Genomic DNA, 69073 nt, shown 5'->3' with positions numbered 1-69073 from the left:
ATTTTTTTTTTTGTATTTTTGGGCGTGGTGGAGCTTGCCTGTAGTCCCAGCTACTCAAGAGGCTGAGGCAGGACAATTGCTTGAACTCAGGAGGCGGAGGCTGCAGTGAGCCAAGATCATGCCACTCCTCTCCAGCCTGGGCAACAGAACAAGACTCCGTCTCAAAAAAAAAAAAACAACTGTATATGTTGGCAGTCTATATGCATGCCTACTTCTAATATTGATGGCTATCTCATATTAGTTCCTGTGGATAAACTATATTTTGCCTAGTCATTCTTATGCTATGGCATATGTAGATTTTTCTAACTTATTTATTTGTTTTTAGAGCAGGGTGATCATGTTTTGACTAATTCTTTCCCGTTTTTGGTGACTTTGAGTAGATCCCCAAAGCGCTTACTACAAGGTAAAGGGTGAGACTGGTTTAATGGTATTACAACGGATAATTTCATTGCTCTCCAGAGACAATAACTTAATTTATGGTGCCACCAGCAAGGTACACGGATCATTCTGCGCTATTTTAGACACTTAGGAGATCGCCATTTCATCTTATGATTTTTTTTTTTTAATAAGAACACCTTCACATTTTCTGGCTGGGCATGGTGGCTCATGCCTGTATTCCCAGCACTTTGGGAGGCCGAGGCGGGTGGATCACTTGAGGTCAGGAGTTGAGACCAGCCTAGCCAATATGGTGAAACCCTGTCTCTACTAAAAATACAAAAATTAGCCGGGCATGGTGGTGGGCACCTGTAATCCCAGCTATTCAGGAGGCTGAGGCACAAGAATCACTTCAACCTGGGAGGCAGAGGTTGCAGTGAGCCAAGATCGTGCCATTGCACACTGCACTCCAGCTTGGGTGACAGAGTGAGATTCCATCTCAAAAAAAGAAAAAAAGAATACCTTCAAGTTTTCTACCTTCATCTTTTTTGTTTATTGGTTGTGCATGTTTCTGCCAATGAATCACAGTCTATGAATCTACTTGTTTGTGAATCTCCTGTATAAAACTCTCTACCCATTCTCTACCGGTGGCTTAGTCATCTCCAGGAGAAAGATTAAAGAATGATCTTGTGGCAGTCAAGGCTTTTTCTCCCATAGGCACAATGTAATTAATTGTGATTTTGTTCTTGGTTTCCTGTGGCATAATGTGATGGTTAGTTAGTTTTCTGTGTCAACTTGACTGGCTAAGGGATGCTCAGATGGCTGGTAAAATTATTGTGTTTGTGAGGGTGTTTCCAGAAGTGATTCGCCTTTGAATCAGAAGACTGAGCCAAGATTTCTCTCAGCAATGAAGGAGGCATCCACCAAACTGTCAGGGCCCAGAGAGGAGAAAAAGACAGAGGAAGGGTGCATTTGATCTCTCTGACTGGGACATCCATCTCCGCCTGTCCTGGGACCTCCACACTCCAGGTTCTCTGGCCTTCAGACTTGATCAGGGACTAACACCATCGCCTCCCACCCCCACCTTTGTTCTGAGGCCTTTAGAGTCACACTGAATGATACTGCTGGCTTTCCTGCTTCTCTGTCCTGCAGCCAGCTGATCATGGGACTTCACTCCAAAATTGTGTGAGCCAATTCCCATAAGAGATAAATAAATTTGTAAATAAACACACAAATTTCCTACAGGCTTGTCTTAGTGGCGTCACTTCAAATTTTGAAGAACCTTGACTAGTACACATAGCAAAAAAAAAAAAAAAAAATACACAAGTGGGTCACCATCATCAATAAGTAAGTTTTATAAAATCAAACACAAGATACAACGCTGCAGCATATCTATTACCTGGGTTTTTTTCTATATGGAAAGCACTGTCTGAGATGCCTCACAGTAAACTCCAAGGAGATTTTGAGGGAAGATATTATCTCTTCTCCTGGTAAATCTCTCTCTTGATGATTATTGTTTTAAAGTCTCCAAAGATCAAAACATCTGCTTGCACATTTTGCTGATTCATTTTGGGTGAGGGTCTCTGGCACGCTTGGAAGGGTGGGTGAACAGTGGGAAGGGGGCTGCGTCTGGTGACTAGCATCACTCATATCCATGTCTGTGGCAGTCATCAGGTGCTTATTATATATTTGACTTTTGGCCACCCCTCTGGGGGTGTTAAATGCAGGAAGGGTCTAGTCAAGTCATTACAAGTTGGCAGTGACTTGTAGCAACTTTCTACACACCCTTCTCAGTCAGGGTGGATACCTTTTGAAAATAAGTTCAGTTCATCCTGCCTAGCTTTGCCCCAGCAGCTCTAGAAGAATTACCCGATGGTGCTGGGCTCAGGCTGCCTGGCTCTGGAGCAATGTGCTGAGAGCTGCAGGGGAGGCCTGCTGTCTGACTGGCAGAGAGAGTCCCACCACTCCCTACCCTGTACCCTGGAAGACCAGGCTGCCCAGCTTGTCCACCTGGTAGTCCATTTCCCTGCCCAATTCTCCTTCTCTCATTCCTGATGTGCAGCTTAATGTCTGCAGGGACTGCGCCCGCTGAGATTGTCTCTAGGTCCTCCCTTCTGCCAGCTGGTGTCCAGGGAAGTGGGTCCTCTGGCCTGCTTCCTGCCAGCCAGAATTTCGAGAACCTTGTTTCTCCCACTGCAGCTTTTGACCCTGTCCTGGATCACAGACTAGGGTTTCTTAAGGTCAGCCGTACAGAGATTTGGAGGGCAGAATTCTTTGTTGTGGGGCGCTGTCCTGAGCATCGCAGGGTGCTCAGCATCCTACCCATCCTCTACCCATTAATACCACGGGCGCTTCCTGGTGTTTACAATTAACAAAGTCTCCAGACAGACCTACATGTGCCCTGAGGGGCAAAATCACCTTCACTTGAATCACATCCAGTGGTGTGCTGGATGGATACTAGCATTAAAAATATTAATAATAATAAAAAGATTCATAATGTAGCTCATGTAGTTAATTCCTTTTAGATGGAACATTTACTTAAGTTAATAAGTATCATTAATACCTAACAATATGGGTATATGTATATGTAATTTTCTTGTTTACCTTTTTATATTGATCTAGCGTCAGAGTTTGAGAAATTGTAGAAAGATTAGAAACGACTCTGATTACCCTAGATACTAATGTTTCCACATGGGCTTTCTGCCCCCCAGAGTACCCTCTGCCCCTCTTTCTCCTGCCCCCGCCTTTCTGTCTCTGTCTCCCCCAGCAAGCTCCCTATGAGCACAACACCATTATAAGAAAAACACTATTTTCTTTTCTCTGAGGTAGCGTTCCTGATGTTTGGATTCAGGCTGATAAGTGACAGTGATTTATAATCATCCTTGCCTGTGTTGTCCTTCCCACGTTAGGTCATGTCTGTAGTTGATGACAATCTGTGTCATCCATGCCATTTTCAAAATTTTTGAAAACATATCCAGCCTAATGCTGAGGATAAAATGCCCTTTTGTGTTGCTATTTTTCTGTATCACGCTTTTTGTACTTCATTCAGAAGCTTTATCTCTTAACATGTTTTGGCCTGTTTGTGTTTCTTCCACTTGGTGGTAACATCAATTAACATAGAGTTTAGAAAAATGTTTCCCCAATTTAAAAAATCACTTGTACTACATTTTCTTTCTTAGTTCTGATTTGTATTAACTTATAATTATATTTTTTGTTTTTGTTGTACTAATGCTGTGTTAATTACCTAAGTTTTTTTTTGTTGTTTTTTTTTTTTGTTTTTGAGACGGAGTCTCGCTCTTTCGCCCAGGCCGGAGTGCAGTGGCACTATCTCGGCTCACTGCAAGCTCCACCTCCCTGGTTCATGCCATTCTCTGGCCTCAGCCTCCCGAGTAGCTGGGACTACAGGTGCCTGCCACCATGCCCAGCTAATTTTTTGTATTTTTAGTAGAGACAGGGTTTCACCATGTTAGCCAGGATGGTCTTGATCTCCTGACCTCGTGATCCGCCCGCCTTGGCCTCCCAAAGTATGGGGATTACAGGCGTGTAGTTACCTAACTTTTAAGAGAATAAACTATTACATATAACAAGCAAATTGGTTAAAGTTTCAATATTTCTCTTAAGGTAACTTATTGCTTCCACTTCTTTTTCCATCTCTAACTTTGTGCTTGTTCTACTTTCTTGAAATTCTAGTTTGTTTGCCTTATTCTTGGTATCACAGGCATATTGGAAAAATGTTTTCTCAATTCAAATTTGGTAGCATCTTCAAATGGTGATTTTTATTTTCTTCTTTTCAGATTGAAGAAAAGATTCTTTATATTTCAGATTTCCTAAGTTTACCCAAACAATATTTAAGAGACTTTAATACATTTCCATGAATTAGGATACATTTTATTTTGTCTGTCAGTATTTGTTTCTAATAGATTAGTTTTTAAAATTCTGACAACATGTTAGGTAGATTTTCTGTTAATTTGCCTTGAGAATGTAAGAATGTTGTCAGAAGAGACAGAAGGAATTATGAAATCCAGTCCAGAGGTCCCATTACAGGCCCTTGGTAAAGTGGGACCCAGTGCATTTTGACTGTCTGGCACAGCATTGTTTTAAAAATTAGAACTTTTCCACATTTTGCAGTTCAGACAGCACATACAAATGCAGAAGTCCAGGCCCTGTCGGGACTGAGTTTCTGTGTGGTGACAACTGGCTACAACCCCTTCCTTCTGAACACTTGCAGCTTCCCTCATCCCTGCTGCTCCTGATCCCCGTCCACAGACCCACTTTCCCCGCTGGTGTGATCCTTGTGGCCACTATGGCAGCTACTTTGGAGAGCCGCTAGTCCAGTCCTTCCCGCCTTCTGCAGAGCTGTACTCCTGCTTCTGAAGAAGCCACCTGGGGCCTGGCCTTCTTTCTGGCTCCTCAGAGTCCTTGCAACAGCAGGCACTACTTATCTCTCCTGCACTCAACCCCTCTCCCACTCCACTGCCTCTCAGTGTGCCAAAACACGAAGATGTGTCCTGATTTTCAAAATCTCTCCCCTGAAGTTCCCACCTGATATGTAGTTGGAGATGGGCAAATACAGTGTCCTTGAAGCATCATTTTATTCATAGTGCCTGGAATGTAGTAGGCTCTCGACAATTGTTGTTTCAATAAAGGAATGACCAAATATATTAATACTGTAAAAAGTAAAGTAGAGGTTCCTCTTCAAAGAGACTTTTCTCCCCATCTAATTAAGAATAAGTCGTAACTTCTCTTAGAAGCAAAATTTATTCAAAGACCGGTGCTGATATTCTGAAATATCTGCTAGCTGTAATAAAGAAATTAATGTACTTTATGTTCTTAACTCCCACAATTTAGCCTAAATACTTGCCCTGGCATGCTTATACTGATCCAAACAAGCATGAGGTCATAGCCTGTTCCTCTTCCTTATTTGAAGGTGTTTTTACCTTTCTCAGCATTCCACAAGTGAGTTCCCCCTTCCTTTGTTCTCCTCTGCCTCTGCCTCTTTTAAAAAGTTCTAAGTTGCTAGCCAATCAGGACAAATACAGAATGTGAGGCCCCGTTCCAGCCAGTGGAAACTGGACACAGCAGTAGGGTGGACACATCAAGTTATAAATGACCCTTTCTCCTTTGTTCAGTGTACTCTCGTGGTAAAACTGCTGGCGAGTGTACCCTTTCTGCAGAAAGTAAAAATGGCCTTTGTTGCAGGACGTCAGGGACCCCGAATGGAGGGACCGGATGGAGCTGCAGCAGAGGAACATAAATTGCAAATATTTCATTTTAATATGGACATTTATGAGTTCCCAAATTAATACTTTTATAATTTCTTATGGCTGCCTTACTTTAATCTCTTAATCCTGTTATCTTCGTAAACTGAGGATATAGGTCACCTCAGGACCACTGTGATAATTGTGTTAACTGTACAAATTGATTGTAAAACATGTGTGTTTGAACAATATGAAATCAGTGCACCTTGAAAAAGAACAGAATAACTGCGATTTTTAGGGAACAAGAGAAGACAACCATAAGGTCTGACTGTCCACAGGGTCGGGCAAAATAGAGCCATATTTTTCTTCTTGCAGAGAGCCTATAAATGGACATGCAAGTAGGGAAGATATTGCTAAATTCTTTTCCTAGCAAGGAATATTAATATTAATACTCTGGGAAAGGAATGCATTCCTGGGGGGAGGTCTATAAACGGACTCTTTGGGAATGAATGTCTGTCCTATACAGTTGAGATAAGGACTGAAATACACCCCGGTCTCCTGCAGTATCCTCAGGTGGGGAAAAACCTGGCCCTGGCAAATTTGTGGTCAGAGTGGTTCTCTGCTCTTGAACCCTGTGTTCTGCTGTTTAAGATGTTTATCAAGACAATATGTGCACCGCTGAACATAGACCCTTATCAGGAGTTCTACTTTTGCCCTTGTCCTGTTTCCTCAGAAGCATGTGATCTTTGTTCTGCTTTTTGCCCTTTAAAGCATGTGATCTTCGTACCTACCCTCTGTTCGTACACCACCACCCCTTTTGCAATCCTTAATAAAAACTTGCTGGTTTTGAGGCTCGGGCAGGCATCATGGTCCTACCAATATGTGATGTCACCCCCGGCGGCCCAGCTGTAAAATTCCTCTCTTTGTACTCTTTCTCTTTATTTCTCAGCTGGCTGACACTTATGGAAAATAGAAAGAACCTATGTTGAAATATTGGGGGCAGGTTCCCCAATAGCCTTGCTGAGGAAATTAAATTTATATTCAAGTGCTATTTCTTTATGGCACCAAGGAACAAGTATTTCAAACAATACTAATGTAACAGTACCAGTTCTATGTGTTTCAAAATTATTATTCTCATGAGTGTTAGCTTTCTTAAAAAATCATTTTTTTTTTCAATTGGATCTAGACATCTTATCTTTCACAGCTCAAGACGGATTAACTCAGAATCACAAACTCTTAATGCATAATGAGAAATATAATGATTCCTAGGGCCAGGCACTTGTGTCTCTGCTGGTGCTATTGCCTCAATGCAGGAAAAGCTATGTAAGAATTCACTGTGAGGCCAAAACTGCTTCCTAAACATGGATACCTACCAGGTATCTGAGCTGGGAGTGCTGCCCAGGTCTGGATGGGTGGGGAGTGTTTGCAACAAGGACTGTGCCTTGCCAGCCTCAGTGACACAGTGTCCAAGGGCCCCAACTTAGCAGCCCCCTGCTGACCACCTGATTTCTGTGGCCTAATAGGGATGTGATGAAGTCTACCTGTTTACTCAACCCCAAACCACACATTATCCAGGTGGTTTGAAACTTTTTTGATACACTGGGTTCATCCTCTGGAGTCCTAACAATGTTTTAGCTAATTTACAAAAAACAAAACAAAACAAAACAAAACAAAAAAACTACTTTTTTTGCAGCACAACAGCCTGGTTTACATTGCAAAATGATTTCTCATTAAAGGTCTATCATCTATTTCCATATATCCATTATTATTTGTAATATCCTTTAAACAAAGCAGTCAACCCCAGGCTAATCCATTGCACAACTCTTTTGAAAGTCTTCCTTCTACCTTGAAAGAAGAAAGTTGGCAGGTTGGACATTGTTCTCGTGGAGGTTGTACCATGGGTCACATATCACAGTGTGACTTCAAAGGCCACTGGAGCCACCGTCTCATACTGAAGAACACACATGGGTCAGGAGCCAGGTCCAGGTCCAGAATGGTGGACCTGGAGAGGGGAGGGTCCCTGCCTGTGGTCCTGTGGGGAGCCCTCAGGCTCCTCTCTGGCCACCATCTTCTGACCTCCCTCCTCAGCAGGACAGGGTTCTGGCTTCTCTGAGGGACAGGTTCTGTGGCAGGCCAGGTGTCACTAACACAGGCCTCCATAACAACTGTTTCAGTACTGACTGAGTGGTGAAGTTAAATATTAAAAGCTGAAAAAAGCCAGTACCTTTATACAGAGGCTGGATGTAACAAAAGCCCACCAAGAGTTTTGCTTAGGCCTTTCCTGGGCCTTAAAGCATGACAAAACAACGAAGGAATTCTTAACAGGACCTATTTAGAATTAAACAAGTTTTATTGTGAGTCTGAAGAAACTCCCCAGGCCTCCACAAACAAGCTTATTGGGCGTCTGAAGGAACTCCCCAAACCTCCGTGATTTAGCAGGAGACAAGATAAGGGTAATCATCCCCCGCACCTGGACCCATTTAGATTAAATAAATAGACTGAGGCTCCAGAATAAGGTCCTCAGGACCCAGACCTCAGTTACAGATTAAAGAAGTTAATCACTTATGTCTTTAGATGAATGCACACTTACTTGTAGACATATAGCTTAGAAGGTATATATGCTCTGGAAAACTTTGTAATATTGAGTTGGTCTGGTGGTAATTTCTAGGCCTTCTCCCTGTAACCGGTTGCAGAAATAAAACCTCTCTTCCTCCCCATTTGATCTGCATCTCGTTATTGGGCCTAGAGAAATAGCAGCCGGACCCTCAATTTGGTCTGGGAAGTTCTTCCATCCTCCCTCGCCTGCTTCTGTGGCCACTGCACTCACTGTTGCTGTTGCTGTTCTGGTCTCTGTGAGGTTCACCTAGTGGACTGGCTGGACATTTCTAGGGGGCACCTCAGATACCTCACCAACTTGCTGGATCTGATCCTTGGATTTCGATTCATAAATTGTGCCAAAATACGAAGTGGCTAATTTACACAGTACTTAGCCAGATGACCGAAGGACTCAGTACCCAAAGGCCCCTAACAGAAAAACACAGACCACATTTCCTTTACTCTGGCCCTTTTCCTGGGGGTCCTTCCTATACCACTGACACTGTTCCTGTGTAGGCGGGGCTAGAGGGGAGACTAAGCCCTCGGAGTAGCTTTCGGATCAGAGGAAGTCCTGCTCTTACAGTGACAGGGGCTGAATTAAATTCCCAGGTTGGGACCACCACTTTTTAGTCTGACCCCTGCAGCCGGAGTCTCCAAAAGCCCTTGGGAACTCGGCAGCGGAGAGAAGGCTGAGGGACACCGCGGGCAGGGAGGAGAAGGGAGAAGAGCTTTGCTCCATTAGGATCTGGCTGGTGTCTCAAGCGCACAGCCAAGTCGCTGTGGACCTAGCAAGGGCTGGATGGACTCGTGGAGCCTCAGGGCAGGGTAGGGAAGCTGGCGAGGCCGAGCCCCGCCTTGGGCTTCTGGGCGCCCTGACTTCGCTCCCGGAACCCTCGGGCCTGGGAGGCGGGAGGGAGTCTTACTGAGTGCAGCCCCAGGCGCCCTCTCCCGGGCCTCCAGAATGGCGCCTTTCGTGTCGTGGCGGGCCGAGGGGCGGGGTCGCAGCAAGGCCCCGCCTGTCCCCTCTCCGGAGCTCTTATACTCTGAGCCCTGCTCGGTTTAGGCCTGTCTGCAGAATCCGCACCAACCAGCACCATGCCCATGACACTGGGGTACTGGGACATCCGCGGGGTGAGCGAGGGTCCGCTGGACGGTGGGACGAGGGCGCAGGGGAGGGAAGTGCGAAGCAGCTGCGGGACGGGCTCTAGGGACCGTTCCTCTTCAGGGCGGCCCCCCTCAGAAGGGCCTGTGCATGCCGCTGTGTGTGTGTTGGGGGTGTGGGCGGGTAGAGGAGGCAACGGGTACGTGCAGTGTAAACTGGGGGCTTCCCTGGTGCAGACAAAGTCAGGGACCCTCCATCTCTGACACGACCTGCGGGCCATCTCTCCCAGCTGGCCCACGCCATCCGCCTGCTCCTGGAATACACAGACTCAAGCTATGTGGAAAAGAAGTACTCGATGGGGGACGGTAATGGCACCCTCGTGTTCGGGCTCTGCCCACTCACGCTAAGTTGGCACCAAGCAACCCATGGTGGCCACCTGTGGCTGCCTCTGCAGGCCTCCCCTGCTGGAGCTGCAGGCTGTCTCTTCCCTGAGCCCCGGTGAGGGAGCCCTCTGGCCTTGCAAGGCAGAATGCTGGGGTGGGATGCTGGGTCCCCTATCTAATTGGGACGGGTGTCCCTTAGGGCTTGCCTAAACCCTGGAAGCCTTAGCTGTGTGGGGTCCAGAGCCCTCAGCGGGATTCTTTGTCCCTGAACCCTGGGATGTGGGACTGAGTGGTCAGATTCTAGATCCACCTGTCTCAGGGATCTTGCCACTGGCTCCTTGGGAGGGTCCCTGGGAAGGAGGGCTGGGCTCTGGGGAGGTTTGTTTTCACTTCTTCCCCACCACAGCTCCTGACTATGACAGAAGCCAGTGGCTGAATGAAAAATTCAAGCTGGGCCTGGACTTTCCCAATGTAGGTGCAGGGGAAGGGGCGGTTTTGGGGGAAAGTGCGACCTGTCTCTGACTGCATCTCCTCTCCCCAGCTTAGAGGTGTTAAGATCAGGAGTCTTCTGCCCAATTCCTCTCACTCCTGGCTGTCTAAACAGTCCTTCCATGATGTTCTGTGTCCAACCGCATTCGTTCATGTGACAGTATTCTTATTTCAGTCCTGCCATGAGCAGGCACAGTGAGTGCCGGGTCTCCTCTCTACTCTTGCTTATGGGAAGGGGATGCTGGGGAGCCTGGTGGCCCAACTGAGCTTCGCCGGTTTCCCATCCATCCAGCTGCCCTACTTGATTGATGGGGCTCACAAGATCACCCAGAGCAACGCCATCTTGTGCTACATTGCCCGCAAGCACAACCTGTGTGAGTGTGGGTGGCTGCAAAGTGTGGGGGGAAGGTGGCCTCCTCCTTGGCTGGATTGGGGTGTGATGCTCAGAGTGTCTGTGTTTTGTGGGTGGCAGGTGGGGAGACAGAAGAGGAGAAGATTCGTGTGGACATTTTGGAGAACCAGACCATGGACAACCATATGCAGCTGGGCATGATCTGCTACAATCCAGAATTTGTGAGTGTCCCCAGTGAGCTGCATCTGGCAGACTTTGGATTTGGGGCCAGGACTCTTGCATTCCTGCACACACTGGTCTTAAGTCCCTGGTACCACTCATCCTCCAAGTGCTTTCCCATACTATCAGCAGTTATTCTCACAACTCCAATGTCATGTCAACAAAAGCAGAGGCAATTCCCACCAACCTTAGGACACGATCCAGGCATCCCAGGGTAGAAATTCAGTTCCTATATGGTAAAGTTTGTGTTCAGAATCTCCTTCATCACCTCTGGCCTCTGGCTTCTGTCCTGGGTCATTTCTGTCAGCCAGTTCATATCACCTGCCTGCTCCTAGAATATGCAGACTCAAGTAGAAGACTCAGGAATGTAATGGCACCCTCAAATTGCATCTTCTCCTCAACAGTTTTCTGAGTGCTGTCATTGACATGCACAGGGATCTGCGCATTTTCATAACAGACAGCTCAGAGGCAGCCAGAGGGCCTTTATTCCTCTCCCTCCTTCCTTTCAACTTGAACTTCTCATCTCCCTGGAAACTAGTCAATGTTCATTGTTTTCTTCTGCCACCCCATTAGAAGGAACTTTCTGCTTTCCCTGAGCTCCCTTAGTTCTTTGCATCCTTGATTCTGCTGGTCTGGATCCAGAGGCTGCCAGGTGCTTGGGCGCTCCTGGGGCTGACCCAGAGGCTATTGGGAGGTCAGTGAGGACAGATTCAGGGACAGCATCTCATTCCTCTCTGCCTTCTGATCACTTTAGATAGGGTCTGGCACTCAGTCAGAGTCTAATAAATGCTGATGTATCCAATTGAGGCCTGGGCACTGCCCCAGTTCCAGCTTGGGGAAGATGGCTGCTTGCCTGTGGCCAGCCTGGGCCGTCCACAGCCCCGGGGAGGCCACGTCTGTGCGGGGAGATTTTGTCCGAGGGTGGTGACAGCTGTTTTCTGCCTCAGGAGAAACTGAAGCCAAAGTACTTGGAGGAACTCCCTGAAAAGCTAAAGCTCTACTCAGAGTTTCTGGGGAAGCGGCCATGGTTTGCAGGAGACAAGGTAAAGGAGGAGTGATATGGGGAATGAGATCTGTTTTGCTTCACGTGTTATGGAGGTTCCAGCCCACATATTCTTGGCCTTCTGCAGATCACTTTTGTAGATTTTCTCGTCTATGATGTCCTTGACCTCCACCGTATATTTGAGCCCAAGTGCTTGGACGCCTTCCCAAATCTGAAGGACTTCATCTCCCGCTTTGAGGTGATGCCCCCATCCTCCTTTCTCTTTGATGCCCCTTGTTCCGTTGCCTCCTTTCAGATGCTTTCCCAGTCCTGGAGCTACACATAGAATAACTCGCATGTATTGAGTACTGGTTTCATGCCACGAACCGTGCCCAGCACATTATACCTATTGTGTGAAATTTGAATTTTATAACATTCCAATAAGGTAACAGAATTATCTCACCCATTTTAGAGATAAGGAAACTGAGAATGAGAGGGTCAGTCCTTTGCTCAGGGTCCCAGAGCCAGTGGAGGCTGTGCTGGGCTCCCTGTGAGCCTCTGGATCTATGGGTGGCAGTCAGGGCTCTCCCATTTGTGACAGAAGAAAAAGCCTTAGGCTTCACCTAACCTGGGTTTCACAGCCCAGGACACTTTGGAAGAGGCAGAGAACTTCATGACCATAGATGGAGCTGGCAATAGTAGGACTGACACAACGGTGGCATTGATGTCTAGTACTGAACCCACAGGCAATATTCATAGCTACCTCCAGAAGCTTTGCACGATTGGACCCCTGTGTGGGGAATCCTGAGAGCCAGGGCTGTGGCTGTAGCTGGATTAAGGTACATATGTGGGTGCCCCTGTTGAAGGAGTATATGTTGAAATGCCCGGTGCTGGGGCACTTCCTTACTCCACCTCTCTTCTTTTTTTTTTTGTGATGGAGTCTTGCTCTGTTGCCCAGGCTGGAGTTCAATGGAGTGATCTTGGCTCACTGCAACCTCCACCTCCTGGGTTCAGGCGATTCTACTGCCTCAGCTGCATGATTAGTTGGGATTACAGGTGTGCACCACCACGTCTGGCTAATTTTTGTATTTTTAGTAGAGATGGGGTTTTGCCATGTTGGTCAGGCTGGTCTCGAACTCCTGACCTCAGGTGATCTGCCCACATCAGCCTCCCTCAGTGCTGGGATTACAGATATGAGCCGCTCCTCTTCCTCTTTTTTCCCTCCAGTGTTCCACGTGTTCCCCCTGTGAGATGAGTAGCATACTGATTTTACTCCTATTCACCGACCTTCTCTGCATGAGGCAGGGAGCGAGGCACAGTGGGAGATGTATAGATGACTGCCCCATCCTGGAAATGGGTGCAGTGAGAGGCCTGCAGGCAGAGCAGCCTGTGAGGTGTGTGTGGCACCACCTGGCTACCAGGCCCGGGGCCTGCCCCTCACTCACGGGGAACCATCCCTCACCCTTGCTGATCTTGTTTCAGAGCACAAATCCTACTTTAGTACAGATCCGGGAATTTGAGGCATTAGTCCAACGGGCTTCTGAGCCTAGAATCTGTTTCCCTTTCCCACTCCCCATCAAGAAATCTGCTTGCTCAGCTAGTTCCCATCAGCTCTGGTTCTGGTCCAGGCTTAGTGGCCTTGGAGTTATGTAAGAGGTGCTGGGAAGGGAGGGGTGGAGGAGAGCTGAGGTCTATGGCCTATGACATGCCAGGGTCAATCAGTTTGAGAACAGGCAGTCCTGGATCTTTTTTTTTTTTTTTTTTTGAGATTGTGTCTTGCTGTTTCCCAGGCTGGAGTGCAGTTGCATGACCTCAGCTTACTGCAACCTCTGCGTCCCGGGTTCAAACAATTCTCTGCCTCAGCCTCCCGAGTAGCTGGGATTACAAGTGTCTATCACCACGCCCAGCTAATTTTTCTATTTTTAGTAGAGATGGGCTTTCACCATGTTGGCCAGGGTGGTCTTGAACTCCTCACCTCAGGTGATCCACCCACCTCGGCTTCCCAATGTGCTGGGATTACAGGTGTGAGCTGGATGTTTTTGAATACCTTATCTGGGCATTCAATCCTGGTAAGATTGTGCACAGCACATCTGAGTGTCATGTAGCCTGATCTGCAGCAGGGCTGGAGATGCCATGGGTTAGGGCACAGTGAGATTTTGCCCAGGTATTAGATGGAGAACTTTGGACTTTCTGCTTTAAGGGGAATGATTAGAGCCTAGTCTCGCCTTTGATTTTCTTGTGCACTGCCACCCCCCATTCCACTTTCATCCAGGTTTTACTGAGACACTGGGTGAGTGTGTTCAGAGCCCCTTTGTTCTGCTGGAGTTCCCTTCTGTGTCTCTATACCCAGACAAGCCAAGAGCCTCCCTGTGGAAAAGGAGACTGTGCAGTCAAGGAGTGACAGGGCCTGGTGTGAGGGGTGGTGGGGCAGAAGAAGAGAATTTGGCAGAAAGAGGCCAGAACTGGAGAGAGACAGAACCAGTCTACGTTGCAGCTCTGTCCCCCTTAGTAGCTATTTGAGTGTGAGGAAGTTACTGAACTTCTGTTTCCCACATGAGAAATGGTGATAATAGATTCAGCCTTGCAGAGTAGTCGAGTGGGTTTTCTAAGCTTATGTTGTAATTTCTCTTGGGTACAGAGCACCGAGCACCGTGTAGAATCTTCATAAGTGTTAGCTGTTACTGTGGTACAACATTACTTAAAGGAAGTTGGAAGAGTTAACTCCACAGATCTGGGGACCCTAAGAGGCTGTGTGATGCCTCAGCACTTGAGCCCACGTGGAAAGGCTGTGGCCAGGGCCCTGACCTGCTGTGTCTGCAGTGGGGTTGTCCCAGCCCTCATGGGCAGCTGACCTTGAGTTCTGGCCTTATTTTCCCCCCTCTCAGGGCTTGGAGAAGATCTCTGCCTACATGAAGTCCAGCCGCTTCCTCCCAAGACCTGTGTTCACAAAGATGGCTGTCTGGGGCAACAAGTAGGGCCTTGAAGGCCAGGAGGTGGGAGTGAGGAGCCCATACTCAGCCTGCTGCCCAGGCTGTGCAGCCCAGCTGGACTCTGCACCCCAGCACCTGCCTCCTCTTTCTTTTCTCCTGTTTCTTCCCATCTTCCCATCTTTACCCCGAAGACTTCATTGCCCCTCTTCACTTCCCCTAAACCCCTGTCCCATGCAGGCCCTTTGAAGCCTCAGCTACCCACTATCCTTCATGAACATCCCCTCCCATCATTACCCTTCCCTGCACTTTAGTCAGGCCAGCCTGACCGTCCTTCCTGTTAGTGGTTCTGTCTGCTTTAAAGGGCCTGCCTGGGCCCTCGCCTGTGGAGCTCAGCCCCGAGCTGTCCCCGTGTTGCATGAAGGAGCAACATTGACTGGTTTACAGGCCCTGCTCCTGCAGCGTGGTCCCTGCCTTAGGCCTACCTGATGGAAGTAAAGCCTCAACCACATTTGCTGTGTGCCTTGTCTTATTTGCTCCTGGCCATCTACCCAGACTGTCTGTCTGTCTGTCACTGCCTCTTCCAAGGGACTGGCTGGTGATCCTGGCAGTGGCTGGGTTCTAAAAGATTCTGCTGGGCATAGTAAGGCGCTTGAGAATTCTTGCTCCCATTCCTGAGAGACTCAGAGCAGGAAGCCCCATGAGGCACTGTGGAAAGGATGTCTCTTTCTTGGCCTGGATGTCCCATTCATTCATCCAGCCGTATTGAGTACTTTCCATAATTGCACAGAGCTTGTGTCTCATTGAATAGGACCCCAAGGGGGTGGAATCTCCATCAGAGAGAACCAGGGTCCCTTTTACCTTCTCCACTATATGACTGCATCACTTCTGTTAGGTCTCCAGGACCCAATCTCTATTGTTTTTCTCAGATGGCTTCCAGGTACCCTCTCCAGGCTTGCTGCACAGCTGTCATCAGGACGTTCTCTCAGGGTTTACTTCCTCTCTTTCCTGGGTACCTGTGAGAGAAATGTCTTTAGTCCTTGCATAACTGAAAGTGCCTTTACATGCTTACTGAATACTCTGGCTGATGATTTAGTCTGTTCTCACGCTGCTAATAGAGACATACCCGAGACTGGGTAATTGATAAAGGAAAGAGGTTTAAAGGACTCACAGTTCCACAGGGCCTGGGAGGCCTCATAACCATGGCAGAAGGCGAATGAGGACCAAAGTAATGTCTTACATGGCAGCAGGGAAGAGGGCGTGTGCAGGGGAACTCCCACTTATAAAACCATCAGATCTTGTGAGACTTATTCACTACCATGAGAACAGTATGGGGGAAACTGCCCCCACGATTCAGTTTTCTGCACCCGGCCCCCACCCTTGATACCTGGGGATTATTACAATTCAAGGTCAGATGTGGGTGGTGACACAGCCAAACCATATCAGCTGGGGATAGAATTCTATGATGAAAACCTTCAGACCTCTAATAGATTTACTCGCTCTTTTCTAGAATTGAGCATTTCTGGTGAGTAGGTGGATGCCAGTTCTGACAGCATCCTTTGCTTTTTAAAAATTATTATTATTTTGAGAGGGAGTATTACTCTGTCACCCAGGCTGGAGTGCAGTGGTGTGATCTTGTCTCACTGCAACCTCCTCTTCCCAGGTTCAAACGATTCTCCTTCCTCAGCCTCTCAAGTAGCTGGAACTATAGGCGCACACCACTGTGCCCAGCTAATTTTTGTATTTTTGTTTTAGAGACAGGTTTTCACCATGTTGGCCAGGCTGGTGTCAAACTCCTGACCTCATGATCCACCCACCTAGGCCTCCCAAAGTTCTGGAATTACATGCGCGAACTTCTGCGCCTGGCCATATCTTTTGCTTTTTTACTTAAGCTTTTTCTGTTTATCATTCTGAGGTCTATAATTCCAAAGGCCGTGTGGGGATCTACAGGTTGATCTCTTCCTGACTCACATCATTGCAGGAACTTTCTAAGCATAGGCTTCCTCCACCCTGACAGCAATCCCATATCTTTATCTGCATTGCATCTTCTTGAAGTAATTTAAAATCTCACTGGAGAGTGAACTGCTTCAGAGGAAGATTCTCATAGCTTAGCAGTTCCTAAGCTGTGATACCAGAAATAGTTGTTGAGTCTGTGGGTCAGGTATTCACGCAAGGCTCAGCAGGGAGCACTTGTTACAAATCAACAAAGGTCTCTTCTCCAAAAACTATATATCCAAAAATACAACTCATTAAAAAATGAGTCAGAATTTCAACAAGCATTTCCCAAAAGTGAATATCCAAATGGCCACTAAGCTCATGAGAAGGTGCTCAACATCATTAGACAGCAGAAAGTTAAAAACCCCTAAGATCCTACTGTATCCCCACTAGAATGGCTGACATTGAAAGGACTGACAATTGTTGGTGATTTATGGAGTAACTGGAACTGTCATGCATTGCTGGTGGGAAAGCCACTTTGGAATACTGGCACTGTCAACTAGGGCTAAAGATACATCTACCCAGGACCCAGAAGTCCTACCCTACAGGAATGAGTCCTAATGGATTCCAAGAACCAGGTATAATGATGCCAAAAGCAGCTTTATTTTAAATAGCCAATAACTGAAAACAATCCAAATTCCATGAACAAATGAACTGTGGTTTATCAACACAATTCCATCATTCGTATAATGGAATACTTACTCTGCTATAATGAAAATAAATGTGCTAACACTATGTGCAAAAACATGGATGGGTCTCACAGATGTGTTGAGTAAAAGGATCCAGACAGGAGAAAGGACACACGATCTCATTCCACTTACACGAAAATCAGGGGAGGGAAATGAGTCCATGGTATCAGAGGTCAGATGATTGGTGACCTTGATGAGAACTGGAAGGTTGCCTATTGAAGGCTCCTGGTGCAGTGCTGTAAGTTTTCTCTCTTTATCTGGGAGGTGATTCCAGAAGAGTATCCAAGTGGAAAAGCCCACAGAGTAGCACACTTAAGGCCTGTACACTGTATGTGTATTCACTTCAATGAAAAGCATGCACATATGTCTTACATTATTTGTGTGCTTGTGTTGGTTTGCTTTCCCTCATAAGATGTCAATGTCATGAAGGCATGTGTTTTTGTATCTTCTTGTTCACTGATGTAACGGGTGTTTGCATATCACCTAGCACAGTCCTTGAGCATAGTAGGTGCTCACTTAATAGTTATTAAGCAAATTATAGGTTCATCTTAATGGTGTGATTTCAAATTCCCTTTAGATTTTTATTCATGCCTACTTCTTTGGATAGGTGAGACTGGTGTGCATGTATACTCTTAGATTCTACCATTTTTTCTCTTTAACATTTTACTTCTCTTTCTTTTTTTGAGACAGAGTCTCACTCTGTTGCCCAGGCTGGAGCACAGTGGCGCAGTCTCAGCTCACTGCAACCTCTGCCTCCTGGGTTCAAGCGATTCTCGTACCTCAGCCTCCTGAGTAACTGGGACTACTGGCATACACCACCACACCTGGCTAATTTTTGTATTTTTGGTGGAGATGAGGTTTTGCCATGATGGCCAGGCTGGTCTCGAACTCCGGGCCTCAAGTTATCTGCCCAACTCTACCCCTCAGAGTGCTGGGATTAAAGGTGTGAGCCACTGCGCCTGGCCTAACATTTAACTTAAAAATCTGTGTATGGGCTGGGCTTGGTGGCTGATGCCTGTAATCCCAGCACTTTGGGAGGCCAAGGCAGGCAGATCACGAGGTCAGGAGAGCGAGACCATCCTGGCTAACATGGTGAAACCACTTCTCTAGTAAAAATACAAAAATTAGCCGGGTGTGGTGGCTCTTGCCTGTAGTCCCAGCTACTCAGGAGGCTGAGGCCGGACAATCGCTTGAACTTGGGAGGTGGAGGCTTCAGTGAGCCGAGATAGTGCCACTCCTCTCCAGTCTGGGCAATAGAACAAGACTCTGTCTCAAAAAAAAAAAAAAAATCTGTATATGTTGGCAGTCTATATGCATGCCTACTTCTAATATTGATGGCTATCTCACATTAGTTCCTGTGGATTAACTATAGTTTGCCTAGTCATTCTTATGCTGTGGTGTATGTGGATTTTTCTAACTTATTTATTTGTTTTTAGAGCAGGGTGATCATGTTTTGACTAATTCCTTCCCATTTTTGGTGACTTTGAGTAGATCCCCAAAGGTGATTACTATAAGGTAAAGGGTGAGACTGGTTTAATGGTATTATAACAGATAATTTGATTGCTCTCCAGAGAGAATAATTTATGGTGCCACCAGCAAGGGACAGTACACGGACATTTCTGCACTATTTTAGACACTTAGGAGATCGCAATTTCATCTTACGATTTTTTTTTTATAAGAACACCTTCAAATATTCTGGCTGGGCATGGTGGCTCATGCCTGTAATCCCAGCACTTTGGGAGGCCGAAGCCGGTGGATCACTTGAGGTCAGGAGTTTCAGACCAGCATAGCCAATGTGGTGAAACCCTGTCTCTACTAAAAATACAAAAATTAGCCAGGCGTGGTGGTGGGCAACTGTAATCCCAGCTATTCAGGAGGCCGAGGCACAAGAATCGCTTGAACCTGGGAGGCAGAAGTTGCACTGAGCCAAGATCGTGCCATTGCACACTGCACTCCAGCTTGGGCGACAGAGTGAGAGTCTACCTCAAAAACAACAACAACAACAACAACAAAAAGAATACCCTTAAATTTTCTACCTTCACCTTTTTTGTTTATAGGTTGTGCATGTTTCTGCCAATGAATCACAGTCTATGAATCTACTTGTTCGTGAATCTCCTGTATAAAACTCTCTGTTTACCCATTCTCTACCGGTGGCTTAGTCATCTCCAGGAGAAAGATTAAAGAATGATCTTGTGGCAGTAAAGGCTTTTTCTCCCATAGGCACAATGTAATTAATTGTGATTTTGTTCTTGGTTTCCTGTGGCATAATGTGATGGTTAGTTTTCTGCGTCAACTTGACTGGGCTAAGGGATGCTCAGATGGCTGGTAAAAGTATTGTGTTTGTGAGGGTGTTACCAGAAGAGATTTGCCTTTGAATGAGAAGACTGAGCCAAGATTTCTCTCAGCAATGAAGGGGGCTTCCAACAAACTGTCAAGGTCTAGAGAGAAGAAAAAACAGAGGAAGGGTGAATTTGATCTCTCTGACTGGGACATCCATCTCCGCCTGTCCTGGGACCTCCACACTCCAGGTTCTCTGGCCTTCAGACTTGATCAGGGACTAACACCATCGCCTCCCACCCCCACCTTTGTTCTGAGGCCTTTAGAGTCACACTGAATGATACCGCTGGCCTTTCCCACTTCTCTGTCCTGCAGCCAGCTGATCATGGGACTTCACTCCAAAATTATGTGAGCCAGTTCCCACAAGAGATACATAAATTTGTAAATAAACACACAAATTTCCTACAGGCTTATCTTAGTGGCATCACTTCAAATTTTGAAGAACCTTGACTAGTACATGTAGCAAAAAAAAATACACGTGGGTCACCATCATCAATAAGTAAGTTTTATAAAATCAAACACAAGATAAAACGCTGCAGCATATCTATTACCTGGGTTTTTTTCTATATGGAAAGCACTGTCTGAGATGCCTCACAGTAAACTCCAAGGAGATTTTGAGGGAAGATATTATCTTTCCTGGTAAATCTCCTTGTTGATGATCATTGTTTTAAAGTCTCCAGAGATGAAAACATCTGCTTGCACATTTTGCTGATTCATTTTGGGTGAGGGTCTCTGGCACGCTTGGAAGGGTGGGTGAGCAGTGGGAAGGGGGCTGCGTCTGGTGACTAGCATCACTCATATCCATGTCTGTGGCAGTCATCAGGTGCTTATTATATATTTGACTTTTGGCCACCCCTCTGGGGGTGTTAAATGCAGGGAGGGTCTAGTCAAGCCATTACAAGTTGGCAGTGACTTGTAGCAACTTTCTACACACCCTTCTCAGTCAGGGTGGATACCTTTTGAAAATAAGTTCAGTTCATCCTGCCTAGCTTTGCCCCAGCAGCTCTAGAAGAATTACCCGATGGTGCTGGGCTCAGGCTGCCTGGCTCTGGAGCAATGTGCTGAGAGCTGCAGGGGAGGCCTGCTGTCTGACTGGCAGAGAGAGTCCCACCACTCCCTACCCTGTACCCTGGAAGACCAGGCTGCCCAGCCTGTCCACCTAGTAGACCGTTTGCCTGCCCAGTTCTCCTTCTCTCATTCCTGATGTGCAGCTTGATGCCTGCATGGGCTGTGCCAGCTGAGATTGTCTCTAGGTCCTCCCTTCTGCCAGCTGGTGTCCAGGGAAGTGGGTCCTCTGGCCTGCTTCCTGCCAGCCAGAATTTCGAGAACCTTGTTTCTCCCACTGCAGCTTTTGACCCTGTCCTGGATCACAGACTAGGGTTTCTTAAGGTCAGCCGTACAGAGATTTGGAGGGCAGAATTCTTTGTTGTGGGGCGCTGTCCTGAGCATCGCAGGGTGCTCAGCATCCTACCCATCCTCTACCCACTAATACCACGGGCGCTTCCTGGTGTTTACAATTAACAAAGTCTCCAGACAGACCTACATGTCCCCTGAGGGGCAAAATCACCTTCACTTGAATCACATCCAGTGGTGTGCTGGATGGACACTAGCATTAAAAATATTAATAATAATAAAAAGATTCATAATGTAGCTCATGTAGTTAATTCCTTTTAGATGGAACATTTACTTAAGTTAATAATATAAGTATCATTAATACCTAACAATATGGGTATATGTATATGTAATTTTCTTGTTTACCTTTTTATATTGATCTAGCGTCAGAGTTTGAGAAATTGTAGAAAGATTAGAAACGACTCTGATTACCCTAGATACTAATGTTTCCACATGGGCTTTCTGCCCCCCAGAGTACCCTCTGCCCCTCTTTCTCCTACCCCCGCCTTTCTGTCTCTGTCTCCCCCAGCAAGCTCCCTATGAGCACAACACCATTATAAGAAAAACACTATTTTCTTTTCTCTGAGGTAGTGTTCCTGATGTTTGGATTCAGGCTGATAAGTGACAGTGATTTATAATCATCCTTGCCTGTGTTGTCCTTCCCACGTTAGGTCATGTCTGTAGTTGATGACAATCTGTGTCATCCATGCCATTTTCAAAATTTTTGAAAACATATCCAGCCTAATGCTGAGGATAAAATGCCCTTTTGTGTTGCTATTTTTCTGTATCACGCTTTTTGTACTTCATTCAGAAGCTTTATCTCTTAACATGTTTTGGCCTGTTTGTGTTTCTTCCACTTGGTGGTAACATCAATTAACATAGAGTTTAGAAAAATGTTTCCCCAATTTAAAAAATCACTTGTACTACATTTTCTTTCTTAGTTCTGATTTGTATTAACTTATAATTATATTTTTTGTTTTTGTTGTACTAATGCTGTGTTAATTACCTAAGTTTTTTTTTGTTGTTTTTTTTTTGTTTTTGAGACGGAGTCTCACTCTTTCGCCCAGGCCGGAGTGCAGTGGCACTATCTCGGCTCACTGCAAGCTCCACCTCCCTGGTTCATGCCATTCTCCGGCCTCAGCCTCCCGAGTAGCTGGGACTACAGGTGCCTGCCACCATGCCCAGCTAATTTTTTGTATTTTTAGTAGAGACAGGGTTTCACCATGTTAGCCAGGATGGTCTTGATCTCCTGACCTCGTGATCCGCCCGCCTTGGCCTCCCAAAGTATGGGGATTACAGGCGTGTAGTTACCTAACTTTTAAGAGAATAAACTATTACATATAACAAGCAAATTGGTTAAAGTTTCAATATTTCTCTTAAGGTAACTTATTGCTTCCACTTCTTTTTCCATCTCTAACTTTGTGCTTGTTCTACTTTCTTGAAATTCTAGTTTGTTTGCCTTATTCTTGGTATCACAGGCATGTTGGAAAAATGTTTTCTCAATTCAAATTTGGTAGCATCTTCAAATGGTGATTTTTATTTTCTTCTTTTCAGATTGAAGAAAAGATTCTTTATATTTCAGATTTCCTAAGTTTACCCAAACAATATTTAAGAGACTTTAATACATTTCCATGAATTAGGATACATTTTATTTTGTCTGTCAGTATTTATTTCTAATAGATTAGTTTTTAAAATTCTGACAACATGTTAGGTAGATTTTCTGTTAATTTGCCTTGAGAATGTAAGAATGTTGTCAGAAGAGACAGAAGGAATTATGAAATCCAGTCCAGAGGTCCCATTACAGGCCCTTGGTAAAGTGGGACCCAGTGCATTTTGACTGTCTGGCACAGCATTGTTTTAAAAATTAAAACTTTTCCACATTTTGCAGTTCAGACAGCACATACAAATGCAGAAGTCCAGGCCCTGTCGGGACTGAGTTTCTGTGTGGTGACAACTGGCTACAACCCCTTCCTTCTGAACACTTGCAGCTTCCCTCATCCCTGCTGCTCCTGATCCCCGTCCACAGACCCACTTTCCCCGCTGGTGTGATCCTTGTGGCCACTATGGCAGCTACTTTGGAGAGCCGCTAGTCCAGTCCTTCCCGCCTTCTGCAGAGCTGTACTCCTGCTTCTGAAGAAGCCACCTGGGGCCTGGCCTTCTTTCTGGCTCCTCAGAGTCCTTGCAACAGCAGGCACTACTTCTCTCTCCTGCACTCAACCCCTCTCCCACTCCACTGCCTCTCAGTGTGCCAAAACATGAAGATGTGTCCTGATTTTCAAAATCTCTCCCCTGAAGTTCCCACCTGATATGTAGTTGGAGATGGGCAAATACAGTGTCCTTGAAGCATCATTTTATTCATAGTGCCTGGAATGTAGTAGGCTCTCGACAATTGTTGTTTCAATAAAGGAATGACCAAATATATTAATACTGTAAAAAGTAAAGTAGAGGTTCCTCTTCAAAGAGACTTTTCTCCCCATCTAATTAAGAATAAGTCGTAACTTCTCTTAGAAGCAAAATTTATTCAAAGACCGGTGCTGATATTCTGAAATATCTGCTAGCTGTAATAAAGAAATTAATGTACTTTATGTTCTTAACTCCCACAATTTAGCCTAAATACTTGCCCTGGCATGCTTATACTGATCCAAACAAGCATGAGGTCATAGCCTGTTCCTCTTCCTTATTTGAAGGTGTTTTTACCTTTCTCAGCATTCCACAAGTGAGTTCCCCCTTCCTTTGTTCTCCTCTGCCTCTGCCTCTTTTAAAAAGTTCTAAGTTGCTAGCCAATCAGGACAAATACAGAATGTGAGGTCCCATTCCAGCCAGTGGAAACTGGACACAGCAGTAGGGTGGACACATCAAGTTATAAATGACCCTTTCTCCTTTGTTCAGTGTACTCTCGTGGTAAAACTGCTGGCGAGTGTACCCTTTCTGCAGAAAGTAAAAATGGCCTTTGTTGCAGGAAGTCAGGGACCCCGAACGGAGGGACCGGCTGGAGCTGCAGCAGAGGAACATAAATTGCAAATATTTCATTTTAATATGGACATTTATGAGTTCCCAAATTAATACTTTTATAATTTCTTATGGCTGCCTTACTTTAATCTCTTAATCCTGTTATCTTCGTAAGCTGAGGATATAGGTCACCTCAGGACCACTGTGATAATTGTGTTAACTGTACAAATTGATTGTAAAACATGTGTGTTTGAACAATATGAAATCAGTGCACCTTGAAAAAGAACAGAATAACAGTGATTTTTAGGGAACAAGAGAAGACAACCATAAGGTCTGACTGCGTGCAGGGTCAGGCAAAATACAGCCATATTTTTCTTCTTGCAGGGAGCCTATAAATGGACATGGAAGTAGGGAAGATATTGCTAAATTCTTTTCCTAGCAAGGAATATTAATATTAATACTCTGGGAAAGGAAAGCATTCCTGGGGGGAGGTCTATAAACGGACTCTTTGGGAATGAATGTCTGTCCTATGCAGTTGAGATAAGGACTGAAATACACCCTGGTCTCCTGCGGTACCCTCAGGCTTACTAGGGTGGGGAAAAACCTGGCCCTGGCAAATTTGTGGTCAGACTGGTTCTCTGCTCTTGAACCCTGTGTTCTGTTGTTTAAGATGTTTATCAAGACAATACATGCACTGCTGAACATAGACCCTTATCAGGAGTTCTATTTTGCCCTTGTCCTGTTTCCTCAGAAGCATGTGATCTTTGTTCTGCTTTTTGCCCTTTAAAGCATGTGATCTTCGTACCTACCGCCTGTTCATACACCCCCTCCCCTTTTGCAATCCTTAATAAAAACTTGCTGGTTTTGAGGCTCGGGCGGGCATTACGGTCCCACTGATATGTGATGTCACCTCCAGCAGCCCAGCTGTAAAATTCCTCTCTTTGTACTCTTTCTCTTTATTTCTCAGCCAGCTGACACTTATGGAAAGTAGAAAGAACCTACATTGAAATACTGAGGCAGGTTCCCCCAATATCTGGCGCACCAACATGGTTTTCTTTTTCCTAAGTGCATGTGGGAACCTGATTCCCTTTGGTAGGTGTGGAGAAACGTTCATCGGTCCAGTCCTCAGAAATGCTTGTTCGGCTCCCTGATGATTGGTGAATTTTCTATGTATTGTCTCGGGTAACTATGGGTCACATGGAGTCTAAACATTATGCTTATCTCTGCTATATTAAACTCCTGTTAAAACAGGGTGGAGTTTGGGTGCCCATGGAAAATATGGTCACCCTATTCAGGGTGTTGGAAGAACACTGTCCTTGGTTTCCTGAAAAGGGAACATTAGATGTGGAACTATGGGATCGCGTTGGTGCAAAATTCCAGGAACTGGTCCCGTCAGGAAATTATGTTCCCTTCACTGTTTGGGGTGACTGGGCCTTGGTATGTGCCATCCTAATGACATACCAATCCTGTGACCCCCTGCAGTTGCCACAGTTTTCTGAATCTGGCGACCTTCTACCTCTTCCACAGCTTTCCTCTCCCACTCGGGCTTCATTATCTGCTCAGCCTCTCCCTTCACCTACTCCTCCCCCATCTAATGATATTGAGGATTCAATATCTAACTCCGGTGACTTTGGCTTAATGTCACCCTCTGATGATCTTATTTCTTTTCATGAAGACCTGATACTTGTAGCTCCCATGGCCCCGACTCGGACAGCTCTGCATCATATCTATGCTAACTCTTCCCTTTACAAATCTTTGCAGGCTTTGCCTCCAGAGCCATCTAATGGCTCCAGACCAAACTACAATTTACCTGTAATTCTGCAGGCCCTCCCCCACCGCAGCCCCTCACCCTCCTGTCATTTCGGTCCCTCAACCAGTCACTTTGCCATTCACTCAACCTGCTTCTCTGTACCCTTCTTCACACATGGACGCCCCTGCCACTCTGGTTGCACAGGATTTCCCAATAATCACCAGTATGCTTCTGTCTCTTCTGCTCCCCCAATGCCCCTTTCTCACACTCTCATACTGGTCCGACCTCCTCAACCTCAGTTTCCCTTATCTACACATACTTTTACTGTCACTTCTATGCCAACTCCATCTCATGTGCCTGCTCTTGAAACTTCCATGCAATGCTTATTACCCCAGAACAAAGAAACAAGTGGATTAGAGGCGTGGGCTTATCCGGTCGCGCTGGAACCTCCCAATGCTCAAGGGGTACAAGTGCGTTGATATGCACTGCTCAATCTTACCTTTTCAAAAGAATTCAAGGATGCTTGTGCTCAGTATGGTCATGCTTCTCCATATGTTAAAATGGCATTACAGACTCTTTGTACTGAGGTCATTTTGCTTCCTTCAGAATGGGACCTTTTGGCAAAAGCTGTTCTAACTCCATCTCAGCATTTACAATTCTGTACCTGGTGGTCAGAGGAGGCCCGTCTGCAGGCTCAGCTAAATCGGGTTGATGGCATTCTAATTACTCAGGCTCAGCTCACAGGCTCTGATAATCACTCTGACACTACCGCCCAATTAGACTTTGACGCTCTCACCACGGAACAAGTAACAAAGTTGTGTATGACAGTTTGGGATAAACTAGGTGCCCCAGGCCAAGCTCCTGTTTCTTTTACTACTGTTAAACAGGGTCGCAGTGAATTACATCTTGATTTTTTGGCTAAATTACAAGATGCTGTTCAAAATCTGTCTCTGATGATTACGCTCAAGGTATTCTCCTTCATATGTTAGCTTTTGAGAATGCGAACCATGAGTGTAAAGTGGTCATGCGTTCTGTCTAATGACAAAATTTACCTGATCACGAGGTGTGCCTGCATATATTAAAGCTTGTGAAAGCATTGGATCAGAGACCCACAAAGCTATTCTGTGGGCACGGGCCATGAAGGATGGCAATCAAACTGGCTTGACTGAATTCTTTTCTTGGAGCCTGCTATAATTGTGGTCAACTTCATCATACCCAAAAAAAATTGCACTGTTAAAAGTGGCCAAGCTAGCTCAACAAACATGGCCAAATGCTCTTGCTACTGTTTGCCCTCATTATCGTAAAGGTAAACACTGGGCAAGTACTTGCCACTCTAAGTCTGATATAGATGGCAATCCCTTGCCACAGAACCAGGGAAATGGGAAGCAGGGCCAGTCCCAGGCCCCAGTATCAAATGGGACACCTCAGACTCAGACCAATATTGTGTTTCCGCTTCAAGCGGTCCCAATACAGCCCCCAGCACAGGCAAATTTACCTACAGCCAACCCAGATGGGTCCCAGCCGCTTCTTCTGTCTCAGTACAATGCTTGTCTACCTCCACAGTAGGCGGCAGGGCAGTCAATCTCTGTAGTACCACTCCTCTAAATTTACTACCGAATTCTTTGCCTTTAATTGTCCCCACGGGGGCCACTGGCCCTTTACCTCAAGGCTTGGTGGTCCTGGTGTTAGGTAGGGCATCCACCTCTGCTAAAGGTATCATAGTTCATACTGGTCTCATTAATTCTGATTCCTCTGATGAGATTAAAATAATCGTGTCTGCCGAGGTTCCTGTTTCCATTCCGGCCAGTGAGTCAATTGCTCAACTACTTTTACTACCTAATATGTTTTAAACAAAGGAGATAAGACAGGGGGCCCTGGGATGGGCTCTGGCGGTGAAAAAGCCGCTTATTGGATTAAAGTAATTTCTAAACAACAGCCCACCTGCACCATACATATTAAAGGAAAAAAGTTTGAGGGCCTAGTAGATACTGGGGCTGATGTTTCTATTATTTCCTCTAATTTATGGCCTTCTTCCTGGCTTAAACATCCCACTAACATGGGACTAGTAAGGGTTGGAAAAGCTGATGAAGTTCACCAAAGCACATTTATCTTGCCTTGCACTGGGCCTGATGGTCAAAAGGGAACAATTCAGCCTTATATCATGCCAATCCCCATTAATCTTTGGGGTAGAGATTTGCTGGAACAATGGGGGGCTGAAATTAATATTCCACATAACTCTTCTCGTGCTCCCAGTCAACATATAATGGAAAACGTGGGGACTGTTCCTGGACTCAGTCTCGGTCCAAAACATGAAGGAATTACTAAACCTCTTCAAGTTACTGTAAAAGAAGACAAGGCTGGTTTAAAAGCATAATTTAACCACTCCCCACTCCCAATTCCATTTAGCATTGTTTACTTTAAACTTTCTAAATGTTCCTAAAGACAATACTCTGACTGCAGCCGAACACCATTATACATGCAAAAAATTCTCCCTAAATGAAGGCAAGCCAGTGTTATGGAAAAACTCCCAGACAAATACCTGGGAACCTGGAACAATTATAATGTGGGGAAGAGGGTATGCTTGTGTTTCACCAGGAGATCATCAATCCCCTGTCTGGGTGCCCACTAGAAGACTTAAACTTCGTGTGAATACTGACAATGAAAAACACAGGGAAGAGATGTCCACGTCAGAGACTGCCCTCATACCTGGTGAGATCTGTGCCAACTCCTCAAAAACTGGCACACCAAATCAAAATGTATCTCATTCAATCCTCCCTAATGGCAACAGAGACCCCTCTAACTAATCCCACTTCTCCTAATTACCTTTCTTTTTCTCCTTACAAACCTAAAAATCTCACCATTTCTATTAGCCTGAAAATAACATCCCTCTGTTCTTCTCTTCCTCCTTCAGCACTGGATCTCGCTTACAATAGGTTTTATTTAATAATTCTACTCCTTATACTTTCTGTCTCACCAGTTTCCCCTCACACTGATTTGCCTGCTACACAAAATTATTCTTATTGGGCTTATGTGCCCTTTCCTCCACTTATTCGACCTCTCACCTGGATGAATGCTCCTGCGGAAATCTACACTAACGATAGTGTGTAGATGCCTGGAGCTATAGATGACCATTGCTATAGATGACCTGGTTGAGCGGGGGCTCAACCAGGAGAAGAAGGCACTGCATTTAATGTTACTATGGGTTATAAATACCCTCCTCTGTGCCTCGGACATGCACCTCGTTGTATCCATCTAGAAACTCAAGTCTGGGCTGCTTATCTTCTGGAGAGATTAGCTACAGGAAAATGGGGACATTTGGTCTCCGGCCTCTCCCTTTCTCCTTTAAGACAAATGAAAGGGGGAGTAATAGGAGATACCCCATACTTTCAATATAAACCTGTAGGAAAACTATGTCCTAAAAATTTTGAGGGCCCATCTAAAACTTTAATTTGGGGAGATTGTGTTAACTCACATGCAGTAGTATTAAAAAATGACTCATATGCTTTAGTAATAGACTGGGCACCAAAGGGCTATTTAAAAAACAATTGCTCTTCTGGGGGAAGGGAATTCCTGGAGGCTACTTATTTTATTTCTTATTGGGAGGACGAGGATCATCATCCTACTTTGCATAGGTGGTTCAGCTCATTCTTTCCCTTAAAATGGGAAGATAAGGACATTACCCTCCACCCCCAAGGCCTTGTATGATATTCCCCATTCTGAGCCCAGAACACCCAGAACTTTGGAAATTGGCTATTGTCATGTCTGGACTGCGAGTATCTGTGATTCTGAACCCCATGATAAATCCCCTTTGAACCCTTTTCCTCTTTTTGATGCTGATCCTCCTTTACGGGACTCCAATTGGCATTACGATAATTCTTATCGACCCAGGTATGCCCCTCTACTTCTTCAGCATCCCCCGGCACCTCGGTTTGCTTCTTTATGGTGGAGAACATCGGGCATTGCCACCACCGCTCCTCTCCCTGAGTATCAACATAGATTCAAACATTCTGCTTTGTTTACCTCCAACCTGACTATTCCTATACAGAGTTGTGTTAAGCTTCCTTACATGCTGTTAGTGGCAAATATCAAAATTTGGACAAACAATCAAACTGTCCAATGCATTGTCATTTATACACTTGTGTTGACTCCCGTTTTGACTCCAGGAAAAGTGTAATGTTGGTTGGAGCTCGAGAAGGAATCTGGATACTGTGTGCTGGACCAGCCAAAGAATCCTGTGTCAAAACCGAGAGAACGAATAAGCCTTCATCACCATGGCACATTTATATAAAAAGAAAGGGAGAGATGTTGCGGGAAGTCAGGGACCCCAAATGGAGGGACTGACTGGAGCCGCGGCAGAGGAACATAAATTGCAAATATTTCATTTTAATATGGACATTTATCAGTTCCCAAATAATTACTTTTTACATTTCTTATGCCTGTCTTACTTTAATCTCTTAATCCTGTTATCTTCATAAGCTGAGGATATATGTCATCTCAGGACCACTGTGATAATTGTGTTAACGGTACAAATTGATTGTAAAACATGTGTGTTTGAACAATATGAAATCAGTGCACCTTGAAGAAGAACAGAATAACAGTGATTTTTAGGGAACAAGAGAAGACAACCATAAGGTCTGACTGCGTGCAGGGTCAGGCAAAATAGAGCCATATTTTTCTTCTTGCAGGGAGCCTATAAATAGACATGCAAGTAGGGAAGATATTGCTAAATTCTTTTCCTAGCAAGGAATATTAATATTAATACTCTGGGAAAGAAATGCATTCCTGGGGGGAGGTCTATAAATGGCCGCTCTGGGAATGTCTGTCCTATGCAGTTGAGACAAGGACTGAAGTACACCCTGGTCTCCTGCAGTACCCTCAGGCTTACTAGGGTGGGGAAAAACCTGGCCCTGGCAAATTTGTGGTCAGACTGGTTCTCTGCTCTTGAACCCTGTGTTCTGTTGTTTAAGATGTTTATCAAGACAATACATGCACTGCTGAACATAGACCCTTATCAGGAGTTCTACTTTTGCCCTTGTCCTGTTTCCTCAGAAGCATGTGATCTCTGTTCTGCTTTTTGCCCTTTAAAGCATGTGATCTTTGTACCTACCCCCTGTTCGTACACCCCCTCCCCTTTTGCAATCCTTAATAAAAACTTGCTGGTTTTGAGGCTCCGGCGGGCATCACGGTCCTACTGATATGTGATGACACCCCTGGTGGCCCAGCTGTAAAATTCCTCTTTTTGTACTCTTTCTCTTTATTTCTCAGCCAGCTGACACTTATGGAAAATAGAACCTATGTTGAAATATTGGGGGCAGGTTCCCCGATAGCCTTGCTGAGGAAATTAAATTTATGTTCAAGTGCTATTTCTTTATGGCACCAAGGAACAAGTATTTCAAACAATACTAATGTAGCAGTACTGGTTCTATGTGTTTCAAAATTATTATTCTCATGAGTGTTAGCTTTCTTAAAAAATCATTTTTTTCAATTGGATCTAGACATCTTATCTTTCACAGCTCAAGACCCATTAACTCAAAATCATAAACTCTTAATGCATAATGAGAAATATAATGATTCCTAGGGCCAGGCACTTGTGTCTGTGCTGGTGCTATTGCCTCAATGCAGGAAAATCTATGTAAGAATTCACTGTGAGGCCAAAACTGCTTCCTAAACATGGATACCTGCCAGGTATCTGAGCTGGGAGTACTGCCCAGGTCTGGATGGGTGGGGAGTGTTTGCAACAAGGACTGTGCCTTGCCAGCCTCAGTGACACAGTGTCCAAGTGCCCCAACTTAGCAGCCCCCTGCTGACCACCTGATTTCTGTGGCCTAATAGGGATGTGATGAAGTCTACCTGTTTACTCAACCCCAAACCACACATTATCCAGGTGGTTTGAAACTTTTGATATACTGGTTTCATCCTCTGGAGTCCTAACAATGTTTTAGCTAATTTACAAAAAAAAAAAACAAAAACAAAAAACAAAAAACTACTTTTTTTGCAGCACAATAGCCTGGTTTACATTGCAAAATGATTTCTCATTAAAGGTCTATCATCTATTTCCATATATCCATTATTATTTGTAATATCCTTTAAACAAAGCAGTCAACCCCAGGCTAATCCATTGCACAACTCTTTTGAAAGTCTTCCTTCTACCTTGAAAGAAGAAAGTTGGCAGGTTGGACATTGTTCTTGCGGAGGTTGTACCATGGGTCACATATCACGGTGTGACTTCAAAGGCCATGGAGCCACCGTCTCATACTGAAGAACACACATGGGTCAGGAGCCAGGTCCAGGTCCAGAATGGTGGACCTGGAGAGGGGAGGGTCCCTGCCTGTTGTCCTGTGGGGAGCCCTCAGGCTCCTCTCTGGCCACCATCCTCTGACCTCCCTCCTCAGCAGGACAAGATTCTGGCTTCTCTGAGGGACAGGTTCTGTGGCAGGCCAGGTGTCACTAACACAGGCCTCCATAACAACTGTTTCAGTACTGACTGAGTGGTGAAGTTAAATATTAAAAGCTGAAAAAAGCCAGTACCTTTATACAAAGGCTGGATGTAACAAAAGCCCACCAAGAGTTTTGCTTAGGCCTTTCCTGGGCCTTAAAGCATGACGAAACAACGAAGGAATTCTTAACAGGACCTATTTAGAATTAAACAAGTTTTATTGTGAGTCTGAAGAAACTCCCCAGGCCTCCACAAACAAGTTTATTGGGAGTCTGAAGGAACTCCCCAAACCTCCGTGATTTAGTAGGAGACAAGATAAGGGTAATCATCCCCTGCACCTGGACCCATTTAGATTTAAGTAAATAGACTGAGGCTCCAGAGTAAGGTCCTCAGGACCCAGACCTCAGTTACAGATTAAAGAAGTTAATCACTTATGTCTTTAGATGAATGCACACTTACTTGTAGACATATAGCTTAGAAGGTATATATGCTCTGGAAAACTTTAATTTTGAGTTGGTCTGGTAGTAATTTCCAGGCCTTCTCCCTGTAACTGGTTGCAGAAATAAAACCTCTCTTCCTCTCCAGTTGATCTGCGTCTCGTTATTGGGCCTAGAGAAATAGCAGCCGCACTCTCAGTTTGGTCCGGGAAGTTCTTCCATCCTCCCTCTCCTGCTCTCTGTGGCCACTGCACTCACTGTTGCTGTTGCTGTTGCTGTTCTGGTCTCTGTGAGGTTCACCTAGTGGACTGGCTGGACATTTCTAGGGGGCACCTCAGATACCTCACCAACTTGCTGGATCTGATCCTTGGATTTCGATTCATAAATTGTGCCAAAAAACGAAGTGGCTAATTTACATAGTACTTAGCCAGATGACCGAAGGACTCAGTACCCAAAGGCCCCTAACAGAAAACACAGACCACATTTCCTTTACTCTGGCCCTTTTCCTGGGGGTCCTTCCTATACCACTGACACTGTTCCTGTGTAGGCGGGGCTAGAGGGGAGACTAAGCCCTCGGAGTAGCTTTCGGATCAGAGGAAGTCCTGCTCTTACAGTGACAGGGGCTGAATTAAATTTCCAGGTTGGGGCCACCACTTTTTAGTCTGACCCCTGCAGCCGGAGTCTCCCAGAGCCCTTGGGAACTCGGCAGCGGAGAGAAGGCTGAGGGACACCGCGGGCAGGGAGGAGAAGGGAGAAGAGCTTTGCTCCATTAGGATCTGGCTGGTGTCTCAAGCGCACAGCCAAGTCGCTGTGGACCTAGCAAGGGCTGGATGGACTCGTGGAGCCTCAGGGCGGGTTGGGGAAGCTGTCGAGGCCGAGCCCCGCTTTGGGCTTCTGGGCGCCCTGACCTCGCTCCCGGAACCCTGGGGACTGCGAGGCGGGAGGGGGCTTATTGATTCCAGCCCTGGGCGCTCGCTCGGGGGCCTACAGAATGGCGCCTTTCGTGTCGTGGCGGGCCGAGGGGCGGGGTCGCAGCAAGTCCCCGCCTGTCCCCTCTCCGGAGCTCTTATACTCTGAGCCCTGCTCGGTTTAGGCCTGTCTGCAGAATCCGCACCAACCAGAACCATGCCCATGACTCTGGGGTACTGGGACATCCGTGGGGTAAGCGAGGGTCCTCTGGTGGGTGGGACAGGGGGCGGAGGCGGGGATGTGTGGAGTAGCTGCAGGACTGGCTCTAGGGACCGTTCCTCTTCAGGGCTGCCCGCCTCAGAAGGGCCTGTGCATGACTCTGTGTGTGTGTTTGGGGGTGGGGGCGGGTAGAGGAGGCAACGGGTACGTGCAGTATAGACTAGGGGCTCGCCTGGTGCAGAGAAAGTCACCAAGTCAGGGACCCTCCATCTCTGACCCGAGCCGCGGGCCATCTCTCCCAGCTGGCCCACGCCATCCGCCTGCTCCTGGAATACACAGACTCAAGCTATGTGGAAAAGAAGTACACGCTGGGGGACGGTAATGGCACCCTCGTGTCCGGGCTCTGCCCACTCACGCTGAGTTGGCACCAAGCAACCCATGGTGGCCACCTGTGGCTGCCTCTGCAGGCCTCCCCTGCTGGAGCTGCAGGCTGTCCCTTCCCTGAGCTCCCGTGAGGGAGCCCTCTGGCCTTGCAAGGCAGAATGCTGGGGTGGGATGCTGGACACCCTGTCTAGTTGGGTTGGGTGTCTCCCAGGGCTTGCCTAAACCCTGGAAGCCTTAGCCGTTGTGGGGTCCAGAGCCCTCAGTGGGATTCTTTCTCCCTGAACCCTGGGATGTGGGACTGAGTGGTCAGATTCTAGATCCACCTGTCTCAGGGATCTTGCCACTGGCTCCTTGGGAGGGTCCCCGGGAAGGAGGGCTGGGCTCTGGGGAGGTTTGTTTTCACTTCTTCTTCCCCACCACAGCTCCTGACTATGACAGAAGCCAGTGGCTGAATGAAAAATTCAAGCTGGGCCTGGACTTTCCCAATGTAGGTGCAGGGGAAGGGGCGGTTTTGGGGGAAAGTGCGACCTGTCTCTGACTGCATCTCCTCTCCCCAGCTTAGAGGTGTTAAGATCAGGAGTCTTCTGCCCAATTCCACTCACTCTTGGCTGTCTACACAGCCCTTGCATGATGTTCTGTGTCCCAGCTCATTTATTAGTGTGACAGTATTTCTATCTCAGGCCTGCCATGAGCGGGCCCTGGTCTCCTCTCTGCCTTTGCATATGGGAAGGGGATGCTGGGGAGCCTGGTGGCCCAACTGAGCTTCCCCGGTTTCCCATCTATCCAGCTGCCCTACTTGATTGATGGGGCTCACAAGATCACCCAGAGCAATGCCATCCTGCGCTACATTGCCCGCAAGCACAACCTGTGTGAGTGTGGGTGGCTGCAATGTGTGGGGGGACGGTGACCTCCTCCTTGGCTGGGCTGTGATGCTGAGATTGAGTCTGTGTTTTGTGGGTGGCAGGTGGGGAGACAGAAGAGGAGAAGATTCGTGTGGACATTTTGGAGAACCAGGTTATGGATAACCACATGGAGCTGGTCAGACTGTGCTATGACCCAGATTTTGTGAGTCCCACACCCCACTCCCAGTCACCCATTTCCCTGCCTTTTGGCCCAGACCAGGGAGGGACTTCCAAAGTCAGGTCTGTAGCAGACTCCGGCCAGCTGACTGGAGATGTCTATAACCTGGTTCTCCAAAATGTCCACACGAATCTTCTCCTCTTCTGAAGATTCTTGTGGACATTTTGGAGAACCAGACCACGGACAACTGGATGCAACTGGTCATGATCTGCTACCACCCAGAGTTTGTGAGTCTCCCCAGTGAGCTGCACCTGGCAGAGTTTGGATTTGGGGCCAGGACTCTTGCATTCCTGCACGCACTGGTCTTTTCTTAAGTCCTTGGTACCACTCATCCTCCAAGTGCTTTCCCATACTATCAGCAGTTATTCTCACAACTCCAATGTCATGTCAACAAAAGCAGAGGCAATTCCCACCAACCTTAGGACACGATCCAGGTATCCCAGGGTAGAAATTCAATTCCTAGATGGTAAAATTTGTGTTCAGAATCTCCTTCATCTCTTCTGGCCTCTGGCCTCTGTCATGGGTCATTTCTGTCAGTTGATTTATATCACCTACCTGCTCCTAGAATATACAGACTCAAGTACAAGACCAAGGAATGTAATGGCACCCTCAAATTGCATCTTCTCCTCAAAGTTTTCCAAGTGCTGTCATTGACATGCACAGGGATCTGCGCATTTTCATAACAGACAGCTCAGAGGCAGCCAGAGGGCCTTTATTCCTCTCCCTCCTTCCTTTCAACTTGAACTTCTCATCTCCCTGGAAACTAGTCAATGTTCATTGTTTTCTTCTGTCACCCCATTAGAAGGAACTTTCTACTTCTTTCCCTGAGCTCCTTTAGTTCTTTGCATCCTTGATTCTGCCCGTGTCTGGATCCAGAGGCTGCCAGGTGCTCGGGCGCTCATGTGGCTGACCCAGAGGCTATTGGCAGGCCAGTGAGGACAGATTCAGGAAGAGCATCTCATTCTGATCACTTCAGATAGGGTCTGGCACCCAGTCAGAGTCTAATAAATGTTGATGTATCCAACTGAAGCCTGGGCACTGCCCCAGTTTTAGTTGTGGGGAAGATGGCTGCTTGCCCGTGGCCAGCCTGGGCCGTCCACAGCCCTGGGGAGGCCACGTCTGTGCAGGGAGATTTTGTCCGAGGGTGGTGACAGCTGTTTTCTGCCTCAGGAGAAACTGAAGCCAAAATACTTGGAGGAACTCCCTGAAAAGCTAAAGCTCTACTCAGAGTTTCTGGGGAAGCAGCCATGGTTTGCAGGAGACAAGGTAAAGGAGGAGTGATATGGGGAATGAGATCTGTTTTACTTCATGTGTTTTGGGGTTTTCAGCCCACACATTCTTGGCCTTCTGCAGATCACCTTTGTGGATTTCCTTGCCTACGATGTCCTTGACATGAAGCGTATATTTGAGCCCAAGTGCTTGGATGCCTTCCTAAACTTGAAGGACTTCATCTCCCGCTTTGAGGTGATGCCCCCATCCTCCTTTCTCTTTGATGCCCCTTGTTCCTTTCTCTCCTTTCAGATGCTTTCCCAGTCCTGGAGCTACACAAAGAATAACTCGTATGTATTGAGTACGGGCTTCATGCCAGGAATCATGCCCAGCACATTATACCTGTTGTGTGGAATTTGAAATTTCCAACATTCCTACAGGGTGACAGAATTATCTTGCCCATTTTAGAGATAAGAAAACTGAGAATGAGAGGGTCAGTCCTTTGCTCAGGGTCCCAGAGCCAGTGGAGGCTGTGCTGGGCTCCCTGTGAGCCTCTGGATCTATGGGTGGCAGTCAGGGCTCTCCCATTTGTGACAAAAGGAGAAGCCTCAGGCCTCATCCAGCCTGGGTTTCACAGCCCAGAACACTTTGAAAGAGGCAGAGCACTTCAGGACCACGGATGCAGCTGGCAATAGTAGGACTGACACACAGTGGCATTGATGTTGAGTACTAAACCCGCAGGCAGTATTCATAGCCACCCCCAGAAGCTTTGCATGATCGGACCCCCATGTGGAAAATCCTGAGATCCGGAGCTGTGGCTGGAGCTGGATTAGGGTACATATGTGGGTGCCCCTGTTGAAGCAGTGTGTGTTGAAGTGCTCTGTGCTGGGGCACTCTCCTTCTTTATCTTTCTTCCTCTCTTTTTTTCCCTCCAATGTTCCACGTCTTCCCCCTGTGAGATGAGTAGCACACTGATTTTACTCCTATTCACCGATCTTCTCCTCTGCATGAGGCAGGATGTGAGGCACAGTGGGAGTTGCATAGATGACTGCCCCATCCTGGAAATGAGTGCAGTGAGAGGCCTGCAGGCAGAGCAGCCTGTGAGGTGTGTGTGGCACCACCTGGGTACCTGGCCTGGGGCCTGCCCCTCACTCACGGGGAACCATCCCTCACCTGTGTTGAAGTTGTTTGAGAGCAGCAAATCCTACTTCAGTACAGATTTGGGGATTTGAGGCATTAGTCCAACAGGCTTCTGAGCCTAGAATCTGTTTCCCTTTCCCACTCCCCATCAAGAAATCTGCTTGCTCAGCTAGTTCCCATCAGCTCTGGTTCTGGTCCAGCCTGAGCAGCCTTGGGGTTATGTAAGAGGTGGTGGGAGGGGAGCGGTGGGGAACAGCCGAGGGCTGGGGCATGGAGCCTGCCTGGGCCTGGCCCTGGCCCTTTGGGGAGAGGGAGCCCTGGATCTCTTTGAATTCTTTAGAAGTTACATGGTCATTGAATCCTGGTAAGATTGTGTGCAGCACAGCTGAGTGTCATGTGGCCTGGCTAGCAGTAGTAGGGCTGGAGATGTGGTGGGGGCACAGGGACACAGGGAGATTTAGCTCAGGTACCAGGTGGAGAAGTTTGGACTTCATGCTTTAATGGGAATGATTAGAGCCTGGTCTGGCCTTCCTTTGGTGGTTCACCCTTACCCTATTCAGTTTCATCCAGGTTTTGCTAAGTCATTGGGTGAGATCTGTGCTCTCTTCTTGGCTGCACAGGTGTGTTCTGAGCCCCTTTGTTCTGCTGGAGGTCCTTTCTGTGTGTGCAATCCTAGGCAAGCCAAGAATCTCCCTGTGAAAAAGGAGAATGTTTGTGCAGACAAGGAGTGACAGGATCTGGCATGGGGTGTGGCTGGGTGGAAGAGGAGGAGAATTTGGCAAAAACATGCTAGAACTGAAGACAGAACCAGGCTATATTCCAGCCCTGTCCCACTTACTAGCTATTTGAGTGTGAGAAAGTTGCTGAACTTCTGTTCTTCTATATGAGAAACGGTGATAATGGAACTGACCATGGAGGGTAGTCGAGTGGATTTTCTAAGCCTGTGTTGTAATTTCTGTTGGATATAAAGCACCCAGCACAGTGTAGATCTTTCGTAAATGGTAGCTGTTATTATGGTATAACATTACTTAAAGGAAGTTGGAAGAGTTAACTTAGAAGAGCTGGGGACCCTAAGAGACTGTGTGATGCTCCAGCACTTGAGCCCACATGGAAAGGCTGTGGCCAGGGCCCTGACCTGCTGTGCCTGCAGCAAAGCTAATTGAGCCCTTCTAGACAGCAGACCTGGCTCTGGCCCCTTCTTCCCGCCCTCAGGGTTTGAAGAAGATCTCTGCCTACATGAAGTCCAGCCAATTCTTCCGAGGTCTTTTGTTTGGAAAGTCAGCTACATGGAACAGCAAATAGGGCCCCGTGATGCCAGAAGATGGGAGGGAGGAGCCAACCTTGCTGCCTGTGACCCTGGAGGACAGCCTGACTCCCTGGACCTGCCTTCTTCCTTTTTCCTTCTTTCTACTCTCTTCTCTTCCCCAAGGCCTCATTGGCTTCCTTTCTTCTAACATCATCCCTCCCCGCATCGAGGCTCTTTAAAGCTTCAGCTCCCCACTGTCCTCCATCAAAGTCCCCCTCCTAACGTCTTCCTTTTCCTGCACTAACGCCAACCTGACTACTTTTCCTGTCAGTGCTTTTCTCTTCTTTGAGAAGCCAGACTGATCTCTGAGCTCCCTAGCACTGTCCTCAAAGACCATCTGTATGCCGTGCTCCCTTTGCTGGGTCCCTACCCCAGCTCCGTGTGATGCCCAGTAAAGCCTGAACCATGCCTGCCTTGTCTTGTCTTATTCCCTGAGGCTCCCTTGACTCAGGACTGTGCTCGAATTGTGGGTGGTTTTTTGTCTTCTGTTGTCCACAGCCAGAGCTTAGTGGATGGGTGTGTGTGTGTGTGTGTGTTGGGGGTGGTGATCAGGCAGGTTCATAAATTTCCTTGGTCATTTCTGCTCTCTAGCTGCATCCCTCTGTTCCTCACTGTGGGGATTACTACAGAAAGGTGCTCTGTGCCAAGTTCCTCACTCATTCGCGCTCCTGTAGGCCGTCTAGAACTGGCATGGTTCAAAGAGGGGCTAGGCTGATGGGGAAGGGGGCTGAGCAGCTCCCAGGCAGACTGCCTTCTTTCACCCTGTCCTGATAGACTTCCCTGATCTAGATATCCTTCGTCATGACACTTCTCAATAAAACATATCCCACCGTATTGTAATCATGGTACTTGTTTTTCACCCAAACTCAATCATAAATTTATTGAAGAGAAAAGCCATGTCTTACTGAACTTTTTACCTCTAGTATCATTCACAGTTCCTGAAATACAGTAAATGTTTAACACATGTGAAAATTTCAAAGAATTCCCTCAAGGGAAGATTCTGCCAACCTGTACAGTCATTATTGGGATTTAGAGCTCTGGATATAGTTGTATTAACCAGAGAAGATATAGGATAACATTCAGAAGATTTTACATGTACGTGTCTTAGAGAATGAGCCAGTAGCTCTCTGTAACTTCAGCTTTAATAGCTGCTAGCTGTCCTTTGAATAGCTTAACCTGAGATGGGGAAGCCTGGTTTGTGGGGTCACACAGTAGCAATCTGTGTGGTCAGCAGGTGTCAGTATTTTATATGAAGCCATCCGCAAAGGAGCAGGACTCATTGGATAACCATCTGATGAGCAGGTTCCTCCAACAGTGGCTGGATAGTGGAGTTGGGCCTTGGTAAGGCCCAGCCTTGAGATGTAGCCCAGAACAGGGAGATTTTGAGGAGAGTCTTGTGGGGCCATTGTCCAGATGATCACTGCCTGCAGCTGCACTTGAAAAGGGAGCAATAGGTGTAATGTTAAGGACATTAAGAAGTAAATGACTAATTTGCTGGGCACAATGGCTCACTCCTGTAATCAATCCCAGCACTTTGGGAGGCCCATGCTGGTGGATCGCTTTAGTCTAGGAGTTCAAGACCAGCCCAGGCCACATGGTGAAACCCTATCTCTACAAAAAATACAAAAATTATCTGGGCATGGTGGTGCTCACCCAGTTAGGAGGCTGAGGTAGGAGGATCGCTTGACCCCGGGAAGTCAAGGCTGCAGTGAGCCAAGATCGCACCACTGCACTCCAGCCTGGGCGACAGTGAGCCCTTGTCTCAAAAAAAAAAAAAAAAAAAAAAATTTGAGCAAATTTAGAATCTTATGAAACTGGTAAGAAAAATTAGTTGAGCCAAATATTTATGAATGCTTAACTTCAATACAGAAGGGATAAAAATAAAAAGGAAAAAGTAATAGAAGTTAGGAGTTAATACTATGATAAAAGATAAGTAGACAGTATGAAAATATTAAACGAGTAAAATAGACATAGATCTAGAACAGATGTCAGCAAACACTTTTTGCAAAGGGCTGGTAGTGAACATTTTAGGCTTTGCAGGCCAATGGGCTCTGTCATAATGACTCAGCATTATTATCATAGTGTAAAAGCAGTCATAGACAATACATAAATGAATGGTGGGACACTGCATTCCAATGGAACTTTATTTACAAACACAGGTTACTGCAACAAAACAAAAACCGAACAACCTGATTCAAAAGTGGGCAAACGATTTGAATAGACATTTCTCCAGAGAAGATATAAAAATGTCCACTAAGCACATGAAAAAATGCTCACTATGACTCATCATTAGAGAAATGCAAATCCAAACTATAATGAGATGCCACCTCGCACTGGTTAGGATGGTATTGAAAAGCAGAAAATCACAAGTGCTGGTGAGAGTATGGAGATACTGGTGCACTGTTGTGCACTGTTGGTAAGAATGCAAAATGGTACCGCCACAGTGGAAAACAGTATGGCAGTTCCTCAAAAAATTAAACATAAAATTACTATATGATGCAGCAATTCAATTTCTGAGTATACACCCAAAAGAACCGAAAGCAAGCTCTTAGAGAGATACTTGTACACCCATGTTCACAATAGTATTACACAGCTAAAATGTGGAAGCAATCCAAGTGTGCATCAACAGATGAATGAATAAATGAAATATCATGTATACATACAAAGGAATATTATTCAGCCTTCACAAAGAAAGGAAATTCTGACATATGCTACAACACGGGTGAGCCTTGAGGACATAATGCAAGGTGAAAGAATCCAGTCACAAAAGGACAAAAACTTTATGATCTCACTTATGTTACATAGTCAAAAAATATCTAAAGAGAAAGTAGGAAGCTGATTGTCAGTGGCTAAGAGAATAGGAAAATATTATTTTAGGTGTATAGAGTTCCAGTTTTATAAGATGAAAGGAGTTATGGAGCTAGATAGCGGGGATAGTTGCATAACACTATGAATGCATTTAATGTCAGTGAATTGTTAACATGGTTAAGATGGTAATTTTGTGTTATGTGTATATTACCACAATATAAAATAATAAAACCAAAACAGAACAAAAAACAGCAGGTGGTGGTAGTTTTCTGATTCCTGATTTAGAAGCTCAAATTAAAAGTGCATAGTTATATTAAAGGTAAAACATTACATTTAAGATTGGAAATGTGATTATCAAAAACATTAACTCAATCCTTTAAAAAGGGGGAAGATGTGGTAAACAAAGAGAATTGCAAATGAAAATGATTTTCTAAACATTGTGGTCAAAATTATAAAAGATAAAAACATACATTCTAAGGTCAGAGACAGAAGTAGTATAACCTATATACCTCACACTGAGCCACCAAAAAGGATAATGTAATGGTGGCTAGTACCTAGCAGAAGTCCTGGACCGTGAGATTGTTCGGTGCCTTGTGGCAGTGCTCATACGGTGTTTAGTGCATCTCCCCCTTCTATTAACGGAATAGAATCAGAAAATGAGATGTGCTCAGAAAACACAGCGGCCTGTGTTGGTGGCTTCTGCATTCATCTGTAATCATCTGTTGTTAATTACAACTTCTATGCCTTATATGTACCCATTACCCTTGTATTAGCAGAAAAAGATGAAGCTGAAAGAGACCCCAAGACAGCAGCTTATAGAAAACAGTTTATTCTCCTTTTGTGTAACAGTTCTACAGGGAAGACTCTAGGTTGTTGGGAAGCCGTCCTGCTCCATGAAGTTACTCAGGGACTCGAGCTCCTTCCATCTCGTGCCTCTGTCATTCCTTAGGGTGCTTCCTTATCTCCTTGGTTGGAGCTGTATTGCCCAAGCCAAGGAAGCGACTTCCCATTATGCAAGTGAGGCCGAAGTTGCCCACATCACAACCATTCACATTCCATTGGTGAGATTCAGTTGTGTGGCCATATCTAGTTGCAAGGATAGATGCATATTATAATGGAACAATGGATTTTGGTAGCCAGTTACATCTCTCCCACATCCAGAAAAGTAGAGATAAAGGTTAATTAAACCCAAGTTTAGGAGAAACCTTGGGTTTGAGCCAGTGTTTCAAAGCAGGTAGGATAGAGGCTAAGGTATTAAAGATAAGATCTTTATCTTCTGCTAGACCTGAGGTGGGTGGCATATCACTTAGAGTTCCTTGTTGCTAAAACAGCAAAAGAATTTATTAGCTATATCAGGTAGCTCACTGAATCCCCGGGAGGGCCAGGGAGTTGGCCTTGGAACCTGGGTAGCCAGGAAATATGCCTAATCATATGTGGGATTATTCTAGAGAAGGCACCACAGCCATTGCTGGGCACCAACACCAGAACCCCTACCCATGACATGTGGCACTGGATACCAGTCTCACCACTGCTGTCTCCAAAATCCTGATCCCTCCACCACTGCCCTTCTCATAAGAAAACAAAGAAGCAGGGCTTGCTTCTTTAAAACTGAAGTCTTCCACCACTGTGTGCAATTAACAGAGTCTGGGGCAGAGGACTTTGCCTCAGCCACAAGGGAGGCTGGAAGATCAAGTGGATTAGTTCACATTAAGTTCTGCTATATATAGCCAAATAATAGCAGTGACTTAAATAGGACAGACTTCTATTTCTCATGTAAAAAGGTTTTTTGAGGCAGACAGTTAAGTGCTGGTAATGTCAGCTTCACAATGGCCTTAGTGACTTAGCTTCTTAACTTTATCTTCAGCATGTGGTTTCCCTTCTCCATGTCACCTCTTTGTCCAAAGTGGTTGCTAGAGTCCAACCATCACAGCTGCATTCCAAACAACAGGAGGGAAAAAGAGGAATGGCAGTTGCTCCTTCCCTTTTAAAGAAACTTCCTAGAAATAACATACACCATTTCTGCTTATCATCATTGGTTAGAACTTAGTCACATTGGAAATGACATCTTTTGTCTGGGAAGTAATGTGCCCGGGAGAAATGAAGATTCTATGACAAAAGAAGATAGGGAGAATGGATATTGGGAAAGCAGTCTTCTACCTCAGGAAGGTGAGACTTCTAATGTGAGAAATTCCCCACCTACAGGAAGAGTGTTAAAAAGACGCAGATGAGAGATACCTGACAAAAGCATTATTTTTCTATATGTACATTTCCATTTATTACCATAACAGTCACTACTATAAAATGCTCCTGCTTAACATATGCAACCATGCCTTGTACAAATGAAAACACATTCACCCTCTTTCTCCTAAAACAGAAAGTAAGCAAAGTGTCATTTCCTGCATCCACTTCCAAGTTTGGAATCTGTGGGTAATGTTCATATTGATATTTTGAAAACAAGAGACTAAAGTGTAAAGATAATAACCCCCAATTTGGGCAGGGTGTTGTGGTGCAGGCCTGCAGTTCCAACTATCCTAGAGGTTGAGGTGGGAGGATCGCTTGAGGACAGAAGTTTGCAGTGAGCTATGATTGCACCTGTGTATAATCAGTGCACTCTAGCCTGGGCAACATAGTGAGACCTCACCTCTGAAAAAAAAAAAATAATAAAGGATGAAAGAAAGAGAAAAACAAACCCCAATTCACCCTCTATAAAATAACAAATGAAATGGGAAGTGGAAAAAAGGGAAAAATTAGGTAAGCCTATATGATACAGTAGGAAACAGGCTGCACTCAGATTTGCAAATAAGCTGTTTTGCATTTATTTACAATGCTTATAGAATGCACTTCTTTGGTGAAGGGACTCTGAAGAGATATTGCATAATAAGACTTATATACTAAGCATTGATATGAACAACCCAAAGTCACTCCTTGGATTGGCTCTTGTCTCCATCCCTCTGTGACCCCACTCAGGTTTACTGTCATCCCACTTTGTTACCCTACATTTTTTAGGCTCATGTGGCTTGTGTGGAATGGTGAGGGAAACTCTTACTGATGACAGAGACACAGAGACAGACTGGCCACTACCACATGGTAACCTGAGACTTGGAAGCAGTGAGCAAGAGTGGTCCATTCTGATGGGTTCCGGAACAACTCTCTCCGCAAATGTTAATTGTCATACTCCTTGTAAACAGATCTGATTTTCCACAGAGGACTCCACCTTTTGGAATAGCCCCAACAAATCCTCTCAAAGCATATTCTGTCCAAAAGGCCCAACAGACACCCTACATTCCCTGCATACCTTTAGTTCTCTTCCCAGTTGAAACATAATTTTTTTTTTTTTTTAGACAAGCTCTTGCTCTATCGCCCAAGCTGGAGTGCAGTAGTGCAATCATGGCTCACTGCAGCCTTGACTTCCTTGGGCTCAGGTGATCCTTCCACGTCAGCCTCCTGGGTTGCTGGGACTACAGGCACATGCCACCATGCCTGGCTAATTTTTTTTCCTGTATTTTGTAGAGATGGGGTTTTGCCATGTTGCCCAGGCTGGTCTTGAACTCCTGGGCTCAAGTGATTTGCCTGCCTCTGCCTCCCTCCACCTCCCAAAATGCTAGGATTACATGCATGAGCCACTGCGTGCGGCCTGAAACATAATTTTGGAAAGAAGCAGATAGGGTCTTGGTCACAGTTCAAAAAGATTATCTGTTAATATAATTGAAAGTGTTGTACTACAGAAGATAAAGTACAGGCCTATTTAATAATTCTAATTTTCCTTCAAACTTCCAATACAACATGAACATTATTAGCTGGTGTGTTCTATTCCTATTATTTTGCATCATGGAAAACATCTCCTGCGAACACTAGGTTGGCCCGCTGTCTCCAAGTCAGGCCACACAGCAGCACCTATTCATTTAAAATTCAAATATACCCAGACCCATTTAATCTTTTCTTCCGGATTTAAGTCTCACGTGTCAGTTATCTGTAATTATTTCCATTGTAAACCCCATAATAACATTAAGAGCTAATCCCTGTTAGTTTTCAGAAATGTTTCATTTCAATTTGGCCTAAGCAAGGAAGAAATAAGCCAGACCATGAACTTGTAAACCCAGAAAATCTGGGAGAGGTCCAAGTTAAATCAGAAAGTTTATTTTGCCAAGGTGAAGGATGTGGCCATGACACAGTCTCAGAAAGTCCTTGACAACATGTCCCCAAGATGGTCGGGGCACAGCTTGGTTTGTAAATATATATAAAAGCTACGGCTTATCAATATATGTAAAAAGTACATTGGTTCCATCCAGAAAGGCTGGACAACTCGAAGCAGGTGGGTGCTTCAAGTTGTCCCACCTTTCCAGACCAAACCAATGTAGTTCTTTATACATATTAATTGATGTTTCATGTCTCTCTAAAATGTATAAAATCAAGCTGTGCCCTGAACACCTGGGGCACATGTTGTCAGGACATCCTGAGTCTGTGCCACCGGTACTCATCCTCAACCTTGGCAAAACAAACTTTCTAAATTAACTGAGACCTGGCTGGGCACGGTGGCTCATGCCTGTAATCCCAGCACTTTGAAAGGCCGAGGCAGGCGGATCACCTGAGATGAGGAGTCCAAGACTAGCCTGGCCAACATGGCGAAACCTCGTCTCTACTAAAAATACAAAACTTAGCTGGGCATGGTGGCAGACGCCTGTAATCCCAGCTACTTGTTTGGTAGGCCGAGGCAGGAAAATCGCTTGAACCTGGGAGGTGGAGATTACAGTGAGCAGAGATTGTGCCATTGCACTCCAGTCTGGGCAACAGAGCAAAACTCCCTCTAAAAATAAATAAATAAATAAATAAAGAAAGAAAGAAAGAAAGAAAGAAAGAAAGAAAGAAAGAAAGACCTGTCTCAGATTTTCTGAAACTTGTGTCACATTTTCTGTGTTCACAGGAGGAATCTCAGATAAGACTGTTTTAAAGCTGAGCTCAGCCATGGGTTTGTGCCATCAAATACCTATGAGTTGGGTGATCCTCTCCCCTTGAGGTTCCAAAGTAAACTTGGGGCTCCTGGGCCTGTCAGAAAGTGACATTCTTTACCTACCACAGGTGGACAAAGCTATGAGTCCAGTTTCCCAAGTGGCTTTATTGGCTCCATAAATCAAGTTTGATTCCTTAAAGGAAAGCATACCATTCAAGTTAAAGCTTTGGTAAAATAACCAGTTTCTCCAATTGTGTCCTGTTACAAATGAAAACAGATTATTATTGTGTTGGGAACCAAAAGCCTGAGGGTTGTGACCCACTCAGCATTCCACTGGAGGCTATATGATCAAACAGCAAACTGTTTATCATGAATACAGAATGTGAGCAAACTTGCATCTGCGCCTGCCGCCAGAAGGTATGCTGAGGGTAGTCACTCCCTGGTGCCGTGCTCCTTGAGGTTATCTACTGGGACATCTGGAGCCTACTGTTCAAATAATGTAGTCATGCAGGCCTGCACTAAGTCAAGCAGCTGACCACAACCATCCCCTTCTCCCTATCTCCTTTACTCAATAAATATGAAGGACTCTAAAAGCTCAGGGCCCTTGTTCACTAGAAGCAAGGAGTCCCCCGACCCCCTTCTTCAAAACATACTCTTCAGTCTTTGTCTTTATTCCCGCCTTGGTCCTCCTTTGTTCAGTCCAGCAAGGTCCACAGCAAAGTGCTGCCTGAAAACAGGGTCTTGAGGACATGAACAAAGAAGGTCTGCTGGAGCAGAGGAAGTGAAATTGACCAGATGAACAGGGACCCTGGGATGAATCTGCTGGCAGTGGATATAAGGTCAGTGCTCTAAAGAAGTACTGGGAATGGGAATTTTCTGAATCAGGGTAACATGGGGCAGAATTTGTCTCTTGAAGAAAAACATTATGTGCAGTTGCTTAAAGTTCTGTTGAAACAGCCTGGGGCTCAAGTTAATTCGCAAACATTAACTAAGCTTCTGCAGGAGGTTATTATGCATAACCCATGGTTTCTGCAGGCAGGCACTCTTGATGTGGAAAATTGGGACAGAATAGGAGAAGGATTGAAACGGGCTCATCGAAAATGTCTTAAAGTAGACCCTTCTGTTTTTTTCTGCTTGGGGTTTGGTTTGCACAATCCTACTGCTGCTGTCTCCTTCTAATTCTGTCGGACAACAGGAGTCAGGTTCTGAGTCTCAAGAATTAAAAAGATTATTTATTCCTCTGACAGCGCCTATTGAAAATAATGAGCAAGAGAAAGGGGAGGAGATTTGGCCACTTGCTAAGCAGGAAAAAGGAGAGGAGAATTGGCCTCTGCCACCCCCTCCAATAACAGAAGCAGAAACCCCCATATAAAAAATTTTGCGTGCTGCTGCTATGGCTGGTGAACCTTTAGGACCTTGCGCTTTTCCTATTACTGTAAGGCCTGATCTGAATGACCTACAACATCTTTTACATGAACACACTCTTGTAGAGTTTCAATTATAAAAGAATTAAAAGCTAGCGTGGTTAATAATAGAGGGCAAAGCCCATTTACTATAGGGCTGTTAGAATCAGTGTTTGGAGCCATGTGCCTTCCACCCTTTGATATAAAACATTTGGCTCACACTTGCTTATCCGCCAGTGCATATCTGACATGGAGTTTAAATTGGCAAGAAATGTGAGCAGACCAGGCTAGGCAGAATTGCACCGCTGGTCAAGGACACATTACAGAGGAAATGCTAACATGTAGTGGCCCCTTTTCAGATCTGGTATAACAATTAACACTCCCAGAGGCCACTTACCACCAGTCTGCCTTAGCCACCAAATGTGTCTGGAGCACAATTCCTGAAGAGAGAGTTCCAGTGCAGACTTTTCCACATGTTATGCAGGGATCAAGGGAGCCTTATGCACAATTTATCGCGTGGCTGCAAGAGGCAGTGCAGTGTCAGAACAGGAGGACAGGGGATTGATCTCCCAAGGGAGGTCCCCTGATCCAAGTCACGGCACCAAATGTCATGCGCATCCATGTGAGGAGACCACTAAACAGGCTTTGTGTGAGCAATAAAGCTTTTTAATCGCCTGGGTGCAGGTGGGCTGAGTCTGAAAAGAGAGTCAGCAAAGGGAGTTTGGGGGGGGGCAGTTTTATAGGATTTGGGTAGGTAGTGGAAAATTACAGTCAAAGGGGGTTGTTCCCTTGTAGGCAGGGGCGGGAGTCACAAGGTGCTCAGTGGGGGAGCTTATGAGCCAGGAAAAGGAATTTCACAAGGTAATGTCATCAGTTGAGGCAGGAACCAGCCATTTTCACTTCTTTTGTGGTTCTTCGGTTGCCTCAGGCCCTCTGGATGTATATGTGCAGGCTTGGGCTCAGAGGCCTGACAGTTTAGATAACTAAATGTATATCATAAGGTACAAATAGAATGTCTGGTGAGCTAGAGGGAAATTAAAAATGGATTTATTTGCCAATTGAACATAAAATTATAGAAATTTATCATTGGATTGTCTAAGGAGACCAATTTTATTTAGATAGGAACTACCTATTTTTTTAACTGGATCTCTGAGTTCTGGGCAGAACCCACAATGAATCCTGGGTCTCCAAAAATGGAGAATTATTATGAGGCTAGAACATATGATGCTTTTACAGTGCACTTAAAAATTTTTTTTAAACAAAGACATGTCTAAGTGTCTAAACTACATTCTTCCTTAACTCAAGAGTAGCCTCTGTTGCAATAAATATTTTAGTTAAAAAATCAGGTGAAAACAGAATTCAGTCAATTCAGAAGAAAAAAAACTTTTGCTCAAAAAAACACAAGGTTCTAGAAGAGAAAAACAAAAACAAAAAGGCCTTTTAAATATGAATACGCACTTATGCACACACACGTATCTTGGATGATAGCTTTTAATTAAGCTGACATTTAACCATTGAGCTCCTTTTTAAAAAAATATTTTTAAATCTCATTACTATGTTTCAGCTAAGACAAATTACTGCTATTTCAGAAGTGCCAAGTCTCAAACCAGCAAGGGCTTGATTTAGGAACCAAATGTGTCATAGTAGAAAAAAAGAAGGCAGAACCTTAGCTATTGAACTGCAGTGTGGGGGGCCAGCCAATGCTTTCAGTTTGGTCTGGCTGGCAAAAAGGTGGCCTTGTTACATAATAAAGTCCCTTTAATAGTCAAAATAAAAAATCTCTCCTCTTTTTTTGTTTCCTTTTCTCTTTCCTCTTTTTTTGTTTCCTTTTGCTGGCCATTTTTCTCTCCCCACCATACCACCTTTTTTTTTCTCTTTTTGAGATGGAGTCTTGCTCTGTCACCAGACTGGAGTGCAGTGGCGTGATCACGGCTTACTGCGACCTCTGCCTCCCAGATTCAAGCAATTCTCCTGCCTCGGCCTCCTGAGTAGCTAGGACTACAGGCGTGTGCCACCATACCCAGGTAATTTTTGTATTTTTAGAAGAGACGGGGTCTTACCATGTTGGCCAGGGTGGTCTTGATCTCTTGACCTCGTGATCTGCCTGTCTCGGCTTCCCAAAGTGCTGAGATTACAGGTGTGAGCCATCACGCCCGGCCCATACCACCTTTTTGTGTGTGTGGGGGTATTTTAGCCACTTCAGAGGCTTGTTACCCATAATTTAGAGTTCCCCTTCGGATTTGACCAAGTCAGGATGTGTGTTGGACCCAAAATGTGCTGCTTGCAGACCTAGCTTTTCAGGGCCGTTACACCCTGAACCAGTTTGGTCCACCTGTGTTGCAGCTACCTGGCACAGTGTGCCAGGGGCTCAAGGTGCGGGCGGAGCCAGCTCCTTATATTGCACCTGCTGGCTGAGATTAGGCCCTAAGTATGTTCTCCTGAGAGGAAAACCTATTTAAAGCCGCTGCAGGTCTAGGGAGCGTTCCTCCCAGACACCCTCATGTGATTCTCAGTCACCTGAGAATGCCCCTAAAGGCCCAGGGGAGCAAGGTGCTCTTATTTCTTCAGAGTGGAAGATTCCACACTCATGAGGTACAGGGTTTGGAGTTGGTCAAATCTGGTAAGGAAAGGACCGAAACACACACACACAAAACCCAACAAGACAGAAACAAACAACAAAATAGTTAAGCAAAACTAACAATGATCACACAAATTATATGATTTCTGAATGCTCTAAGTGTAAGCAGAAATTAACACCAGCTGGTTGTTAATGCTAACTTTAGTCATTTAAAAATAATTTGCCAGACAGAATCCCAGACCAGTTTCTTACCTAGTGGTGTGTCTCAGGCTGTAGACTGCTCTCTACAACTCTAGAAGCAGGAAAAAGAAGACTCACCTTCCCTGTTAGAAGCCAGCTCAAACTCCATTAAGGAGTTTCCTGCCTTCCATCATCATGGAAGCAGGAAAACTTGCCTTCCTTGTTGGAAGCAAGTAAAATTCCAAAGAAAAGAAGAGTTGTACAGGAAAATACATTTTAGATCTCAACCAAATTTTTGGAAATCAGGGATTCTCTGCAGGGGGTGCTCTCAGACCTCAGCAAATTGTCCTGTTGGTTTGAGCCGTAAAGTTAGCTCATGCTGGTACCAAGCACCAGTAGGACATTTGTCAAAGGTCAGGGGCATCTCCACCCAGAATCCCTTCATGGTTACCAAAATGTAAACCCAGAAAATCTGAGACAGGTCTCAGTTAATTTAGAAAGTCTATTTTGCCAAGGTTGAGGGCGTGTGTCTGTGACATAGCCTCAGGAAGCCCTGATGACATGTGCCCCAGGTGGCTGGGGCACAGCTTAGTTTTATATATTTTAGGGAGACACGAGATGTCAATCAATATATGTAAGTTGTACATTGGTTCCATCCAGAAAGGTGGGGACAACTCAAAGCAGGGGGGAGGGGGTTGGGCTTCCAGGTCACAGGTAAGTGAGAGACAGATGGTTTCCTTCTTTTGAATTTCTGATAGGCCTTTCCAAAGGAGGCAATCAGAATATGCATCTATTTCAATGAGCAGAGGGATGGCTTTGAATAGAATGGGAGGTAGGTTTGTCTTGAGCAGTTTCCAGTTGGAATTTTCTTTTTAGCTTACTGATTTGGGGGCTCAAGATATTTTCCTTTCACAAACTCATATAACCTACTCTCCAGCCTCAGTGCCTTGCTGATCCTCTGAGACCTCCCTGAACACGAACTTCAGTTCTGACTCCAGGTACTTCTACCTGAACTCTCTCTGTTTTAAGACAGGGCATTCTGTTTTTCTGGGTTCTGTCTCTCAGTCAAATCAAAGAGGAATTTTTTAAAGTTCCTTGAGGGCATTAGGCATTTACCTATCAAGCAAACTCTTCTTTTTTTCTTCCAATTCTCAGTAAATGACAGGAATCAGTGCACAGTTGTGAGTGCCTACTTTGTGTCAGGCTCTGTGCAAGCACTAAATATAAAATTTTGCATAAGACATAGTCTCTGCTCTCAGGCAACTTATAATTTAGCAGCAAAGACTAACATCTAAATGAACAACTGGAGTTGTGTGTTAAGTCCTGATCGAGGAAAGCATTGTACCCTGTGGGAACAAAAATTTAAAATATGTGCATTTAAATTAGCCTGTGGGAGGTAGAGAAATGTCAGTCAGGATAAACCAAATCCTAGTGGCTTAATACACGCTTATTTCTTACTTATCCTTCATGTCGGATGTGATCAACAGGGGCCCTGCTATTCTTAGTCTGTTAGAGACCTAGGCCGATGGAGGCTTTAACTTGGCACCTGCTCTGAGTCTAGACAACTGTGGTGGTCAGATACAGTGACTTACTCACTGGCTTTTAAAACGTCTGCCTGGAAAATGTGTGTAATTTCTACTTGTGTTTAATTGGCCAAACAAGTCAGGAGACAACATTTAAGTTAAAGAGTGTCATGAAGTTTTCCCAATGGGAAAACAATCAGAAATCTTTGGTGACCGTCACCACAGGGATTATCAGATGTGACTTCAAATCTGATTTGAAGGCTAAGGGAGTTGGGGGAAAAGCAAGAGGCAGAGGGGACAGCATGTATTAAAGTGTCAAAATATAAAAGTGAATGTGGTGCTTTTTGGCAATTTGTATTTATAAATTTATGTAACACTGATCTGTTTCAAGTGCTCTAAAATATTTTTTTTTTGGGACAGAGTCTCGTGGTGTCACCTAGGCTGGAGTGCAGTGGTGTGATCTCAGCTCACAGCAATCTCTGCCTCCCAGATTCAAGTGATTCCCTTGTCTCAACCTCCCGAGTAGCTGGGATTACAGGCATGCATCACCATGCCTAGCTAATTTTTGTATTTTTAGTAGAGATGGGGTTTTGCCATGTTGACCAGGCTGGACTTGAACCCCTGACCTCAAGTGATCCACCTGCATCCACCTCCCAAAGTGCTGGGATTACAGGTGTGAGCTACCACGCCTGGCCCAAGTGCTCTAGAAATATTGACTTCATTCTCATTGTAGCAGGATGAGCCACAGACAAGAACCCCTCAGGCACCGAGTTGTGGAAGGAAAGGGCTTTATTCAGCTGGGAGCATCGGCGGACTCACATCTCCAAAAACCGAGCTCCCTGAGTGAGCAATTCCTATCCCTTTTAAGGGTTTATGATTCTAAGGGGGTCCGCGTGAGAGGGTCATGATCGATTGAGCAAGCAGGGGATATGTGACTGGGGGCCGCTTGCACTGGTAATCAGAACGGAACAGAACAGGCCAGGGATTTTCACAGTGCTTTTCCATACAATGTCTGGAATCTATGGATAACAGAACCAGTTAGGTCAGGGGTTGATTTTTAACTACCAGGCCTGGAATGCAGCGCCAGGCTGTCTAACTACTGATTTCATTTCTATCTTTTCTTTAACTCCTACTTTTTCTTTGAGGCAGAAATTGGGCATAAGACAATATGAGGGGTGGTCTCCTCCCTTATCATAACAACCTTGTGAGGGAGGGTTCATTTATCAAAGAAGACGCTGAGCACAGGAGGCCACCATTTACCAGGGGCAAAGCCAGGATCTGAACCCAGACGGCCCGGCTCCGGAGTCCACGCTCCTGAGCACCACACAGTGCTGCTCCCTTGGAAATTCAGAAAGGCTGGATCCAGTGCTCCAGGGCAGCAGGAGGAGGGCACATGCCAAGGATGTCACTGGAAAGGGAGCAGAGATGAGGTTGTGAAGGTAAGCCTGAGAAGACAGTTTTTTTTCCTGAGGTCTTAGAAGCCACTAAACGCCTTTAAGCAGGGGAGTGACATGAACAAATTTACACATTAGAAAAATTACCCACTGAATTTTATTTCATTCCCTTCCCCCACCATCCATCTGAACTCCCTAAGTCCTCTTTTTCTGCGTGGTTCATTTGCTCCACCTGTCCTGCAGCTGAAGGATAAGGAATGTGCAATTTCTATACACAGTCCAGGTGTTTTCATAAGTGCTTCTTAAACTGGCTTTAAAGGCAGATCTGTGTCCATGCCTATCCCTGTCCCTCTCTCCTTTCCCTGGTAACGATGAAACAACTCTATAACAAACTTTCATTTAATCACATAAGCTATTTCTTTCTGAACTAGAAACGCCCAGTTGCTCAACCTTCAACAATAAATACAAATGAGTTTCCCTGATACTTTTGGGGAACTGCTCCACCAAATCTAATGCACCTGTTTCAAGTTTTCTTTTAAGTCCTTACTGATGGTACTTGTATAAAGCCATCACTATTGTGCCTCTGTGCCTTGGGTGTGTCCCCAGCCACCCCCCTGTATCTGCCACTTGCCTGAAGGCAGCCGTTGTTACAGCATTCTTTTCTTGGCCTACGTTAGAGTTAGAGCTGGAAGCTGATTGAGAACTGGGGATCCACCTCTCTTGTGGAAAGGATCTGTTCCTCTCAGTGGCCTTCCCTGCTTTCTGGACCGGTAAGGTCCAGGTTTTGCATAACTGTTGAGTGGATTTTCACTAACAAACATAATAATTAAAAAAAATTGAAACGTGATTTGCCTATGTGATCTGTCCATCTGGAATTCGTGTGAAATATATTTCACCTGCAGACCTGGGCTTTTTAAACTTCTCCCTTGCAAATTGCTCATTCCCTACCTTGCTGCTTTCTCCTGTCATCTGTCTTTCCCAGGATTTTTTTCTCATAGGACTGCAGGACCAATCTCCTGTTTCCTTCCTTCTTCTCTTGTGGTGAACAGACTCTAAGATGGCCCCCATGATCCTACCTCCTGGTACTCATGCCCTTGAGTGTGGGTGGGGCTGGTGACTTGCTTCTAATAGAATAAGAACAGGTGATGGGATGTCACTGCTGTGATTAGATTACATAGGACTGTAGTGTTCCTTCTTCCAGCAGACTCCTTTACTAGCTTTGGTGAAATGGGTGGCCGTGTTGAGGAGATCCCTTTTGCAAGGAACTGAAGGTGGCTCTAGCCGACAGCCAATGAGAAATGGAGGGCCTCTGTCCCACAGGGAACAAAGAACTGATGCTATCAACAATTATACAGACTTGGAGGCAGATCCTTCTCCCACTGAGCCTGGGGATGAGATCAGAGCTCTGGATGACACACTGATGGCAGTTTTCAGATGAAACCCTGAGCAGAGGACCCAGTTCAGCTGTGCCCAGACTCCTAATCCACAAAACTTTGAGACCATAAACATCTGTTGTTTTAGCTGCTAAATTTGTGGGAATAGTGTAGAAGTCTTCTTTTGCCCCTGGAGTATGGCAAGGTTCAGGGTATTGTCCCATGACCACGAAAAATTAGGCACATGGACATGGAGAGTGAGTAGGGCAGAGTAGAATTTATTGGGAAAAAGGAAAGCTCTCAGCAAAGACAGGGGTCTTGAAAGCAGGTTGCCAGTAAGGCGTCTGTGTTCTGTGTCTTTTATGTGGCAGAAGCTGGGAAGTCTTCTGTGGGTTTTGCCCAGAAGAGAGAAGTAACATTTTCTTCTTGGGGTACTACAGCTGTGCATGCTTAAGTTTTGCCAAAGGGACTCCATCTTGGTTATTACCCGTGAGTGCCTAAGCAAAACCCATGGGGGTGCTAAAACCACAATGCTAATGTCATGTTTAATGACATTATAATGAGCTGGGTTAAATTAGGGACATTTAGGCTGATTTATTGTGCCTGCACCAAAGTTGGGATGGTCACTTCTGAGCAACATCCTAGCTTAAGGGTAACTTCTTCCGTTTTTCCTATTAACTGTAGAGGCTGTATAGGCACTGTCTTGCCATTGTTCTTGTGAACATAGTTCCTTTCTATCCCTTCTCCTGAGACCCTCCCTCTCTATGTGCCTATCCATCCCTTAACTACCTCCTCTCTCAATACTGTTACACAGCAATAAATAATGCATTCCCTTTTTAATTTCTGGTCATATCATCGATCTAGCCCCAGGGGCATCCTCAATTTCTCTGGCCTGCCTTAAATACACAAGGGTAGAGCATACCGCTCCCTCACACTATGGAAATTATATCAATAGTTATCAGACTGAAAAACTTCTGAGCTTTATACCTCTTCTGGCCAAAGGCTCCCCATGCCCAAGATACTGGCCTGAACACCTAATCCCTGCTCACAGGGGGTGGCAAAACATGGCAGTTGAATTGTCTGCTTAGCACCTTCTGTCTGTACTATTCCTCCTGACATCACTGGGTATCCCTGCCATTTGGGCCCTCTGACCATCACTAGAGAGATCCTTGGCTTCTGGTCCATAGGGGATGGCAATCTGGCCCACAGGCCTGTCTCTGAAGACTATTCAGACTCTGCTCTGTGAAAGGAGAGTGGTGCCAAGTCATCTCCACAGGAGTCAGTGTTTCTTAAGTTTGCTTTCTTTTCTAAAAACTAGCTTCTACTACACAAGCAATGCATGAGTACATTCTCTTAGTTAGGAAAGCAAGTCTTAGCCTTAACTTGGAAATGCCCTTTAACTTCCACCATGGAGTCTGGGCCTTTATCCCACTTGCCTGCAGTAAGACTGTTATGAGTTTGGTGTTTCCCTCCAGACTCTTCTCTATGCTTGGAGATCTTTTTTATTTTTTTAAGAGACAGGGTCTTGCTCAGTCACCCAGATTGGAGTGCAGTGGCAAGAACACAGCTCACTGCAGCTTCAAATTCCTGGGCTCAAGTGATCCTCCCACCTCAGCCTCCTGGGTAGCTGGGACTATGCATGAGCAACTGTGCACAGCTAATTAAAAAAAATTTTTGGGAGACAGGGGTCTCACTATGTTGCCCAGGCTGGTCTTAAACTCCTGGCCTCAACTGATCCTCTCACCTCAGCCTCTGAAGGTGTTGTTATTACAGCTGTGAGCAACCACACCTGGCCTGTTTTGGGGATCTTTGCATGTTAGTTCACACAGTTCAGTCTCATTCTTCCGTTGCCACATGGTACTCCATAGTATTGACAGGTATTTACATGGTTTCCACTTATTTGTCATTACACACAATGCCACAGTGAACATCTTAGTATATGTCTCTTTGAATGAGTTTTTTTTTTTTTTTTTTTGAGACAGAGTCTCACCCTGTAGCCAGGCTGGAGTGCAGTGGCGTGATCTCGGCTCACTGCAACCTCTGCCTCCCAGGTTCAAGCAATTCTCCTGCCTCAGCCTCCTGAGTAGCTGGGACTATAGGCACATGCCACCATGCCCAGCTAATTTTTGTATTTTTAGTAGAAATGGGGTTTCATCATGTTGGCCAGGATGGTCTCGATCTCTTGACCTCGTGATCTGCCCACCTCAGCCTCCCAAAGTGCTGGGATTACAGGCGTGAGCCACCAAGCCCGGCCATGGATGAGTTTTTATAGCATGGAATTGCTGGGTCATAAGATATGATTTAAATTTTACAATTGTCCTGCAAAGTAGCTATACTAATTTACAAGTTGACCAGCAGGAAATGCATATCACTTTCCTAAGCCTTGCCAACACTTTAGAAACTTTTTACTCATCGGATAGAAGGAAATATGGTTTCTCACTGTTGTAATTTATAATTCCTTACATCATAAACATCTTTTAGACATTTTTGGCTATATTTCTTTTTTATAAATTGTTCATCGATTTTGTCCATTTTTAAAAACTCAGTTGTCTTAATGATTTATAGGTCTTTATATAATCTTTATACTAGTGCTTTTTGTCTCACTTGTCATTTATTTGTGGGTGCCTTAGGAAAAGTTGTAGAATTTGATCCTATTCAATTGGTAAATCTTTCCTTTGTGATTGTTATTTTAAAAAGTAAAAGAATAAAGAATGGCTACTCCACAGGCAGAGCAGCCTATGGTTTTTTCTTTTTACGTCTTTAAAGAAACTTCTCCTACCCCGTGGTCACAAAAATTCTTACATTTTCATCAGTATTTCAACAGCTTTGTGTTTAATGTTGGGCCTTAAATTCCAGATTAATTTTAGTGAATAGTGTCAAGTGGGGCTCTATTATTTTTAATGAGTAAGCAATTGTCCCAACTCTATTGGCTAGCCCACGAGTCTGAAATACTGCCTTTATCACACTAAACTCCCATGTGTACACAGGACGGTTTCCGAACTCCAGTTAAGTCCATCAGTACCACAGTTTTACTTGTGTTATCCTCACCCAGTCTTCACAGGGACTCCAGTCCCATTTAACACACCTGCTCTCTCCAACTGTGCAATCTCATTTTTTCTAGTACCCACTCTCAGGGCTTGGGCATGAACCTACAGCCCTTGAACTCAGTTGGGGAGTAGGGAAATGCCAGTATCGCAGTGATTCAATTCATATCTTGATGATTCTCCACATATTCTTTTTCCCTTTTAGCCTTTATACCCAAGAGAAATTCAGCTGGACACCAGTAACATAAGTGCTATTTATTGAAAAGAGCAAAGCAAGAGTGCTGACCCCTTAGGGACAGGATGAAACAAAACAAGCTCTGCAAGTCTGCCTCCTGCTCAGCATACAGGCTTGTTGCCCCACTGGGCCATCTTGTTGTTGATGGGCATCTTGAAGAACTGATCAGAGTGTAAGTAGGCAGCGATTTTCTCCAAAGCCTGAAAGGAAAATACACCAAATCTTATAAAAACCCCAACCCAGTCCAACAGATGCATACCAGAACAGCAACATTCACGTGTTGCCTGCGTCTACCTCCTCCATTTTTTGTAGACAGTGCCTTCAAGGTATAGAAGTTAGGCTCTTCCCAAGACTTAAAGGTCTAGAGGTGTCCAACCATTGATCCCATTAGGCAAAAGCCGGGGAAGAATCCTCCACAATGGGATCCTGGAGGTCCCAGGGGAGCCTGTGAGTGTTTTTTATAAGAGAAAGGTGCAGGAAACGTCACCTCAAAACGGCACATGAAAGCCTTCAGGTTTGGGAACTCATCCAGGCACTTGGGGTCAAATATACGGTTCTGATCCAAGATATCATAGGTGAGAAAATCCACAAAGGTGAGCTAGAAGAAAAGCAATAAGATGCTTAGGTCTGAGGAGTAGTAGCCTGCAGAGATAGAGAGGTATCCTCTTCTTTTCCCTTCTTCCTACCTTTTCCCCGGCAAACCATGAGAATTTCCCCAGAAACATGGAGAATTGTTTCAGTTGTCCAGGTAGCTCTTCCAAGTACTGAGGCTTCAGTTTTTCCTGAGAGGAAAAAACAGAATGAGAATAGTGGTGATCATCTTTGTAGTTAATCAGGGCACAGGCCAGTGACGGACATTTAGTAGCCCCTTCTCTAGGTGGGTTCTCATTGCCTTCACTTGAAGATGGCAGGGTGGGGAAGGAGGAGTTTAGAAAGAAGAGGCACCAGCACCAGAATTACATGACAAAACAAACCAAAAAATATAAGTTCTGTTTCTTATTCTAACAATCTGGGTTGGTGAGAAGGTAGCAGCAGCAGAATGGAACAGAGATAACCCTTGGGTTCCTAAATACCCCTTTTTCTGATACTCCATTCAGCAGATGTGTGCTAAGGAAACTCACGTGGTCAGAGCTGTAACAGAGCCTTATCAGTTGTGTGCGGAAATCCATTACTTGGTTCTCTATGATGTCCACTCGAATCTTTTCTTCTTCAGTCTCACCACCTGTAGGCCAAATGACAACAAATCACCCTTGGCATCATCCACTCTCAGACAAACTACCAGCCTGGGGTCCCTCACCAGCCCTACCCCACTCACACATGTTGTGCTTGCGAGCGATGTAGCGCAAGATGGCATTGCTCTGGGTGATCTTGTTCTTCCCATCCAGGAGGTAGGGCAGCTGAAAGGAAAAGGACAGGACAAATGAACAACCTACCTCTCTCTTGATTCCCTACCTCTCTCTCCAGGGGAAAAGAACACTTGCAGGGCAGTGAACAAGAGTGAGAAGATGCTGTGTTAGGAGAAAAAAAAATAAGTAGAAGGTAGCAACTGGGTCCACAAGATTCTAGACAGGGGTTCTTAAATTGGTGTGTGTATGTGTGGGTGTATGTGCATGCCATGGACCTTTTCTCAGAATAAAGTTGTTAAATGCATGAAGCAAAATAGATAATTTACACAATCAAAAAACATTTTTAAAAATTCAAATAGAGTAACGTGCCTATTAGTGCATTAAATAGCAAGCAGATGTAATGACTAACATAATCTCAAAGTAAATAATATTATATGTATATATTTACTTACATGTATATAAATATCACTTAAAATATCTGCAACGCATGTAATAGAATATGAAACTACCTGATTTCAGGCTGGGCACAGTGGCTCATGCCTGTAATCCCAACACTTTGGAAGGCCGAGGTGGGAGGATTGTTTGAGCCCAGAAGTTCAGGATCCGCCTGGGTAACATGGCAAAACCCCGTCTCTTACAAAAATACAAAAATTAGCTGGGCATAGTGGTGTGTGCCTGTAGTCCCAGCTCCTTGGGAGGCTGAGGTGGGAGGACTGCTTGAGCCTGGGAGGTTGAGGCTGCAGTGAGCTGTGATTGCGCCACTGCACTCCAGCCTGAGCGACAGAGTGAGACACTGTCTCAAAACAAAAGAACACGAAACACACAAAAAAGAAAATACCTGATTTCTACTAGTGACAAAGTGACAGACATGGCTAATAACCAATGTCACTTATTGTCTGTCTTCACAATAAAAGGATATAACTTTTGCTAGTGGTTAATGGGAATGAAAATACATATCCATCCAGTTCAAGGACCCCTGAATTCTATTTATTCTATCCAGGTTAAGATCCCCTATTTTGCATCCTTCTGTACCAGGCAGGAGAGAGGCAAGGATGGATATACTTGAAGGCTTTCCCTTCTGCCCGCCACCTCTACTAAAGCCACTTACATTAGGAAAGTCCAGGTCTAGCTTGAATTTCACATCCAGCCATTGGCTTCGATCATAGTCAGGAGCTGTAAGAGACAGAATTAAGTGGGACCCAACCTCCTTAATACCCCACCTGACAAGACCAAAAGATCTAAAGAAATGACTTGGTCCCAATACCTCAAATTCCCAGGCCCCAAAAGCATAACCATTGAGCCTCTGAGCCCTATTTGGTTAAGCATTAAGACGGGTTTGGGCTATGTTAAAAAGAGAACCCCCAGTTCCAGATAAAGGATGTGTCTCTATTCACCCAGATTGGGGCAGACGTCCCACCCAGCCTTGGCGCGACGCCACCACCCTCTGGGCGTAAGAAGACCAGGGCAGGTGGAGGGCCAGCTTGGCTGCACGGGCACGGGAAGCGGCATTACCTTCCCCGCACGTGTACCGTTTCTCCTCATAGGAGGTATCCGTGAACTCCAGGAGCAGGCGGATGGCGTGCGCCAGCTGGGGAAGACAGCGGTTCAGCGACTGCGCAGCTCCCACCCATTCCCAACCCCCGCCCGCTAACGTCCCCCGGCCCGGGGCTGCCGAGTCCCTGCGTCCTGCCGGGGCGGTGGTTAAGCGGCCCCCAGGCCCGGCTCCGGCGTGGTCTCCTCCGCCCCTCCCCACAGGGCCCGCGATCCCAGAGGCTGGGCAGGGGTCGACATCCGTGACTGGGCAGCTCGAAAAGGCTCCCGCGTAGAGCTGCTCCTGCTGGAGATAGCGGACCCAGAGACCCGCCCTCTCTGCGTCAGTCTCTTTGACCGAGCGGCTCTACCGTTGAGATGGCACTCACCCCACGAATATCCCAGTACCCGAGAACCATAGACGACTCGCACGACATGGTGACGAGCTTTCGAGCCTTCGAGGACTAGGGAAACTGTGAGCGGGAGGGGCTTTATACCCGACATAAGGGGGCGGGGCCCACGCGCGGGCGCCCTGACTCCGCCTCCGCCCTGTTCTCCTTCCCCTCCCTCTGCGGCTCCACAGGGCCGTGCGCAGGCGCGACTTCTGCCGGCGTTGGGGTTCAGGTCCTGGCGACCCCGAGGCGGGACCCGGGCAGGAGCACTGCAGGAGAGCAAGGGACCCGAGGTTGAGGTTCCTCCCTTCCCCGCGGGTGGGAGCCAGACTTCATTCATTAATGGTGCCAGTGAAGACGCGAAAAGCACCACTAGCCAGGCAGTGGGGACCCTAGTTACCCAGGGAGAGCGAGATTCGCTCCGTTTTTACCAAGCCAGCCAGGGCTGGATGAAGGATACGAAGATTGGGGCAAGGCCGGAGAGTCAGACCAACCTCTGACCACACAGAGCAGAAGATTCCCCACAGACCAAGCTCCCCTCTCTGTCAGTCAAGGACCTCTGCAACCTGACCCCAACGTGTTTTCCAGTCCTATCTCTCCCTCAGCCCGTCACAACTTCGTAAGTCAGCCCAACCCAACAATACTTGCTGTTCCTTCTACACACACGTGCATTTCCCACCTTGGAGTGTTTGCTCTGTGATCCTCCTACCTGCATCCTAATTTCCACAGCCTATCCTTCCTCAGCAGCCTTGCTGAAATGTCTGCCTTCTCCTTGAAGCCTTCTCAGAACCAACCTCTATCCTGGCCAGAAGAGGTCTCTTATCTTGAATGTTTCCTACCTTTGTTTTATGGGCTTAAGTAATTTATGGATTCCTTATTATAATTTCCTCCTCCAACGCCTCCCACTTCCTAATGCTCACGCATTTAGGGAAATTAATCTTGCCTCTTTGTGTAGGATGGACTGGAGGAGGAAAGGTACTACCGTTTTTCATTCACTCATTCATCTGTACAACAATGTTTAACATGCCTGTTATGGACAGGCACTGTTTTAGGTGCTGGGGATACAGAATTGAACTCAACAGACCAAATCCCTGCCCTCAGGAAGTTTACATTCTAATGGGGAAGAAATAAACTAATATATAGTAAATATCTAGTAAGTCAGATGGTGATACACATCCTATGGAGAGCAATAAAATCGAGAAGAGAGATAGGGGGTCTCAAGGTGGGAACTGGCGGAGTCCCAGTAGGAAGGGGATTTGTGTTTTTAAAGGGTATGTTCATAGAAGGCCTCATGGGGAAGTTAATCTTTAAACAAAGACCTGAAGGAGGTGAGAGATCAAGCCACTCTGCTGTGGGGGCCACCATGGGCTGATATAAAACAGAATAATTGCTGTTCCTTTTACAAGCATGTTTGCTCTGCTCCTGCCTGCACCCTAATGTCCATGGCCTAGCCTTCCTCAAGTAGCCGTGCTCAAATGCTCACTTCTTCCTTGAAGCCTTCTCAGAATCACCCTCTATCCTGGCCAGAAGAGTTCTCTCCCTCTCTTATCTCGAATCACTTCCTACCTGCAGGAGGCAGAGAGAACTCCAGGAAAAGGGAAACAGCAAGTACGGGAGTGATCACTCTGTAGATTGTGTTTGAAACCAGAGACTAGATGAGATCACCGTGGGAGCACGAGTAGCAGAGATGAGGTCTAAGGGTTTGAGGTGCTCTGGCATATCAACATGTAAAGGTTAGGGAAAAATGAGAGCAAACCAGCAAAGGAGTCTGAAAAGGAATGGCCAGGGAGGTAGGAGGAAAACAAAGGGTCCTGGGAGCCATGTGAAGATGTTTAAAGGGAGAAGTGATCAACTATGTCAAGTGTGGCTGATCAAGTAAGATGAAGATGGAGAATCAATGGTTGAATTTAGGAAAGTAGGGGTTTTGACCTTGACAGAGCAAGAGAGCTGCCCGAGGCCCCTATAGTCATGGGAAGAACTAAGCTTCTGAATTTCGGCAGGGCCCATGCAAATGAAAAGGGGCACAGATTTGCAACAGGGTCAACTCGGGAGAGATAGGATTCTAGTTGACTGTGGAGGAGTGACAGAGGAAGGAGTCCGGAGCTGCTCTGAGGGTTCTGGCCAGGCCTCCGCAGCACAGCCCTCAGGGCAGTCTGAGCGCCTAGATCCCCTAGCTCAGGTGTGGGAAATCACATTTGCCCATCAGTTTAACTGAAGCAAGGTTGGGACTTTTTAAAAGGGCATTTTGCTAAACAGAAGAAAGGAAAAGAGTACAAACCACATGGACAGGTGAAATTTATAATGCCTGTGTCTCTCCTCCCAAGAAAGCAAAAGGCCAGTCACAAATTCACCTGAGGTATCAGATTAGCATTTATTGAGCACCTATCATATGCCAGGCAATATATAAGTATTTATGTACGTTAGCTAATTTATTCCAATTTAAGCTTCACAACAACTTTAGGAAGTAGGTGTTATGCCTATTTTCTTTTCTTTTTTTTTTTTTTGCAGTTTTTGCATTACTTTCTTTTTTTTAAATTTTATTGTTATTACACTTTAAGTTTTAGGGTATATGTGTACAATGTGCAGGTTTGTTACATATGTATACATGTGCCATGTTGGTGTGCTGCACCCATTAACTCCTCATTTAACATTAGGTATATCTCCTAATGCTATCCCTCCCCCCTCCCCCCACCCCACAACAGTCCCTGGAGTGTGATGTTCCCCTTCCTGTGTCCATGTGTTCTCATTGTTCAGTTCTCACCTATGAGTGAGAACATGCGGTGTTTGGTTTTTTGTCCTTGCAATAGTTTGCTGAGAATGATGGTTTCCAGTTTCATCCATGTCCCTACAAAGGACATGAACTCATCATTTTTTATGGCTGCATAGTATTCCATGGTGTATATGTGCCACGTTTTCTTAATCCAGTCTATCGTTGTTGGACATTTGGGTTGGTTCCAAGTCTTTGCTATTGTGAATAGTGCCACAGTAGACATACGTGTGCATGTGTCTTTATAGCAGCATGATTTATAATCCTTTGGGTATATGCCCAGTAATGGGATGGCTGGGTCAAATGGTGTTTCTAGTTCTAGATCCCTGAGGAATCGCCACGCTGACTTCCACAATGTTGAACTAGTTTATAGTCCCACCAAAAGTGTAAAAGTTTTCCTATTTCTCCACATCCTCTCCAGCACCTGTTGTTTCCTGACTTTTTAATGATTGCCATTCTAACTGGTGTGAAATGGTAACTCATTGTGGTTTTGATTTGCATTTCTCTGATGGCCAGTGATGGTGAGCATTTTTTCATGTGTTTTTTGGCTGCATAAATGTCTTCTTTTGAGAAGTGTCTGTTCATATCCTTCGCCTACTTTTTGATGGGGTTGTTTTTTTCTTGTAAATTTGTTTGAGTTCATTGTAGATTCTGGATATTAGCCCTTTGTCAGATGAGTAGGTTGCGAAAATTTTCTCCCATTTTGTAGGTTGTGTGTTCACTCTGATGGTAGTTTCTCTTGCTGTACAGAAGCTCTTTAGTTTAATTAGATCCCATTTGTCAATTTTGGCTTTTGTTGCCATTGCTTTTGGTGTTTTAGACATGAAGTCTTTGCCTATGCCTATGTCCTGAATGGTATTGCCTAGGTTTTCTTCTAGGGTTTTTATGGTTTTAGGTCTAACATGTAAGTCTTTAATCCATCTTGAATTAATTTTTGTATAAGGTATAAGGAAGGGATCCAGTTTCAGCTTTCTACATATGGCGAGCCAGTTTTCCCAGCACCATTTATTAAATAGGGAATCCTTTCCCCATTGCTTGTTTTTGTCAGGTTTGTCAAAGATCAGATGGTTGTACATATGTGGCATTATTTCTGAGGGCTCTGTTCTGTTCCATTGATCTATATATCTGTTTTGGTACCAGTACCATGCTGTTTTGGTTACTGTAGCCTTGTAGTATAGTTTGAAGTCAGGTAGCATGATGCCTCTGGCTTTGTTCTTTTGGCTTTGGATTGACTTGGTGATGCGGGCTCTTTTTTGGTTCCATATGAACTTTAAAGTAGTTTTTTCCAATTCTGTGAAGAAAGTCATTGGTAGCTTGATGGGGATGGCATTGAATCTATAAATTACCTTGGGCAGTATGGCCATTTTCACGATATTGATTCTTCCTACCCATGAGCATGGAATGTTCTTCCATTTGTTTGTATCCTCTTTTATTTCCTTGAGCAGTGGTTTGTAGTTCTCCTTGAAGAGGTCCTTCACATCCCTTGTAAGTTGGATTCCTAGGTATTTTATTCTCTTTAAAGCAATTGTGAATGGGAGTTCACTCACGATTTGGCGCTCTGTTTGTCTGTTACTGGTGTATAAGAATGCTTGTGATTTTTGTACATTGATTTTGTATCCAGAGACTTTGCTGAAGTTGCTTATCAGCTTAAGGAGATTTTGGGCTGAGACAATGGGGTTTTCTAGATATACAATCATGTCATCTGCAAACAGGGACAATTTGACTTCCTCTTTTCCTAATTGAATACCCTTCATTTCCTTCTCCTGCCTAATTGCCCTGGCCAGAACTTTCAACACTATGTTGAATAGGAGCAGTGAGAGAGGGCATCCCTGTCTTGTGCCAGTTTTCAAAGGGAATGCTTCCAGTTTTTGCCCATTCAGTATGATATTGACTGTGGGTTTGTCATAGATAGCTCTTATTATTTTGAGATACGTCCCATGAATACCTAATTTATTGAGAGTTTCTAGCATGAAGTGTTGTTGAATTTTGTCAGAGGCCGTTTCTGCATCTATTGAGATAATCATTTGGTTTTTGTCTTTGGTTCTGTTTATATGCTGGATTACATTTATTGATTTGCATATATTGAACCAGCCTTGCATCCCAGGGATGAAGCCCACTTGATCATGGTGGATAAGCTTTTTGATGTGCTGGTGGATTCGGTTTGCCAGTATTTTATTGAGGATTTTTGCATCAATGTTCATCAAGGATATTGGTCTAAAATTCTCTTTTTTGGTTGTGTCTCTGCCCAGCTTTGGTATCAGGATGATGCTGGCCTCATAAAATGAGTTAGGGAGGATTCCCTCTTTTCCTATTGATTGGAATAGTTTCAGAAGGAATGGTGCCAGCTCATCCTTGTACCTCTGGTAGAATTCGGCTGTGAATGCATCTGGTCCTGGACTTTTTTTGATTGGTAAGCTATTGATCATTGCCACAATTTCAGAGCCTGTCATTGGTTTATTCAGAGATTCAACTTCTTCCTGGTTTAGTCTTGGGAGGGTGTATGTGTCGATGAATTTATCCATTTCTTCTACATTTTCTAGTTTATTTGCGTAGAGGTGTTTGTAGTATTCTCTGATGGTAGTTTGTATTTCTGAGGGATCAGTGGTGATATCCCCTTTATCATTTTTTATTGCGTCTATTTGATTCTTCTCTCTTTTCTTCTCTATTAGTCTTGCTAGCGGTCTATCAATTTTGTTGATCTTTTCAAAAAAACCAGCTCCTGGATTCATTAATTTTTTGAAGGGTTTTTTGTGTCTCTATTTCCTTCAGTTCTGCTCTGATTTTAGTTATTTCTTGCCTTCTGCTAGCTTTTGAATGTGTTTGCTCTTGCTTTTCCAGTTCTTTTAATTGTGATGTTAGGGTGTCAATTTTGGATCTTTCCTGCTTTCTCTTGTGGGCATTTAGTGCTGTAAATTTCCCTCTACACACTGCTTTGAATGTGTCCCAGAGATTCTGGTATGTCGTGCCTTTGTTCTCGTTGGTTTCAAAGAACATCTTTATTTCTGCCTTCATTTCATTATGTACCCAGTAGTCATTCAGGAGCAGGTTGTTCAGTTTCCATGTAGTTGAGCGGTTTTGAGTGAGTTTCTTAATCCTGAGTTCTAGTTTGATTGCACTGTGGTCTGAGAGACAGTTTGTTATAATTTCTGTTCTTTTACATTTGCTGAGGAGAGCTTTACTTCCAACTATGTGGTCAATTTTGGAATAGGTGTGGTGTGGTGCTGAAAAAAATGTATATTCTGTTGATTTGGGGTGGAGAGTTCTGTAGATGTCTATTAGGTCCACTTGGTGCAGAGCTGAGTTCAATTCCTGGGTATCCTTGTTAACTTTCTGTCTCGTTGATCTGTCTAATGTTGACAGTGGGGTGTTAAAGTCTCCCATTATTATTGTGTGGGAGTCTAAGTCTCTTTGTGGGTCACTCAAGACTTGCTTTATGAATCTGGATGCTTCTGTATTGGGTGCATATATATTTAGGATAGTTAGCTCTTCTTGTTGAATTGATCCCTTTACCATTATGTAATGGCCTTCTTTGTCTCTTTTGATCTTTGTTGGTTTAAAGTCTGTTTGATCAGAGACTAGGATTGCAACCCCTGCCTTTTTTTGTTTTCCGTTTGCTTGGTAGATCTTCCTCCATCCCTTTGTTTTGAGCCTATGTGTGTCTCTGCATGTAAGATGGGTTTCCTGAATACAGCACACTGATGGGTCTTGACTCTTTATCCAATTTGCCAGTCTGTGTCTTTTAATTGGAGCATTTAGCCCATTTACATTTAAAGTTGATATTGTTATGTGTGAATTTGATCCTGTCATTATGATGTTAGCTGGTTATTTTGCTCGTTAGTTGATGCAGTTTCTTCCTAGCCTTGATGGTCTTTACATTTTGGCATGTTTTTGCAGTGGCTGGAACCGGTTGTTCCTTTCCATGTTTAGCGCTTCCTTCAGGAGCTCTTTTAGGGCAGGCCTGGTGGTGACAAAATCTCTCAGCATTTGCTTGTCTGTAAAGTATTTTATTTCTCCTTCACTTATGAAGCTTAGTTTGGCTGGATATGAAATTCTGGGTTGAAAATTCTTTTCTTTAAGAATGTTGAATGTTGGCCCCCACTCTCTTCTGGCTTGTAGAGTTTCTGCCGAGAGATCTGCTGGTAGTCTGATGGGCTTCCCTTTGTGGGTAACCCGACCTTTCTCTCTGGCTGCCCTTAACATTTTTTCCTTCATTTCAACTTTGGTGAATCTGACAATTACGTGTCTTGGAGTTCCTCTTCTCAAGGAGTATCTTTGTGGCATTCTCTGTATTTCCTGAATCTGAATGTTGGCCTGCCTTGCTAGATTGGGGAAGTTCTCCTGGATAACATCCTGCAGAGTGTTTTCCAACTTGGTTCCATTCTCCCCGTCACTTTCAGGTACACCAATCAGACGTAGATTTGGTCTTTTCACATAGTCCCATATTTCTTGGAGGCTTTGTTCGTTTCTTTTTATTCTTTTTTCTCTAAACTTTCCTTCTTGCTTCATTTCATTCATTTCGTCTTCCATCACTGATACCCTTTCTTCCAGTTGATCGCATCGGCTCCTGAGGCTTCTGCATTCTTCACGTAGTTCTCGAGCCTTAGCTTTCAGCTCCATCAGCTCCTTTTAGGACTTCTCTGCATTGGTTATTCTAGTTATCCATTCATCTAATTTTTTTTCAAAGTTTCTAACTTCTTT

At 45.2% G+C, this 69073-nt stretch overlaps 3 protein-coding genes across 8 annotated transcripts; 2 read left to right on the top strand and 1 right to left on the bottom strand.

Moving 5' to 3' along the window:
• The first annotated feature begins 8681 nt into the window (after positions 1 to 8681).
• On the top strand, positions 8682 to 15133 carry GSTM1 (glutathione S-transferase mu 1). Of its 3 annotated transcripts, NM_001367593.3 has the most exons (9): positions 8975 to 8993; positions 9232 to 9299; positions 9560 to 9635; positions 10060 to 10124; positions 10435 to 10516; positions 10615 to 10715; positions 11661 to 11756; positions 11844 to 11954; positions 14581 to 15133. In NM_001367593.3, the coding sequence occupies exons 2-9, from the start codon at positions 9264 to 9266 to the stop codon at positions 14668 to 14670; spliced, it is 657 nt and encodes a 218-aa protein (NP_001354522.3). In that variant the 5' UTR covers positions 8975 to 8993; positions 9232 to 9263; the 3' UTR covers positions 14671 to 15133. The 3 variants fall into 3 exon arrangements, with proteins under 3 accessions (XP_063558817.1, NP_001354522.3, XP_018868747.3); XM_063702747.1 differs by having other exon boundaries at positions 8682 to 9299; XM_019013202.4 differs by lacking the exon at positions 8975 to 8993 and having other exon boundaries at positions 9241 to 9299; positions 9507 to 9635.
• An 18545-nt stretch (positions 15134 to 33678) lies between these two features.
• GSTM5 (glutathione S-transferase mu 5) lies at positions 33679 to 39688 on the top strand. 2 transcript variants are annotated; one of them, NM_001367594.3, is made up of 8 exons: positions 33679 to 33768; positions 34038 to 34113; positions 34542 to 34606; positions 34907 to 34988; positions 35084 to 35184; positions 36370 to 36465; positions 36553 to 36663; positions 38761 to 39688. In NM_001367594.3, exons 1-8 carry the CDS (start codon positions 33733 to 33735, stop codon positions 38848 to 38850), a joined length of 657 nt encoding a protein of 218 aa, NP_001354523.2. In that variant the 5' UTR covers positions 33679 to 33732; the 3' UTR covers positions 38851 to 39688. The 2 variants fall into 2 exon arrangements, 1 of the variants encoding a protein (NP_001354523.2); XR_010133389.1 differs by lacking the exons at positions 33679 to 33768; positions 34038 to 34113; positions 34542 to 34606 and having other exon boundaries at positions 34853 to 34988; positions 36553 to 37912; positions 38761 to 38850.
• Positions 39689 to 58345: 18657 nt separating this feature from the next.
• GSTM3 (glutathione S-transferase mu 3) lies at positions 58346 to 62403 on the bottom strand. 3 transcript variants are annotated; one of them, XM_063696587.1, is made up of 9 exons: positions 62318 to 62403; positions 61606 to 61877; positions 61199 to 61274; positions 60795 to 60859; positions 59656 to 59737; positions 59462 to 59562; positions 59027 to 59122; positions 58828 to 58938; positions 58346 to 58540 (listed from the first exon to the last, which is right to left on the bottom strand). In XM_063696587.1, the coding sequence occupies exons 2-9, from the start codon at positions 61651 to 61653 to the stop codon at positions 58442 to 58444; spliced, it is 678 nt and encodes a 225-aa protein (XP_063552657.1). In that variant the 5' UTR covers positions 61654 to 61877; positions 62318 to 62403; the 3' UTR covers positions 58346 to 58441. The 3 variants fall into 3 exon arrangements, with proteins under 3 accessions (XP_063552657.1, XP_063554492.1, NP_001354524.1); XM_063698422.1 differs by lacking the exon at positions 61199 to 61274; NM_001367595.3 differs by lacking the exon at positions 62318 to 62403 and having other exon boundaries at positions 58347 to 58540; positions 61606 to 61806.
• Between the last annotated feature and the right edge of the window lie 6670 nt (positions 62404 to 69073).

Source organism: Gorilla gorilla, chromosome 1 (assembly GCF_029281585.2).
Source record: "Gorilla gorilla gorilla isolate KB3781 chromosome 1, NHGRI_mGorGor1-v2.1_pri, whole genome shotgun sequence".
In the NCBI taxonomy this organism is placed as follows: Eukaryota; Metazoa; Chordata; class Mammalia; order Primates; family Hominidae; genus Gorilla; species Gorilla gorilla.
The sequence above is the reverse complement of the archived record's forward strand: the minus strand, read 5'-3'. Positions and strand labels throughout refer to the sequence as shown.

Excerpts from the sequence above, each read along its gene's own strand:
- GSTM5 (NM_001367594.3), top strand. The coding sequence starts at position 33,733 with ATGCCCATGACTCTGGGGTACTGGGACATCCGTGGG. Across the intron at positions 33,769-34,037 it reads GGTACTGGGACATCCGTGGG|CTGGCCCACGCCATCCGCCT; the intron begins GTAAGCGAGGGT and ends CATCTCTCCCAG. Across the intron at positions 34,607-34,906 it reads TGGGCCTGGACTTTCCCAAT|CTGCCCTACTTGATTGATGG; the intron begins GTAGGTGCAGGG and ends CCATCTATCCAG.
- GSTM3 (XM_063696587.1), bottom strand. The coding sequence starts at position 61,653 with ATGTCGTGCGAGTCGTCTATGGTTCTCGGGTACTGGGATATTCGTGGG. Across the intron at positions 61,275-61,605 it reads GGTACTGGGATATTCGTGGG|CTGGCGCACGCCATCCGCCT; the intron begins GTGAGTGCCATC and ends TGTCTTCCCCAG. Across the intron at positions 59,123-59,461 it reads TCTGTTACAGCTCTGACCAC|GAAAAACTGAAGCCTCAGTA; the intron begins GTGAGTTTCCTT and ends TTTTCCTCTCAG.
- GSTM1 (XM_063702747.1), top strand. The coding sequence starts at position 9,264 with ATGCCCATGACACTGGGGTACTGGGACATCCGCGGG. Across the intron at positions 9,300-9,559 it reads GGTACTGGGACATCCGCGGG|CTGGCCCACGCCATCCGCCT; the intron begins GTGAGCGAGGGT and ends CATCTCTCCCAG. Across the intron at positions 10,517-10,614 it reads TGCCCGCAAGCACAACCTGT|GTGGGGAGACAGAAGAGGAG; the intron begins GTGAGTGTGGGT and ends TGTGGGTGGCAG.